General features: G+C 54.0%; 3 protein-coding genes across 3 annotated transcripts in view; all 3 read left to right on the plus strand.

The window, feature by feature from the left end:
* Positions 1-2,022, plus strand: part of SCRT1 (scratch family transcriptional repressor 1) — a 2,190-nt gene extending 168 nt beyond the window's left edge. Inside the window, exon 2 of the mRNA XM_070940214.1 lies at positions 1,229-2,022. Within this exon, the coding sequence (XP_070796315.1) occupies positions 1,229-2,022 (794 nt within the window). The remainder of the gene's footprint in view (positions 1-1,228) is intronic.
* Positions 2,023-12,664: 10,642 nt separating this feature from the next.
* On the plus strand, positions 12,665-28,147 carry LOC139314526 (cytochrome P450 11B, mitochondrial-like). Its single transcript, XM_070940199.1, has 9 exons — positions 12,665-12,903; positions 18,684-18,839; positions 20,179-20,378; positions 23,216-23,419; positions 23,820-23,974; positions 25,299-25,465; positions 26,184-26,262; positions 27,221-27,412; positions 28,034-28,147. The coding sequence occupies exons 1-9, from the start codon at positions 12,665-12,667 to the stop codon at positions 28,145-28,147; spliced, it is 1,506 nt and encodes a 501-aa protein (XP_070796300.1).
* A 1,286-nt stretch (positions 28,148-29,433) lies between these two features.
* DGAT1 (diacylglycerol O-acyltransferase 1) lies at positions 29,434-60,408 on the plus strand. Its single transcript, XM_070939606.1, has 19 exons — positions 29,434-29,601; positions 30,388-30,543; positions 34,283-34,653; positions 43,086-43,173; positions 46,699-46,739; positions 48,306-48,391; positions 48,691-48,743; positions 50,095-50,200; positions 51,569-51,688; positions 51,873-51,947; positions 52,834-52,937; positions 53,749-53,787; positions 54,480-54,521; positions 56,102-56,146; positions 56,620-56,732; positions 57,342-57,407; positions 58,502-58,589; positions 59,054-59,116; positions 59,342-60,408. Exons 1-19 carry the CDS (start codon positions 29,434-29,436, stop codon positions 59,486-59,488), a joined length of 1,971 nt encoding a protein of 656 aa, XP_070795707.1. The 3' UTR covers positions 59,489-60,408.
* Positions 60,409-60,948: the final 540 nt, after the last annotated feature.

Genomic DNA, 60,948 nt, shown 5'->3' on the forward strand with positions numbered 1-60,948 from the left:
GCCTCGGGATGGGCCGAGCGGGGGCGAGGGCGGGTGGCCGTGTTCTCTGCGCCCGGTTCGGAACTCCGAGCCAGCAGGCCGCGAGCACCCTGGCGGGAGCGAGGCAAGGCCCGCGGGGGGACCGGGCGAAGGAGCGCCGTCTTCCTATTCTGGAATGCGAGAGCCATATTGAGCGGCTCTGCGCCTGCTTGCCTGGCTCGCTGGCGGCGGCGGCGGCGTTGACTCGGCATCTTTGGATGGAACGCAACCCGGCTAAAATTAGAGTTTGCGGGGACGAGGCGCGGGGGCGGCAGGCGGGCCTATTCCAGGGGATCCGGCTGGGCGAGAGGTAGGAGCGCGGGAGGGGCGAGGAGGGGTGCGGGCGGTGGGAGGCATTTCGCCGCAGTGGCGCCTGCCTTGCCAGCGGGGCCTTTTGTCTCGCGCGCGGCGAGTCCAAGGGCAAGCGCTAGGCTGCCTCCAACGGGCCGCTCCCCTGGGGCGCGCTCTTGGAGAGGCCTGCCGAGCCCCCGTGCCCGGAGGCCCCACCTCGCAGTCCGAGCGGACGATGCCCGCCCTTCGGCCCAGGGAAGCCCCCTTCCCGCTTTTGTTTGGGGCAAAGCGGCTGCAGCACGTTGCATAATCGTCAGCATTTAGCTGGAGTGGCGGCGGGGGGGGGAGGGTGATTAGCTTCCGCAACGCTGCAACCCCCCCGCGATGCCTTTGGTCTCCTGCAGAGTTGACCTTGGGGGAGGGGTTGGGGGGGCGAAAAGACGATGCCTTGCTCCTCTTCGTCGGTCTACCCGCTCAAGGGACAGAGGCTCCCTCCCCCCACCCCTCCCGTTCGCCTCCGCGCCACTCTCCGGTCCCCCGGCCGTTTTCTGGCCCAGCAGCCGCAGGTGAACGGGCTGGGAAACCGCTCTAAGGACGGAGCCGGGAGCCGGAGCCTCGGGGAGCACTGCGGATATTGGCAGGAGGCGCCGGCTGGGCGGGCTGGAGAGGGATGCGGGGCACGGGGGCTTCTCCGGATTCCGCTTGTTGCCTTTACTAAGTGGGGAGTGAGGAGCTCTGGAGCTGAGCCCCGAAAGCATCCGTTAGCCACTGATCAGCATCTCTCCCCCCTTGTCAGGTGACTGTGCTAACGGACTCTCCCGCTGCCTTTTCTCCCCGGGCCTCCCTCTCCTCTGCCTCTTGCCCGCCCCCCCTCCCCTCCCCCACCCCTTCTGGCTCCCGCTCTCCCCCCCCCCCACAGGTGGCTATATCAGCGACTACATCGCGCCGTCTTCGGTGTACGAGGGGGAGGGCGAGAACGGCCTCAAGGTGCCCCCGCCGACGGGCGTCATCTACCCGGGGACTCACGGCGACTCGGACCAGGCCGACAGCCCGCACTCGGCCTTGGCCGGGGGCTACATCAACGGCGACGCGGCGGTGAGCGAGGGCTATGCGGTCGACGCCTTCTTCATCACCGACGGGCGCTCGCGCCGCAAGGCGGCGGTGGTGGGCGGCGGGGCCGGGGGCGCGGGCTCCCGCCTGGGCCAGCCCCCTCCCGCCAGCGGGCAGCCCCCGCCGCCCCCGCCCCCGCCGCAGCGGCACACCTGCAGCGAGTGCGGCAAGACCTACGCCACCTCGTCCAACCTGAGCCGCCACAAGCAGACCCACCGCAGCCTGGACAGCAAGATGGCCAAGAAGTGCCCCACGTGCGGCAAGGTGTACGTCTCCATGCCGGCCATGGCTATGCACCTGCTGACCCACGACCTGAAGCACAAGTGCGAGGTGTGCGGGAAGGCCTTCAGCCGGCCGTGGCTCCTGCAGGGCCACATGCGCTCCCACACGGGGGAGAAGCCCTTCGGCTGCGCGCACTGCGGAAAGGCCTTCGCCGACCGCTCCAACCTGCGCGCCCACATGCAGACTCACTCCGCCTTCAAGCACTTCCGCTGCAAGCGCTGCAGCAAGACCTTCGCCCTCAAGTCCTACCTGAACAAGCACTACGAGTCGGCCTGCTTCAAGGGCGCCGCCCCGCCGCCGCTCAGCCCGCTGGAGGCCTGACAGAGCCCAGCGGGGCGCCCTCCTCCTCAGGCTGCCCCCCTCCCCTTCCCCGCGAGGCTCCAGGGAAGCGGGCGGAGGCCAGGGGCGGGGCGAAACGCCCAGCGCCTCACCTGGACAGGTAACCCCCCCAGCCGGAGCCTCCCGGCCGCGCCCCCTCCCCTTCCTTTGCTGCTCCCGCGGAACGACGGGACCGACGCCTCCGCCCTGGCGGAACCCCTCCCGCGAGGGATCCTCTTTCCGCCCCAGGAGGCGTCGGTTGGTTTCCTTCCATGAAGCTGCCGAATTTCTATTTTCCTAAATGTTTACGTTTCCTTATTTTGATTTCGCTGTTTTAAGAGAAAAACAAGGACAAGAAAGGTAGAGAGGTATGTATTTAACTCGGAGGCGGTCTTATTTATTTATTTATTTATTTATTTATTTATTTATTTATTTATTTGCTTACTTAACGAATGTATTCATTTCTTTCCCTGTTGGTTTATTGCGCGGGGCAGTGCCCCCTCCCTCCACGTTGCACTTTTGTGTTGGTTTTTAATTATTTTGTTGCTTTTAAAGCCGAGCCGACTATTTGCACCGCTGTTGACTTCCAATCCGTACGTTTGTTGCCAAGACTTCTTTACTATGCCAAAGTCTACGTCACTTTTTGAAGGGGGGGAAACGAGGAAACCAGGACTGGCCGTTCGCTCTTTTGTTTTTCTTTTTCCTTCTTTTGGTTTTGCTTTCTCCCCCCCTTTTCCGGGTCGGGGCGAGGGTGGGGGGGAAATGATCGCCATCCTTTCTAACGCAGGATTTTTTGCATGCAAGAAGAAATGTATTTAAATCTATGCCAATTTGATGATGCTTTTTAAAATTATTATTATGATGGATTTTCATTTGTAACACTTTACATCACTTTGTTTTCCTTTGCCAAACTTTTAGATAATAATAGTCTATTTGAGGGCAATATTCTCCTACTGAACTAATAGAAGCAATAATTAACGTAATGCATGTTATTTTTAAGACGATAGTAATACTGAGGAATCAGGTAACTTTTAATCCAACTTCTTAATAGCAACGGATATCAGGGACTTTGCCAGTGTAGTGAACTCGAGTTAATGAGGCGAACCTTCCTTCTCTTCTTCTTCTTCTCTTGTCTTTTAATGGATGCACACTGCCTGCCTTCTTCGACTTTCTTCCGAGTAGCTTAGTCAAGTCTCTGGGCTTGTAGCGCTTGCCTGGCCCGAGAAATACGAGCAACACCCCGTCCGAATCCCCCCTCCCCCTCGGCCCCCCCTCCGGGGCCCATTCCCCATCCCCACCCCGTGGCTTTCAGGCTTTGCCAGCCCCACTCTCTGCCTCCGGGGGGTGGGGGAAGAGAGGGCGTGGGATGCAGCCCAGCAGGGGTGGAGAAGCCCCTGTTCCCCGTCTCCCCCGCTTTCTTCCAGGGTCTCCCCCAGCGCCAGAGCCTGCACCCAACAGGTGCCTTCCGCTCCATCGGTGGAGAGATGCCGCAGCGGGGAAGACTTTCCGGGTCTCCCCAGGGACAGGTGTGCCTCCCGGTCAGCTGCCGGGTCGCTGATGGCTCCGGCTGCCCCCCCCCCCAGGCTTGGCCCTCTGGCACGGCCGCCTCCTCCGATCCTCCCGTTTCCCCGCAGGAACCTTCCGCCCACCTCACGGGCCTGCGTGGGAAGGAAGACTTCTCCTAAAGACATTGCCTTCCGTTAAGAACATTAAGCCCCCTCCCCGAAAGCCACGAGGACCCCCCCTTCTCTCCCACTCTTAAGCACTACTTCTCCTGTAGGTCTTTCCATTTTATGAATAACTTAAGAAAAATAAACAGCACAAAAGAATAAAAAAATACCTTAATAGAAATCAGGTAGAAGGAACTTGTATTAGCTAGCACCTCCTGTTTTTGTACTTAAGATAATTAACGATGCTACTAGAACAATGACTTCTAATACTAATATTGCTATTAATACTCCCTCTTGCTGACTTAAAAAGGGAAACGACGCGGATGCTTTGTAAATACCGTTTGGAAATTTACATGAATTTTTACAAGCTGTTAAAAGAATTCTGAGCCTGTTTGTGGGGGGGGGGGGGAGGGGAAAAAACTCTTTTCCTGGGGAGAAAAGACGGACTATCCGAGTGGAGAGGACTGGCGAGGATGCGAGAGGCTGTTTGAGGCAGACGCTGAGCGGTGGACCAGTAAAGCACAATTCGCACACCGTGTCCTGCAGCATTTCACAATAATAAGAATCATAATAAAAAAAGAGAGGATACTCTTGTAGTACACCCGGCCTGGCGCCTTCTTCCTCCGCGCGAGCGAGGCTACTCTGCGGGAGGGGGTGGGCTTGCTCTCTGCTCCTGCTCCCAGCATCGTCGAGCTTGGGCCGGCCTGGAGGCCCAGCCACCCGCAAAGGAGCCGCCACGAAGCTGGTGCTTTCCCTGGCTCGCCCTCCTTTCTCCTTCCGCCGGTTTCTCCGCTGCAGTTGCAGGCGGGGGCTCTACGGTCGTCCAGCCGTCCAAACTCTCGTCGAGGATCTTCTGGGGGCCACGGCCTAGGAAAACGGTTGGTCCGAGCCAGCTGCGATGTCCCTCCGGCCGCCTCCCTGGCCCTGAGGCGCTGCAGCTCACCAGAGAGCTCCGAGGAGTCCAGACGGATCCTGGATGCGCGCTGACAGTCGGTGACCTACGAGCCCCAAAGCCGCCTCTTTCCCCTCCCTTATCCTGCCGGGAATGCCAAAGTTGCTCCCGTCCAGGGGTTCTGCCTCCCCTCCCCACATGCCAGGAGCGCACCAAGAGGAAAAGCCCCTTGCGGGCCCGAGCTGGTTGGGGCAGCGTAGGAGAGCATTCACAACCTCTGGAGGCAAGTTGCTCCACTGATTGATTGTTCTCACTGTCAGGAAGTTTCTCCTTAGTTCTAGGTTGCTTCTCTCCTTGATTAGTTCCCACCCATTGCTTCTTGTCCTGCCCTCAGGGGCTTTGGAGAATCTGCCATCAAAGGTCTATGAAGAGGCCAAGTTAGGGTTAGTCCCAAGCCTGACCCTCCCCAGCTGAAGCCAAGGTCCCCACAGCCGTCACCCGTATCCCCCAAGTACAATCCTCCCCCGGGGCCTTTTGTAAGGACAACTTATTTCGGTCACGTCTACTTCCAGGTTCGGCCGTCCAACTTTCCGGCAGTGGCCCAAGTCCGCTCCGGCCGGTCGGTCAAGGGAAGGCGAGCCTCTTACTCGGGGCTGGAGGGCCGCCGGGCGAAGCTTTTCTTCTTGAGTCGGAAAGAATTGAGGATTTACTGCAACGGCCTGAATTCAGAAGGTCCCGGATTCCAGGCTGGGCTTTTGACTCTTCCAACACGTGAACCGCGATGGCTGGGAGGAGGAGAGTTGGGTGTCTGCTGTTAGGCCGGGGCTGGAGGGAGGAAGGCAGGCAGGGAGGCCTCCACAAACAGTCGCGTTTCTAGCGGGCGGAGGGCACCTTGGTCAATGCGGCCCAAGAGGCCTCTGCGCGCTGTCAGGCCAGAGCTGGCCCGGGGCGCTTCTCCACCAGCCCCCTCCAGCCAAGCCTGGGAGAGCGAAGGGCAGCGAGGAGCTGGGTCTTGGAAGGAGGGGGGGCTTTCTAAGGCACCGGGCAGGGCAAAGCGCAGGGAAGCCGGGCCGCCTGCAAGGGTCGAAGGGTCGGAGAGGCAGAACGACAACTCCCGGAAGCCCTAGGGAGGGCAGGCAAAGGTGGGATCTGCACTTCAGCCCTCCCCCATCCCCACTCCCGGAGGTTGATCCGGACAAAGGCGCAGAGCGGGCTCCCTCCGGGTGACGCTGGCCCCGCGGCAGACTCCGACGCCTTCTTCCGGGAACCGCGCAGCTGTCCTCCGCCCTGCGAGAGGCGGAGCGGCGCTGAAAGAAGCCCCGCAATTGCCGGGGCCAATCTGGGGCCTCCCCCCCCCCGAGGCGCTCCTGGTGCCGGGCGAGAGGGGAACAAGCTGCTGCTTCCATCGCCCCCCCCCCGCCTGCCCGCTGACTCAGGTGGGGGCGGAGAAGGGTCAGGTCAGGTCAGGCTGCCGCAGCGGGGGCGAGCCGGGCTGTTCCCGCCCCCGCCGCCCGCCGCTGCCCCTACAGGACAGTTGCACCGCAGAGACGGGGGAGAGAGCGCGGGAGAGAAGATGGGACGGATTCCTTTGGCTGCGATGTGTGTGTGTAGCGAGCAGAGATGCGGACGGGGATGTCACGTGCTCAGCCCCCCCCCCCACTACAAATCCCAGCAAACAATACTTTAAAGAAGGGAGCCCAAGCCCCCCCTCCTCCTTGGAAGGAAAGGCTTCCACCTTCCGCCCCTTGGCCGGGCTGTAATAGAAGGGTTCCGGCCTCGGAAGTGACACGAACAGAGCCTCTCGGGAGGTTCCTCTGCCGTTGCTTTCGACCGCGGCCAGGAAAGACCGGTAGCCTTTACCTGCCAGGAAATAGCGAGAGAAACGCCCAAAGATCCCGAAGCCCCCGCCAAAGAGCGAGCGCCTCCCGCTTGCCGCTTTCGTCAGCGGTTCCGAGCGGGGGGTCTGCAAAGGGGCGCTCCTGTCCTCCCCCCCCCACCGCCGGAGAGCAAAGAGGGAGGAGGCGGGATTCTCCAACGCAGCTTTCCACGTGCCCCCCCCCGGAAGCATTCCCCATCGTGCACAGCCAGGCTCGAGGGCGATGCTGAAGGTCTTTCTCTACCTCCGCAGGAGCCTTCTGGGACGATTTCGGCATTTCCTGAGCAGGGCGTGGAATCCCTCCTTCCTCCGGGGGTCCGCCTGCGTCTGCCCCGCCTCGGGGAGGGCCCCGGGGAGTCACCCTCTCTCCCCAGATTAGTTCGCCGATCAAGGTGAGATCTTGCAGCCCAGGGGTTCGTGGAAGAAAAGCGGGCGGCTCCGGCAGCCCAGGCAGGGCGGGAGGAACCACCGATCCCAGGACCCCCGCGCGGCTGCCTTCCGAAGGGCCCGGCGCGCTCCTGCGAATCGGCTCCCCCCTCCTTCACCCAGGCGCCTTGGTTCTCTAGCGGGGCGGCGGCTGCGGGGCCGAGACCACCCGGCGCACCTGTGGCGGAATCCTCCCCCTTCAGCCCCGCCCGCCCAGACTTGCAGGGAAGGAGCGGGAGGTCGGGCTGGCCGATTCCTGGAGGGGGGGGCGCCAGCAGGGTGGGGGATTTGGTGGGCTCTGCTACTCGTGGGGACAAGCGGCGTGGGAAAATGCCTCCCCTGGGCAGAGTTTTTCCTCCGAGCGGATGGGCTCGGCTGCCCCGGCGAACTCCCGGTGCCTTCGCTGCCCCCCTCCCACTCCGTTCGTAAGCGGACTTCTTCTCCCACGGAAGAAGCGGGCGGCGCCCCTTCAAGGTCATTGCTGCGGGGCCGCCATTCCCGGACGGGCCGCTAGGTGGCGCAGCGCGCCAAGGTCCTGGTTTTCGGGCGCTGCGGCTGAGCCGGGAAGCTGAGCCCGAGCCGCGCCGGCGGGTCCTTTCCCATCGGTGGCCTTAATTCCGGAGGAGCCGCTGCCGTCAGTCTCCCGGCTCTGATGCAGCCCAGAGGCTGAGTAAGCGCTGCAGTGAGGACTCTTCTGCCGTGGGAGCGCCCCAAAGGGAGCCACTCTGGCCATCACGCCAGCGCACAGATAGGGTTTTTAAAAAGAGTTTAAACAGGCTGGTCAATACGTGGTCAATCAGCCTCCGTCACTCTGACTTGGCCTGTCAGGTTGCCCTGAGTGACACCTGGGTTGCCGAAACCTCTAGCAGAGAGGGAGGGAGAAGCTGGCCGCACATACAGCATCAAATGCATGTTTTAAAGGCTGCAGATGAAACATTTGAAGCAACAATAAAAATGCAACAAAACCCAACCAAAAGAATTATTATTATTATCCATATTTCTATGCCGCCCACTCTCCGAGGACTCTGGGCGACTTACACCAAAGACAGTATACTAAATAGCATATTGCCCCCAACAATCTGGGTCCTCATTTTACCCACCTCGGAAGGATGGAGGGCTGAGTCAACCTTGAGCCCGTGAGATTTGATCCGCTGATCTGCTGAACTAGCAGTCAGGTGAAGTAGCTGCAGTACTGCCCTCGAACCACTGCGCCACCTCCGCTCTGTATGGACAAACTTTCTTGGGGAGTCCAGGGGAAAAAAAGGGCCAGGCATGTGCATGCAGGCATCCCCCCTGGACGGTCCTCTTCTCCAACCCAGTCCTTCAGCCATACTGGCTGGGAATCATGGGCACTTGAGTCCCAATTCATCTGGCAGGCAGGCAGGTCAGTGGCGGGAGCCATGGGGAGCCTGAGCATGGGGGGCTGAATGGCAGAAGGGAAGCCGTATCTGGACAGTTAATCTCATGGCTCTTTCTTCTCATACCAGCTTCAGAAACACTTTTTCCAAGTTGCAAATCTTAAAAGCAAAAGCTTTTGTGACCTGGCAAAGCTGCGCCCTCACCTGGCCGCCTCCCAGGATGCACTGCAGGTCTCAGAGGCTCCTTTATGAGGCTTGGAGTCTTGGACCCTTGCGAGGTGGCACAGTGGGAGGGCAAGAGCTGGCAAAGAGCACCAAAATGCCAGGGGCTGGCCCACTCCTCTCAATGGTGGAGCTTCCTCTCTCTCCCTCTCTCCCTGTCCCTGTCCCTCTCTGTCTGTGTGTGTGAGAGAGGGGGGGGGAGGGAACCTCCTCACCTCCCAGGGATGGCTTCCGGGCAGCCTGCCCATAGCTGGATCATGCAACACCCCAAACAGGCCCCCTCCAAAGCTGGTCACTGCATTTGCATAAAAGTCTGGTTTAGCTGGGGTTAAACTTGGTTTTGTGGCTTAGTGTCATCTGGCACAGCAGCTTTTTGGTATATTTTGCAAATCCAGGAAATGGATTTGGTCCAACCTCAAGTTGGACCATGTCAATTATAGTTAATACGTTCATATATTTATTCATATTATACTAATATATAATACTTGAGCATTAGTACCTCTTGACATTATTAGCACCCCAAGTATGTGAAGTATTAGTACCTCCTGGTGGTATCCTTAAACCAAAGGAAGGGGTGGAAATGAGCAGTTTGGAAAAAAAAAGTAAAAAGCCAAGAGAAATAAGAGTTCAGCTGGTTATTGCAAGGCACCTCAAGTAGAGTAAAGTAGAGTAGGATAGAGTAGAGTAGAGTAGGATTAGGATAGAATAGAATGCAGAATAGAGTAGGGTATAGTAGAGTAGGAGTAGGATAGAGTATAGTAGAATAGGAGTAAGATAGAGTAAGGTAGGAGTAGGGTAGAATAGAATGCAGAGTAGAGTAGGAGTAGGATAGAGTAGAGTAGAGTAGAATAGGAGTAGGAGTAGGTTAAAATAGAAATAGAAATAGAAAAGAAATTGGAAGGGAAGGGAAGGGAAGGGAAGGGAAGGGAAGGGAAGGGAAGAGAAGAGAAGAGAAGAGAAGAGAAGAGAAGAGAAGAGAAGAGAAGAGAAGAGAAGAGAAGAGAAGAGAAGAGAAGAAGAGGAGAAAGAGGACGCAGTGGGTCCAGAGGAAATCCACGGCCTTCCTTTGGCGTCCTGTCACAGAGCTGCTGCAGACGTTTTTCAAAACAGCCGTTACCCTGAAGGTGAATCTGGACGGCCCAGAATCATGATTGGTCCTTTTTATTTCTCTCGGCCATTTCCAGGCTTGCAAATGTTTTTGTAAACGGAGCGAGAGGAGCTGAGGTTTTTTTGTGAAAAGTGCAGCCCAGCACGTCAACCACGGGGCCCCTTTCCAAGGCTTTTCCGACCCATCCATCACCGCAGAGGCTATTTTCAACCTCCTTATCGGGGGCTCCATCTGTCACCGGCTCCTCTGGCGTCTTCGGCTCCCACCCGGACAAGGCCATGACGTTCCCAAAGCTCAAGGGTGGCACAGGCTGCAGCCCCACCTCCCACCAGCCTGGCTTCCCCAGAGAGCATCCAAACGGTCCCGTCCCCCCCTGCTGTAAGCAGGCCTCCTGCTGGGCCACCAATGGCTAGCATGGAGTTGGCCCTGGCCCCAAAGCCATGCAGCCTGGCCATAAATGCTCCTGATGGCTGAGGAGGGGGACTCTCCCTGAATTGCAAGGTACGGCTGATGGCAGAGGCCTCCCTCACTGGACGGTTGTTAAGGCTTGTGAAGAGGACGCAGTGGGCCTCCAAGGGCTGAGCCACAATTAGATTTTACAAATAAATACAGGTAATCCTCGACTTACAAGCACAATTGAGCCCCAAATTTCTGTTGCTAAGGGAGACATTTGTTAAGTGTGTTTTTCTTCATTTTACGACCTTTCTCGCCACAATTGTTAAGTGAATCCCTGCCGTTGAGTCACACGGTCGTTAAATGAATCCGGCTTCCCCATTGACCTGGCTTGTCAGAAGGTCACAAAAGGGGATCACGTGACCCCAGGACGCTGCGACCGTCGTAAGTCCATGCCAGTTGCCAAGCATCTAACTTTGGATCACGTGACCCTGGGGAGGCTGCAACGGTCCTAAGTCTGCAAAGCAGTCATAAAACACTTTTCTAGCACTGTTGTAACTTCCAGTGGTCATTAAAAGAATGGTTGTAAGTCGAGGATTACTTTTAAATAAAAGGGCTGCCTCCTCTCCGTTCAATTTCTGAAATTTGCCCAGTGCTCAGTTTCTGCTCTGAATTTGGGGATGGGAGAGGGGGTGTCTGCCGGGGGAGGTGACCCCCCTCCTCCCTCTCAGACTCCCCAAGAAAGAAAAAGAAAACGGGTGTTCCATCCTGGGGGTCTGGGGGGGGGAGCAGGGAAAGGCAGGAGAGGGTGGCTGCAAACTCCTTTCCCCCTGTGGTCTGTTGGCCTTAAACTCTTCACGGGAAGCCCCTCCCCCCGCCCCAGGCTCAGGCACTGCTTCAAAGGGACCCACCGCCTCCCTCTTTCAAGAATCCCCCCTCCCCTCCCCGGCACTGCCCAGCCTTGCCCTCCTGGCCCTTGTGGTATTTTTAGCGGAGGGAGAAGTTCAGAGGCAAAAGGGCTTCCTCCACCCACGTCCTTTGGAGCTCTGGGGACAGTTGCCAAGCCTTTGCCTCCTGGATGCTGTGGGGCCCCAGGGCCTCTGCCACCCTCACTCATGGCCGGAGGGTGCAGCCCCCTGAACCGCAGGTGGCCATCGGCCCATGGTACCTCCCTGCCAAATTTGGGCCGGTCCCTCTCCTACCTTTTCCTCAAGGTGCACCTTTACGGTCCTTTGAAGCTGGCAGGCGTCACTCAGAAACAACCTTTCTTGGAAACAAGCTTTCTCCATCTTGGCAACTTGAAGATATAACTTGAAACTCCCAGGATTCCCCAGCCAGGATTCTGGGAGTTGAAGTCCACACATCTTCAAGCTGCCAAGGTTCAGGAACATCGGTTTAAAACAGCAGCTCTGATCTTTTGGGCACCAGAATTGGGACCGGTTCTGTGGAGAAATCTTTCTCCGTGACCGGAGGGGCCTTGGTTTCGTGTGCTGCCTGCATCCTGTGGGTGGGGCTTTGCTTATTTGCGTGGACCAGTTTCTGGCATGCCACAGCCCTGTGCCAGCCCACGGCCCAAGGGTTGGGCACCCCTGCTTTAAAACCCCTGACCTCCAAAGGAATGCTGGGGCTCAAGCCAATCCTTGTGCAATGTGTGCGTGTGTGTTGTTGTGTCTTCTGGCCCTCTGCTGTGGCTTGAGATCTGTGGGTGCTGCAGAGTGAGAAGAGAGCCCCAAGGGTGGCCTTTGAACAAATACAGGAGAATCTTTGTAGCTCAGGGTTGAAATGAGGGGTCCTGGATGCTCTCTGAGCTGGGTTGTTTTCTTGCAGACGTTTCAGGACCCAACAAGGTAACATCATCAGTGCTAGCTGATGACATTACTAGCTCCGATGATGTTGCCTCATTTGGGTCATGAAATGTCTGCAAGAAAACAACTCAGCTCAGAGAGCACCAAGGACCCCCCCACACCCCCATGTTCCTACTTTCACTATTTTAGCTCCTGGCCAAATTCAGGCAAAAGGAGAAGGGAGGCCCTCTCTTTCTCCAGGAACTTGGTAACAACCCCTTCTCCTCCCCAATTCCTCAAACTCGGAAAGAAATAAGTGAAGGTTTGGCTGTTTGTACTTGAAGGGAAGATTATCTCTTGAATACTTTGCCTATAAAATGAGATTTCTTCTGGATCCCAAGCAGATTGAGGGCACAGAGCAGCAGGGAAGCCCATGTAATTTTGTAGAGTTTGGGAGCCCCCAGTTTAGATTCAGAGCTCTTGTCCTTGGGAATAAATGTGGAAATTCTTTAGAGTTGATCCTGGCTCTGCTATTCAGACCCTGCAGTTCTTCAGCTGATCTCCTGCAATTCTTTGGTGGATTTTCTGTGGTTCTTCTGAGGTTCTTTTAGCTCTTGTTAATTCTTCTCCTTCGACATGCCTGTGGAGACGTGTTGAAGGGGACATGTTGAAGGGAACATGTTCCCCTTCAACATGTTTCTTGGCCTCAGAGCCCCCACCCTCTTCCTGGCTTAGGAGGGGCAGGTGAGATGAAGCAGCAGCAGGAAAAGTATCTGGGCAGACCACGCCTGGCTCCCCCCTCCCTGCTGGGACAGCTGTCCTTGGGCAGTGGGGGGAGGTCCACTTGCATAAAAGGCTTGCTGCCTTTCTGAGAGAGTCCAGAGGGCCGGCAGGGGACCCCGACCAAGAGCAGGAGATGGGGGCATGCAGCCGGCTGAGCCCCCGCTCTGCCCCCCCAGGCCTTTCTCGGGCCCTCTCCCTGGCCCCCGCTGTGGTGGCTAAGCTGAGCCCCCCCAAGGTGCAGCCTTTTGAGGCCATCCCACGCAATGGGTACAATGCCTGGCTCAACCTCTTCCAGTTCTGGAGGACCAACGCTTTCCAAAACCTCCATTGTGTCATGGACAGGAACTTCCAGAACCTGGGACCCATCTACAGGTGAGCCTCTCCTCCCCCTAGAGGGAGGGGCAGATGGATCCCACTCCGGGCTTTAAGGGGTGGGTGGGATTGGCTGGGTCACCTGAGGGGGCTTGGAAGGAAGGTCCTCTCCTCACTAACCCCAAGTCAGTGTGCATGTGTAATTGTGTGTGTGTGTGTGTGTGTGTGTGTGAGAGAGAGAGAGAGAGAGAGAGAGAGAGAGAGAGAAAGGGAGAGGGAGGGAGGGAGAGAGAGAGGGAAAGAGAAAGAGAGAGAGAGAAAGAGGGAGAGAGAGGGAGAGAAAGAAAGAAAGAAAGAAAGAGAAAGAGAAAGAAAGAAAGAAAGAAAGAGAAAGAAAGAAAGAAAGAAAGAAAGAAAGAAAGAAAGAAAGAAAGAAAGAAAGAAAGAAAGAAAGAGAGTCAGTCCTTGTGGTGCTCTCTGAGGTTGGGTTTTTTTTTCTTGCAGATGTTTCATTACCCAAACTAGGTAACATCATCAGTAGAAGATGTAAACCCTCCTCCCTTCTAGCACTGATTATGTTACTTAGCTGGGTCATGAAACGTCTGCAAGAAAACCACGAAGCTGAAAGTGCCCCCAAGAAACCCTTCACCCATTTCAACCCTGAGCTACAAAGATTTTCCTTTATTAGAGAGAAAGTCAGATCCCAGACTAGTCTTCTTCACTGTTAGGATTGTTACGTGTTATTTCACACAAAAACCCCAAAGCCCTTCCTCAGAATGACCTCCCTCTTCAGGAAACCCTCCCCAGATACAGGGAACGTCTCTAAGCCATCAAGCGACCTGCCTGAAGTATTTGGTTTTGGTTTAGGACATCAGTCCAGAGGGTTGAGGAGGATGGGTGGGGAGGTCGCCATTATCTTTACCGTGGCGCAGTGGTGAGAGTGCAGGACTGCAGGCTCCTTCTGCTGACTGCTGGCTGCCTGCAATTTGGCAGTTTGAATCTCACCAGGCTCAAGGTTGACTCAGCCTTCCGTCCTTCCGAGGTGGGTAAAATGAGGACCCAGATTGTTGGGGGCAAGAGGCTGACTCCGTAAATTGCTCAGAGAGGGCTGTGAAGCACTGTGAAGCAGTATATAAGTCTAAGTGCTAGGGCTAGGAAGGAAGGAAGGAAGGAAGGAAGGAAGGAAGGAAGGAAGGAAGGAAGGAAGGAAGGAAGGAAGGAAGGGCCCTGGTGGTGCAGTGGTGGGAATGCAGAATTGCAGTCTACCTCTGCCCACGGCCAAAAGTTTGATTGGCTGGCTCTGCAAACTGCTTGGCGAGGGCTGTGAGGCAGTGTGAAGTGGTCTATGAGTCGAAGGGCTCTTGCTCTCTGGGGAGAGATGCTCGAGACCAAGGCAGGGTTCAGGTCTACTGATTGTTCGCCCAGATTCTGATCCAGAGATGTTGGGAAAGACCTGGCACAATCCTTTGGATTCAGAAGAGCCTCTGCCTGGCTTCTTCTCCAGTCTAGGCTCTCTGGCAGAAAAGGGAGAAGTGGCCCCGAGGCCTGGAGGCGCCTGGACTCAGATGGGGAGGGAAACGTAAGGCGAGGGGCTCCACCTCCTCTTCTTTCCTCCCAAACTTTAAATATATGCATCTCACATTGCGTTTGGGCTGGCTAGGGGAGACCTGCCCCCCTTCCCCGTACAGGTAGTCCTTGACTTACAACAGGTTGTTTAGGGACCATTCAGAGTGACCATGGCCTTGAAAAAAGTGACTTAGGACCTCCCCCCCCCCAATCACGGCTGTTTCAGAATCCCCTCGGTCACGTGATCAAAATTGGGACCTGTGGCAATTGGCATGTATACTTCTGAACGTTGCAGTGTCCTGGGGTCAGGCTTGTGCAGGGGGTTGGACTAGAAGACCTCTGAGGTCCCTTTCCAATTCTGTTATTCTCCCATCCCTTTTTGCGACCTTCCGGCAAGCAAAGTCAAGCGGGGGAAGCCAGATTCACTTAACAACCGTGTGACAAACTTATCAACGGCAGCCATTCGCTTAAGAAATGTGGCAAGAAAGGTCACAAAATGGGGCCAAACTCACGGAACAAATGTTTCGCTTAGGGACGGAAAGGTTGGGCTCAATTGTGGTCGTAAGTTGAGGATTGTCTGTCAGGTGTGGTAGCAGGAGAGTGGGTGAAGGCACCTGGCCCAGCTTCCCGGCAGAGCCAGGATTTGGGAATTCTTGCCCGCGTATGTCTTCCGCCTGCCAGGCGCTGACCGCATCCTTCTCATAAGGGGGGGGCAGAATCCCTCCCCAGGAGGGAGATGGGGGAAAGGGGCCTTTGCAAGGCAGACACTTCAGGAGGGAGGCGGTGAAGAGGTTTCCTCAGATGTTCAGGTAGTCCTCGACTTATGACTGTAATTGGGCCCAACATTTCTGTTGCTAAGTGGGACATTTGTTCAGAGAGCTTTGACCCATTTTGGAACCATTCTTGCCATGGTTGTTGAGTGAATCACTGCAGTCGTTAAGTTAGTCACACGGTTGTTAAGTGAATCTGGCTTCCCCCTGGACTGTGCTTGTCAAAGGCCACAATAGGGGATCATGTGACCCCCCGGGACGCTGCGACCGTCATAAATCTGAGTCCGTTGCCAAGGGGCTGAATTTTGATCCCGGGACCTGCAACGTTTCTAAGTGTAAAAACGGTCATAAGTCACTTTTTCCCATAAGTACTGTTGTAACTTAGAACGGTCGCTAAATGAACTGTTGTAAATTGAGGACTAGCTGTACAAAGACCGAGAGGATTCTTGAGTGAGAATGGAAATCCCTGAATAGCAATGAAGGAGAATATTTGTAGCTCGGGGTTCAAAGGAGAGAGACATCCATCAGTGCAAAGCAACCTATTCACGGACGTTTCCTGATTTGGGTCTGGGGGTTGGGGGGGAAAGTGGGCTGGATAGGACAAGTTAGGCAGGACAGGTTTTTAATGGGTTTATATGGGTTTTTAACTTTTATCTGGTTTAATTAGGTGTTTTAACTTTGTACTGTGGTTATTGTGGATTTTATTGTGGTGAGCCGCCCTGAGTCCGTTGGAGATAGGGCGGCATATAAGTTAAATGAAATAAAATAAATGAATAAATAAAAAAAAAAAACAGACACAGATTCTGTGAACATGTCAAGAAGAATAAAGGAAGAGTCCCTGGCTGGTTCTAAAAGAGGCCCCAGGAAAAGCCGTTTGATGGGAGATGAAGGCCTGGATGGGTCTCAAAGAGCAGAACGGAGGAAGAGAGTTTGAGTGACCCGGGTTTTCTCAGCCTTGGCACCCTGAAGATGGAGGGACTTTGACTCCCAGAATTCCCCAGCCAGCAAGGGGCAGAGAAGAGCAAGAAAGAGGATTAGGGGACTGGAGGCTGTGGAAACATCATAGGTTTTCGTATGAACGTATGAAAAACAGTTGCAGGAACTGGGCATGTCTAATTTAATGAAAAGAAGGACCAGGGGTGGCACGATAGCAGAATTCCAGCGTCTGAGGGGCTGCCCCAAAGAAGAGGAGAGGGTCAACCTCTTCTCCAAAGCACCTGAAGGCAGGAGGAGAAGCAACAGAGGGAATTAATTAATTATCAAGGAGAGAAGCAACCTGGAATTAAGGAGAAACTTCCTGACAGAGAGCTCAATTAACCGGTGGAACAGCTTGCCACCAGAAGTTGTGGGAATAGAGATTTTAAAGAAGAGACTGGACAACCCATTGTCTGGAATGGTGGAGGGTCTCTTATTCAGTCAGGGGGTTGGACTAAATGACCTCCAAGGTCTCTTTCAACTCAGTTGTTCTGTATTCTAGTGTTCCCTCTGCTGTCTGGCCTTGGGGCAGAATAGTGTAACACCGAGGCTGTGGGTCTCCAGCTCTTCTCCTAGGTGGGTAAAGCAGCTCAGCTGGCTGGCTTGAGATCTTCCCACCCCACGGTCTTCACCCTGGGGGTCATGAGTGGGGAGAGTCCCCGCAGGGCCGTGAGCCTTGGCGTGGCCTTCTCCGCTGCATCACTCCACGGAAGCCCCCTCCCCACAATTCACCCTCGGGCCAGCGTTTCTCCACCTCAGTCAGTAGGAGGGGAGGGATGGAGGGAGGGTCCAGCAAGCCTCAGCCTCTGCCCTGCTGGGTCGTCTCCATATCCCGTTGCTGGAAGAGGGGTGACCCACTGGGGTGTACCATCCCCACCTCAGGCTTGGAGGAGCTGTGGAGCCCTCGCCTTCTGGGATCTGGCCGTCTGAATGAACAGAACAAGTTCCTCTTGGGGGTTTTTCTTCTGGATCACAGAGTTGGAAGGGACCTTGGAGGTCATCCAGTCCAGCCCCCTGCTCAAACAGGAGATTCTATGCCATTCCAGACAAATGGCTATCCACTCCAGTCTCTTCTTAAAGACCCTCGGTGTTGGAGCACCCACAACTTCTGGTGGCAAGCTGTTCCACTGGTTAATTGTCCTCACTGTGAGGAAGTTTCTCCTTAATTCCTGGTTGCTTCTCTCCTTGGTTAGTTTCCACCCATTGCTTCTTGTCCTGCCCTCAGGGGCTTTGGAGAAGAGCTTGACTTCCCCTCTTCTTTGGGGTAGCCCCTCAAATATTGGAAGATGCTATCATCTCACCCCTGGTCCTTTTCTTCACTCCCTTGCTCTGGAATACCCTCAGCCCAGGGGTGAAATGCTCCCGGTTCAGACCGGATCGCCCGATCTGGTAGCGATGGAGGCAGGTGGTTCGGAGAACCAGTAGCAAAAATCCCTGCCCCCCCCATGCCCAGCTGAGCCGCACAATCATCAGAGGGTTTTTAAAAAAATTTTAAAAGCATTTTTTCTACAACTTCTTTGGCCGAAAAAATGCTTTTAAAAGTAAAAAAAAAAAAAGCCTCTGATGATTGCGCTGCTCAGCTGGGATCCTCAGAGGCTTTTAAAAGCATTTTTTCTACAACCTCTTTGGCCAAAGAGATTATAGAAAAAATGTTTTTAAAAGGAAAAAAAGCCTCTGCCGATCAGGCAAGTCAGCTGCGATTGTCAGAGGCTTTAAAAGCATTTTTTTTTTACAACCTCTTCAGCCGAAGAGGTTGTAGAAAAAATGTTTTTAAAAGGAAAAAAAGCCTCTGCCGATCAGGCAAGTCATCTGGGATCGTCAGAGGCTTTAAAAGCATTTTTTTTTTACAACCTCTTCAGCCGAAGAGGTTGTAGAAAAAATGGTTTTAAAAGTAAAAAAAAAAAAAAGTTGGCCACGCCCACTGTCATATTACTCCCACCCCCCACCAAGCCACGCCCACAGAACTGGTAGTAACAAATTTTACATTTCACCACTGCCTCAGCCCCCTCAGCCCCTGGCCCTTTAGCTTTGCACAAGGCACTCAAGGCAGCAATGATGCAGTAGGCATTGTCTGTGTATGTGTGTGTGTGTGTGTGTGTGTGTGTGTGTGTGTGTGTGTGTGTGTGTTTGTGTGGTTAAGTGGTTTGTTGTAGTCTATATTATTACATAGACCAGACTAGGAAATCAATTCCCCAGGAAGTCTAAAACTACTTAAATTGAATTTGGCTGTAATAGCAGAATCTTGCCAGTCTGCTCTTTCTTTCTTTCTTTCTTTCTTTCTTTCTTTCTTTCTTTCTTTCTTTCTTTCTTTCTTTCTTTCTTTCTTTCTTTCTTTCTTTCTTTCTTTTTCTTTCTTTCTTTCTTTCTCTTTCTTTCTTTCTTCCTTCCTCTCTCTCTCTCTCTCTCTCTTTTTCTTTCTTTCTTTCTCTCCCCCTCCCCTCCCCCCTCCTTTCAGGTTCTCTGCTCTGATCCCAGAAGCGCAGAGCAGGTGGGCCGTTCTCTCGAGACCGGATTCTGTTGCTTTGGCAGGGAGACGGTGGGCAGCCATGACAGCGTCAACGTCTTCCTACCACAAGATGCCGCCCAGCTCTTCCAGACGGAGGGGATTTTTCCACGCCGGATGGGCATCGATTCGTGGCTGGCCCACCGCACCCTGAGGAACCACAAATGCGGCGTCTTCCTATTGTAAGTTAGAGCCCGGCATTCAGATGATGTCAATGCAGGGCACCTTCTCCCAAACGGAAGCCTCTCTGACCCTCTCCGGCTGCCAGGACAGCTGCTGTGCCGGCCAGAACCCCTGGCAGAGCAGAGCAGGTTGGGAAAGGAAGGTGCACCTCCTGCTTTGAACCTGGGCAGTCCTGCTTCAGCTGTTTCCAGGAAACTATCCAAATGAGCAGCTGATGTCTTATGGAAGTCTTATCTGGCCAGAGCTCAACCTCCTTTGTGGGGGTCTCTAGAAGGAGACGGAGAACCCACAACCACAGACAGAAGCGTTTCAGCACTGGGCCACCTGCCCTTTGTCCCAAAATACGGGGCACAGATGGTGGCATAACGAACCCCTGATCCAGAAGCACAAGGGGCCTCTCTTTTGTTACGGGCATGTCCTGGTAGAAGGTCTTCTTTACCTGAGGAAGGTTGCTGCCCTCAGATACGGGAAGACTTTTTCATCCCAAGGCCCAGCTTCCTTCGCCGTCCTGAAACTCCCCTTCCTTCATGGAAAGTGGACCTTGGGCTGAAAAGGTCTTCCCATATGTGGGGGCAGCAACTTTCTGGGAATAATGTCTGTGGCGATTCTCCACCATCCAGGTCACGGCTGTCCCCAAGGGGCTTTTTCAAGAGGCAACTGGACTTCTTTGGTTTTTCTTTGAAGACGTTTCACTTCTCACCCAAGAAGCTTCTTCAGCTCTGACTGGATGGTGGGGGACGGAAGGATTGATACGCCTTGCAGACCGCTGGCCATTGGCCTCCTTTTAGAGGGCTGTTGAGGCCACCTGGGGGTTTACCTGTGCCCTGAGGGTCACCTGAGTGGTGCAAATGGGTGTGGAGCCTTGGAACTGCTGAAAAGACTGGGTTGAAGACTGGAGACAGATGAGGTCATATCCCTCCCCTCTGTTGACAGATCTGTTGATCTGTTGCTCAGTTTGGACATAGATGGCCTCTTGGACCCTCTTTCAAAGCAGAGGCCCTCTCTGTCCAAAATGTGGGCTTTGCTGTCTTCAGAATTACGGCCTTTGTCTTTGAAATGCAGAGGGACGGCCAAATCTTGTCCTGATGGGTTTGTTCTCCTACTTCTTGCAGTAATGATGACATGGATGGATGATTCATGGAGGGAGGGGTCTGAAGGGGCTTGAGTGGAAAGGGGGAAGGGTCTGGATTGGGGAGGGCTACTAGGCAGAGACAAGGGGGGCTCCTGCAATGGACAGGGGCACGGAGGTCTTTCATTGAGGAAAGCTGGGAGCCGCAGGTCACACTCCCCGGCCAGGCCAGGCCAGGCCTCACCTGTGGGGGTGACCTTCTTTTGCAGGAACGGGGAAGAGTGGCGCTCCGACCGGCTCATCCTCAACAAGGAAGTGATCAGCCCTGCCGGCACCCGGAAGTTCCTGCCCTTCCTCAACACGGTGGCTGAGGACTTTGTGGCTTTCATGCACCGGCAGGTCAGGAAGAACACCCGAGGCTCCCTGACCGTTGACCTTTACCACGACCTCTTCCGCTTCACGCTGGAAGGTACCCACCCCAGCATGCTCTCCCTCACTTCCGCATGCTCCCCTCCCCACCCCTGTACATCTTTTGAGGTCTGGCAGGTCTTCTTCTGGGGGCTTCCTCTGAAAGCCTGGCTGGCCTCCTTCCTTAGGCAGGCTATGCGTTGCTTGGAAGGGGACGGGAAAAGGAGCCCAAGGGGCCCCTGGCTCCTCCAGCAGGGGAAGGGCCCAAAACTGGTAGAGAAACAGGCAGTCGCAAGAACTGTGAGGTTCCTACTTCACTCACCACCCACTGAGGGCCAAACTTTGCAGGATCATCTCTATACATCGGGCCATTGAAGCTACTTAACCAATTCAGTTAAACCTCCTACAGCTCCATTCACCTAACCAGCTGTTTAGTCTTAACAGGATGTGGACAGGATTTTGGGGAGACTTAGTGCGGCCACATGTTTACTGGACCCGTGTCCCTCCTGGTTGGTACTGGCTTCCCGGGAGGTTACACGAGGCTGGCTCCAGGGTGTTATCAACGCTTCGTTGAGTGAGGGTCACTTCCCCGCTGCCCTGAAAGAGGCGGTGGTGAGGCCTCTCCTCAAGAAGCCGTCCCTGGATCCAGCAATATTGGCCAACTATCGTCCTGTTTCCAACCTTCGCTTCATTGCGAAGGTTGTTGAGAGTGTGGTCGCGCGACAGTTTCCGCAATTCCTGGAGGAAACATCCTATCTAGATCCGTTCCAGTCGGGTTTCAGGTCTGGGCACAGCACGGAAACGGCATTGGTCACATTGGTGGATGATCTCTGGAGGGCTCGGGACAGGGGTTATTCCTCTGTTCTGGTCCTATTAGATCTCTCAGCGGCTTTTGATACCATCGACCATGGTATCATGCTGCACCGGCTGGAAGAGTTGGGGGTGGGAGGCACCGTGTTGCGGTGGTTCTCCTCCTTTCTCTCCGACCGGTCGCAGTTTGTGTTGGCAGGGGGGCAGAGGTCGACCTCGAGGCCTCTCATCTGTGGAGTGCCGCAGGGATCGGTCCTCTCGCCCCTTCTGTTCAACATTTATGTGAAGCCGCTGGGCGAGATCATCCGTGGCTTTGGGGTGAGATACCACCAGTTCGCTGATGACACCCAGCTGTACATCTCCACCCCAGGCCACCCCAACGATGCCCTTGAAGTGATGTCCCAGTGCCTGGAGGCTGTGCGGATCTGGATGGGGAGGAACAGGCTCAGGCTCAACCCTTCCAAGACTGAGTGGCTGTGGTTCCCGGCATCCCGATTATAGTCAGTTGACTCCATCGCTGACTATTGGGGGCGAGTCTTTGGCCCCCACTGAAAGGGCTCGCAATCTGGGAGTCCTCCTGGATAGGCAGCTGTCCTTGGAGGAACATCTGACGGCTGTAACCAGGGGGACCTTTTGTCAGGTTCGCCTGATTCGCCAGTTGCGGCCCTTTCTTGATCGGGATTCCTTGTGCACAGTCAATCACGCCCTCGTCACCTCTCGCCTTGACTACTGCAACGCTCTCTACATGGGGCTCCCCTTGAAGAGCACCCGGAGGCTCCAGCTGGTCCAGAATGCAGCAGCGCGGGTAGTGATGGGAGCAACATGGCGCTCCCATGTAACACCGCTCCTGCGTGAGCTGCACTGGCTCCCAGTGGTCTTCCGGGTGCGCTTCAAGGTGTTGGTTATCACCTTTAAAGCGCTCCATGGCATAGGGCCTAGCTATCTCCGAGACCGCCTGCTGCTACCGACGACCTCCCATCGACCCGTGCGCTCCCACAGAGAGGGCCTCCTCGGGGTGCCATCAGCCAAACAATGTAGGCTGGTGGCCCCCAGGGGGAGAGCCTTCTCTGTGGGGGCACCTACCCTCTGGAATCAGTTGCCCCCGGAGATAAGAAGAATCCATGACCTCAATGCCTTCCGTCGTTCCCTGAAAACCTATCTTTTTCAGCAAGCCGGGTTGGCTTAAGAAGAAATTTTTAAATTCTTTTAATTAGTCTGTGATTCTTAACTTTCGGGCCAAAATTTATATATATTTTTAAATGTTTTAATATTTGTATTCTATGTTTTTTATCTTGGCTGTACACCGCCCTGAGTCCTCAGGGAGAAGGGCGGTATATAAATTGGAAATTAAATTAAATTAAATTAAATTAAATTAAATTAAATTAAATTAAATTAAATTAACCTTGTGACTCAGACAGTGGCTCAGTCTTGTAAGGGAAACCTTGGTTTAGAGCAGGCGTGTCCAATGATGGCAACTTTTAAGACATGTGGACTTCAACTCCCAGAGTACCCCTGCCAATTGCGCTCCATATGTAAGGGTCCCTCCCTTTGCCAAAGGGGTCTGTCTGTCCGCCCCATGTTGCCTTTCCTTTAGGATGAGGGCGTCCAATCTTGGCAACTTATAAGACCTGTGGACTTCAACTCCTAGAGTTCCCAGCCAGCCAGGCAGCTTAGTTGCCTAGGGAATTCTGGGAGTTAGTCCACAAGTCTTAAAAGTGGCCGAGGTTGAACACTCCTGGTTTTACAAGTTTCAGAGGATTGTGCAAATCCAGAAAAACCAATTAACTCAGTTACTAAGTTAAACCCCGGTCCTAATCTACAAGGCTAACTAGCCATTTCAAGAGCGTGAAGTGGAAGTTGAGGCCTGCCATATCTGGAGAACATCAAAGTGGAGAAGGCTGATGGGTGAATTGGCCGGTGACACACCTGTCCAGGTATCGGGCATCATTCCGATCTCTTGTACTGTATGAGAGTTCCAGAAGGGTCAACATGGCCCAAATAAGCATCCTAGCCCTGGGCAGGGGGGTGATTGCCCTTCTTTCTCTGGCTGGGCCCTGTTGGTTGACCTTGTGACCCTCCACCCAACAGCCAGCAGCTACGCCTTGTATGGGGAGCGCCTGGGTCTTCTGGAGGAGAGTCCCAAGCCCGAGTCCCAGCAGTTCATCAGCGCTGTGGAGACCATGCTGCAGACCACGCTGCCTCTGCTCTTCATCCCGCCAGGCGTGATGCGTTGGGCGAACAACCGGCTCTGGCAGGAGCACCTGAAGGCCTGGGATACCATCTTCAGCCATGGTCAGCCTTGGAGGAGCCGGGCAGCTCACTTCCAACCTGGAAGGGGTCCTTGGGGCTCTCTGAGCTTGGTGGTTTTCTTGCAGATGTTTCATGACCCAAATTAGGTAGCATCCCCAGTGCTCAGGATGGTTTCCCTGAGTGTATCAGGAGTCCAGCACGTCTCCTTGCTGGGGAAGATGTGGAGCTTGGCCTAGGAGGTTGTCGAGTGGGATATGGGGCCCCCTTGCGCTCCCTTGCCTCCTGTAAACTGCTTTGGGGCCCAGCCCCTGTTCTGCATGGCATCCCACTTCCACTCAGAGTCCCCGTGTCCTGGGTGGTGGGAACCACATCGAGCGCGGCCCGGGTTCTCGTGGGGGGGGGCTGCTCACAGTGATTCCCCTCCTTGGGTCATCTCTTCCAGCTGACAAATGCATCCAGAACATCTACCAGGAGTTCTGCCTGGGGAAACCCCGCAAGTATTCGGGCATCATGGCGGAGTTGCTGGTCCAGGCTGAGCTGCCTCTCGACTCCATCAAGGCCAACGTCACCGAGTTAACAGCTGGGGGTGTGGACACGGTGAGTGTGCCTCTGGGACACGCATCAATTTATTTATTTATTTATTTATTTATTTATTTATTTATTTATTTATTTATTTATTGCGATTTATATGCCGCCTTTCTCCCTAGGGACTCAAGGCGGCTTACAAAATGACAACTTCAATACAAATCACAATACAATACCAAATTAAAATCAGTAACCCAATTAAAAAATGATTTAAAATTATAGCAGTGTATATACCAATTATATACCTATATTACCCAATTATATACCAATTATACCAATTATCCCTAAGGAAGCACAAGGATGCCGGGTGAAGCACACGCTATCCCTTGAGCCCTTGGCCTGCCCGTGCTGGGGGTGGGGAACCTCTAGGAATGGAGGAGGACAGTCTCCTGAGCTCCCCCAGTTTTTATCTTTAGTGTGGGATCTTCCACTCCATTCTTGGGCTGATTCACAACACAACTTTGCTAGCAGCTGAGAACAATTATTTGCGATGCAGCTTCTGCTGGTTGCAATAAAACCATTCAGTCTTTAAACTGGTTTCTAATGCCAGCCTCCCCGAAAGTTCTTAAGCCACCAAGCTCAAGAAAAAGGCTGGCCAAGAGCGCAGAGGTTGCCATGTTCCCCAGGAGCTGCTTTCTGGCACCGGGAAAAGGGTTCAAAAGGTCTTCCGAAAGGCTGCTTGTCAGAGTGGCTCTGTAGGGTATGGAACATCTCTGAAGTGACAACTGGCCTCAGGAAAAGCCAGGAGGGCGATTATTTCTTCGTTTGCCGAATGATGAGAACACGACAGAAGAGAAGTAAACACATGCACACAACCCAAGTAATCATATCCAAAACCTAGATGGGGATTCTGGCAGTGGCATCCTCATAACTGGATGTCCAGATCAGCTATCCAGGCGATTTCGCCTCTGGCCTTGCTTTGTGCAGATCTTCTAGGGAACCAGAGGATTCATGATGTGGGCAACCTTGCACAATACGTTCAATAGTTTGCATACGAGCACCACAATTGCGAAAAGTGGAATCCTTGCACGTCGACTGAGGAGAGGGCAACGGCACTCCTTCCAGTGTCACACCTAATTTTGTTCAGTTTCATCCAGGCAGAGAGAGGCAGGTCCAAACCAGGTTCCAGCTGAGGGTAATAACATTGGCTTAAAAGTTGAAAGGCAGGTCACCACAGGACAGTATGGGGTTGGTTGTTCCTGCGTGAGATTCTGAACAATTTCTCCCTCTCCTCTCTCCTTCCCTGCCCTCCTCTCCCCTGCCTCATCCATCCACCCATCCACCCACCCACCCACCCTCTCCCCCCCTCCTGGCCCCCTCCCCGTCTCCCCCGCAGACAGCCATGCCCCTGCTCTTCACCCTCTTTGAGCTGGCCCGCAACCCCCAGGTCCAGACGGCCATCCGGGAGGAGATCAGGGAAGCCCAGGCGCAGGGCTCCAAGGAGCTCTCCAAGGTGCTGAACGCCATGCCGCTGCTCAAGGGGGCCCTGAAGGAAACGCTGAGGTAAAGGGGGGGGGGCAGTGGGCGGGGCTGGGCTGGGGTGACGGACATGGGTTTCTGAATGCCTATGGGGAGCAGCCCTGGTTAAGGTGGTGGCCTAGAAACCAGGAGACTCTGAGTTCTAGTCCCGCCTTAGGCACATGCGCCAACTGGGTGAATTTGAACTCATTGTCAGGTGATGGTGAGTTCTAGTCTTGCCTTTAGGCATTGAAGTCAGCTGAATGACTTTGGGCTAGTAGTCACTCTGTTTCAGCCCAACCCACCTCACAGGGTTGTTGTGGGGAGAGTAAGGGGAGGAAGGAATATTGTATACTTTCACCACCTTAAATTATTTACAGTATAAAATAGTGACCGTATAAAAATCTAGTAAGAACAATTAACGGTGAGAAATGACCACCTTCCTCCAAGTATGAAGCACTTTTGGATGTGGCTTTCAGCCTTGGCTCCCCTCAACTATATGGCCAACGTTTTTTCAGGAGTGGGTTGCTCGTCTCTTTTTCCTGGGGGTGAGAGAGGGGGACTGCCCAAGGTCAGCCAGCTGTCTCCATGCCTAAGGCAGAACTAGAATTCACAGCCTCCTGATTTCTGGCCTGCTGCTTTTAACCGCAACATCCATCATCGGAGCTTTGAAACCACCAGGAAAAGAGACGTCGACCGTCTCCACGCGGGAGAGCTGAGGGGAAGCAACGGCCACCCTTTCCCCCCCCTTCTTCTCTTCCAGGCTCTACCCTGTGGGCATTACCATCCAGCGCTACCCTCTGCGAGACGTGGTGCTCCAGAACTATTGCGTGCCGGCTGGTGTAAGTGCTCGGTGGCCAAAGGGCCTGTGTGTCCCCTCGCTGCCCCCTCCCCAAGCGGGGGCTGACACAGACCTTGCTTGACCTGACAGATTCCTGCCATTCTGCAGAGCCTCTCGCTCGCTCAGGGGTGCCAACTGGAGCCCAGGATTTGCCTGCCAAAGGTCCGAGGTTCAAACGCCTGTAAAAGCCACTTCTAGGGAGCAGGAGACCCCATCTGACCCCCCCACGCCCCTCCCCCCCATCTTTTGGCTCTCCATGGCCTTTTCCTGGATGACGCTTGTGGGAGGCCGGCTCGTCTTCAGGCTGCTCTTCGTTTCCCCTCTTCTGGTTACCATCAGTGGCTGCAAGTAGTCCTCGACTTACAACAGCTCATTGAGTAACCATTCATAGTTACAGCAGCACTTTAAAAAGTGACTTAGGGCCATTTTCGACCTCATCCCCAGGGTCACGTGATCAGGATTCAGACGCTTGGGAACTGACTCATAGATGCGACGGTTACAGTGTCCCGGGGTCATGGAATCTCCTTTTTATGACCATTGCAGCATCAGACCCTTGGCAACTGGCTCATAGCTATGACGGTTGCCATGTCCTGGGGTCATGTGATCCCTGTTTGTGACCTTCTGACAAGCCAGGTCCAGATTCACTTAACAACCACGTGACTGCTTAACAACTGTGGCAAGAAAGGCTGTACAATGGAGCCAAACTCACTGAACAAATGTTTCGCTCGGTGACAGAAATTTCGGGCTCAATTGTAGTCATCAATGGAGACATTTTGGGCTCAATGGTGGTCGTAAGTGACATAAGATGTAGACTGGTGGTGAAGAATTGGCTCTAAACTCCAAAATCACGGGGGGCTTGGGACCGATGGAGGTTGGGGTGCAACGGGAGAGCCCCGGGAGCTGTGTGGCAGGAGGGCCACCGGCTGCCCCCTCAGGAGTGCCTCCTTTCCTGCCCCCAGACTCTGTGCCAGGTGGGGCTCTACTCCATGGGCCGGAGCCCGGCGGTCTTCGCGGAGCCCGAGCAGTACAAGCCGTCCCGCTGGCTGGGCAAGGAGGACAACAGCTTCAAGGCGCTGGCCTTCGGCTTCGGCTCGCGCCAGTGCATCGGCCGGAGGCTGGCAGAGGCCGAAATGGCGCTCTTCCTCATGCACGTGAGTCCCGCTGGGCGGAGGGGGAGGCGGGGCGCCCAGACATCTGACTGCTCCGCTTAGGGTAGTCCTTGACTTCCTTTCGTGACCCCGCGAAGTCACTATGTCCCTGAGAAAAGGGACTGTGGGACCGTTTTTCACACTTACAACCTCATCCCCACGGTCCCCTAATCAAAATTCAAATGCTTGGCTACTGACTCATATTTATGACGGTCACCGTGTCCCGGGGGGTCACGCGATCCCCTTTCGTGACCTGATGAGCAGTGTCAATGGGGAAGCCAGATTCGCTTAACGACCGGGTTACTAACTTCACCAGTGCGGTGATTCACTTCACAAATGTGGCAAAAAGGTCGTAAAAGGGAGCAAAACTCACTTAACAACTGTCTTGCTTAGCAACGGAAATGTTGGGCGACCGTGGTCATATGTTGAGGACTACCTGTAGAATGGGGCCAGGGCGTATGCTTTGCTACATGGCCAGTGAGCCGACTTGGGGATTATGGGGAGTAAAGCCCATTGAATGCAAAGGGCTGGGTGTGCGCAGGGGGTGGCAGGGAAGGGCCCCGATGGGCCAAGGGCCCTTCCTGGGGGTCTCTCCTCCTCATGGCCATTGTGGGGCTCTTTCAGATCTTGAAGAACTTCAAGATTGACACCGTCTCCAAGGAGGACATCCGGACCATCTACAGCTTCATTCTGAAGCCGGAGAAACCCCCTCGGCTCACCTTCCGCCCCATTGACTAGGGGGGTCTCTATGCGGGGTCGTCCTGCCCACCAGCTCTGCCCTACATTCTGCAGATGGTGAGGGGGGAGGAGGGGCAGGCCCAATTCTCAAAGACCAGGAGGGCTCCCAGTTCGCACAGCTGCCTCCTGACAGCAAACTCCACACTCCTTACTACCCTGATGAGGTTACCTAGATGGGTCATGAGACGTCTGCAAGAAAATCAAGCTCAGAGCACCAAGGACCCCTCATGTCAACCCTGATTCCCCTTTATTGATTCAGTTTCCTCTCCCAGTTCCTTCATTCTGCCCTCCCCTCACCACGCTGTCCTGGGGGGGCAGCAAAATAAGCCCCTCCCCATTTGCAATTAGTGGGGGGGGGGGCAGAAGAGGGAGGCCTCCTGCAAACATCAAAGCAGCATCCAGAATCTGTCTGTGAGGGAGAAGGGCGATTTCTAAATGGGATCAATGAATAAATACATTTTCTCTCCGCTTTTTAGTTTGACTTTTCTGAGGGTTTTTTTCTCAGTTTATGTATGCAAGCTGGCCCAAAGGATCGAAGGACCTTCTGTTGGGAATCGAGCAAAAATAAATATACATGGTGCAGATGTTCTGTGATTGACAGGCTTCTCTCAGGTGTAACCTCAGAGGAGCTGAGGCCCACCTGCCCCCAACCCCAGTTAAGTCCAGGGAGGGATCCAGCTTTAGAAAAATGCTTCCCTCATTCTCAGGAGACGATTGACGTACCCTTTCCTGGAAAATCTCTCTCAACAAGGGATTAAAAATGCAACTCATGGCCTCCTGGAGTTGTGTGTGTGTGTGTGTCCATTGCTGGAGGTTTTCCAGCGAAGATTGAAGAGCCACAGGCCTGAAATGCTTTGAGGAGGCCTGCCTTGATCTGGGGTTAGACTAGACGACCTCCAAGGTCCCTTCCAGTCCTAGATTTCTAGGACTTCATGATTCCTTCACATAAATACACAACAAAAGAACTACAGATTGTCGTACAGGGAGTCCTGCACTTACAACAGTTCATTTAGTGACCATTCGAAGTTACAACATCACTGAAAAAAGGAACTTATGACTGTATTTCACACTTACAACCGTTGCAGTTGTATGTTTGTATCTCTCTCTCTCTCTCAGAACACAAATACAAATACCCTGTTTCCCCGAAAATAAGACCTCCCCAGATAATAAGCCCAATCGGGTTTTATTACAAGACAGGGTCTTATTTTGGGGGAAACACGGTAGAAATAGAAACTCCCTTCCGAGGGCAGAGGTTCCACTTCTCAGACAGGCTGCCAAAGGCTTCCATGCAAGAACTTGCTCTGGTTGCAAAAGTGACCACAAACGGCAAGCGGGACGCGGCCGAGAAGGAAAGGAGCCCTTTGCCTCCCTTCCCCTTTGACCCCCTTCTCAGTGGGGTCCAGGGGAAGCCCTCGAACCCCGCTCTCCGGCCTCCCTTTCGACTCCAGACAAGGGCAGGCTGGTCCAAAACAATCTCCGGCAGCAGACAAACAAACCTCTTTGCAGGTGGTCCTTGACTTACAACACTTCATTTAGTGACCGTTCAAAGTTACATCACTGAAAAAAGTGACCTACGACCAGTTTTCACACTTACGGCCATTGCAGCCTCCTCTTGGTCACGTGATCAAAATTCAGACCCTTGGCAACTGACTCATACTTATGACAGTTTCAGTGTCCTGGGGGGATGCGTGATCCCCTCTTACGACCTTCTGACATGGAAAGTCAACTGGGAAGCCAGATTCACTCAACAACCGTGGTACCAACTGGACAACTGGAGTGATTCACTTAACAACGGTGGCAAGAAAGGTCATAAAATGGGGCAAAATTCACTTAAATGCCTCACTTAGCAACGTAAATTTTGGACTCCATTGTGGTCATAAGTTGAGGGCTACCTGTATTTGCTGTTAAGAGACCTTCCTTCCCCAAATCCACCTGAATCCCAAAGGGACTCTTTCCTGGGGAAGGGGGAGGGGTGGGCATTATCCCAGTCTGAAAGGGAAAACAATCGGGAGGCTGCCTGTAGTTCTGCGCAGTCCCGGGGGCCACCACCATTGGGAGGGCCCCTGGGGGCCCCTGCGGAAGGGCCACTGGTTCCCCACCCTTGCAGGAAGCAGTGGAGGAATGGCGGGATAAGAGTGGGGGGGAGGACCCTGGTTGAGAGCCTCCTGCTTGCCTAAGGGTTGGGCCAGGTCCCATCTGGCCCTGTGACTCTATGGTTCCAGTCTCCTCTCCCCTCCAAGACCTTGGAGGCCTTTGGAGAGCAGCCAGATGTTCCCAAGATGGGGAGACTGTTGGGGAAAAGTAGCCTCTTCTTTGACCATGCCGGCTTGGTGGCCGGAGGGACGCAAGAGGCTTCTTTTGGAGACTCAGGAGATGAAGCAGGAGCTGAGGAGGGGGTTGGCAAGGCTGATTCAGCCCACTCCCACTCCACACACGCCAGCTGCAGGGGGTGCAAAAACGGCCTGAAGTTGGGCAACATCCGTTCTTGCACATTTCTGACCGCAAGGGAATGGGCTTGGTCAGCTCCCAACCGTGAAGGATGTTTGGGGAGGGGAAAGGAGCCTTAGACGCCAGCCGAGAGCCCTTTTCCTGCCTATTGCCCACCCCCACGGCTGCAGAGCTCCAGCTGCCAAACCGAGGCACGGCCTTCCCCGCGAGAGAAGAGGCAGGCTGCAGGCCAGGGCTTGTGCAAGCAGGACAGCCCTGTGTGTGTGTGTGTGTGTGTGTTTGTGGGTCCAGAGGAAGGCGGGTGAGCGCTGAAACCTGTCAGACTGCGGGAAACATGGCTTGAGACACAGTGGCAGCAGAGCCCTGGGGAGGCAGGCAAAGGGGGAAGCAGCAGGAAGGCTCCGGGTAACAAGAGGCCGACTGCGGGCACAGCAGCTTCAGCAGGAAGCGGAGAACCAGGCCCCCGATGAGGCGTCTGGCACAAGGGGCTGCCAAACACTGCTCCATCATGCCCCCCCCCCCAGCCTCGAAGGGGAACAAAATATCTCGGTGGTCCAAGCTCAGGGCTCTCCAAGGCAGCTGCAGCCGCGATGTCTCCCCCTTCAAGGCATGGCGGGAAGGTGCTCCGTTCAGCTCCCTGCTCCCGAGAGGTTACGTCCCCCTGAAGAACCGAGTGTGCTCTGGGCCACCAGACGCCCAGCTGCCAAAGCGTCCCTGGCCTCACCCGTTCTGACAGCTCATCTAGGGTCCTGGAGGAGAGACCTCCCCAAGGCTGCTGGCTACGGAGACAACATTTAGCCTTCCTCCCTGGATGCAACGTAACTGGTTAGGAAGGCTGGTCTTCTTCCCCAAAGCATTGCACCTCTGGCTCACCGGGTCAGAATACAGAATAACAGCACTGGAAGGGACCTTGGAGGTCTTCTAGTCCAACCCCCTGCTCAGGGGGTGCAAACAGGACAGCCCTCTGTGTGTGTGTGTGTGTGTGTGTGTGTTTGTGGGTCCAGAGGAAGGCGGTGTTTCTCAACCTTGGAAGCTTGAAGATGGGTGTTTCTCAACCAGTGTTTCTCAACCTTGGAAGCTTGAAGATGGGTGGACTTCAACTCCCAGAATCCCCCAGCCAGCAGCGCTGGCTGGGGGATTCTGGGAGTTGAAGTCCACCCATCTTCAAGCTTCCAAGGTTGAGAAACACTGGCCTAGACCATTTCAGACAGATGGCTGGTCAAGTATCTAAACGGGTTAACTCCTGGCAACTGGCCTTCATTTAGGGGCTGCTTTTCATTTTGGGGAGAAACCCCCTGCAGCCCGTAGGGCCAGAATCGGGGTTCATTCCCACAACTCTCTGCCCACCCAAAACGTTCATTTTGACTGAAGGAAGTTACTCGGATGAGTAACGAAACGTCTTCAGTTTTAATAAACGTTGGTCCAGTTGCCATGATTTCACCATTTTAGATAGCGGGAGGAAGTCATTTGTAAAAAGGACACAACACACCTTCCTCCTCCTATCTAAAATTTATGATTTGTAAAAATAATAAAGGCGGGGCATAAACAAACAAACAAACAAGCAAACAACCTGAGGGTTTCAGGACGGCCAACAGCATCATTTCCTCCCCAAATCCTTCTGGACCTCATCCGCATCTTCAGCCCAAGCCAGGTGGGGTCTGCTCCACCATCTGTGGGTAGCTCTGGGGCCGCTTGTGCCCAGCCCCCCCCCCCCAAGGCAGCCCCCTCTCCTGGCTCTTTCGGAGGCGGTCCCCTGCCAACCCTGGGGAAGTTTTTTTTTTTTTAATTTGATTTATATGCCGCCCTTCTCTGGAGACTCAGGGCGGCTTACAGTGTGTTAAGCAATTAACAATGTGTTAAGTGTGTGTGTGTGGCGGGGGGGGGGGAGAGATTGGCTTGCATCCGCCTACGAGCGCTGCCCCGTCCTTTCCTTTGCAGGCTGTGGAAATATCTACAGGGACCTCACGCCCTGGACATGTTTCAACTACTTTCCTCAAGACAACACTCTAGGCAGGCATTGTGTGCCAAAAAAAGCAGACACAAGGACGGTTTTGTCCCCCCACCCCCATCCCTCGGCTAAACAACCGTTTCCCACAACACTGTCTAAGTCCTGGGATGTCAAACCACCTAGTAGAGCTCTATTACTATTACCCTTCTCATCTTTTCATCTTTCCTACCACCCATGTCCTTAGCGTCCTAGGACTACCATTTGGTTGTGTGTGTCTTATGATTTAGGCTGATGGCTTTTATTGAGTATCCTAAGGCCGTCACTGAGTGTTGCATCTTATGATTTATGATGATGGTATTTTTTATGATTATGATTTATCACTTGCTGCTTGCATGTACAGAGAGCTTCCGCACCAGAGACAAATTCCTTGTGGGCCCAATCACATTTGGCCAATAAAAAACTGAACTCTACTCTACTCTTCTACTCTACTCTACTCTACTCTACTCTACTCTTCTACTCTACTTTTCCACCCTACCCTTGTATTCTACTCTATTCTACTACATTACTCTACTCTTCTACCCTACCCTTGTACTCTACTCTATTCTACTACTCTACTCTACTTTTGTACCCTATTCTACTCTTCTACTCTACTCCATTCTACTCTATTCTACTACTCTACTCTTCTATCCTATTCTACTACTCTACTCTTCTACTCTACTCTATTCTACTACTCTACTCTTCTACCCTACCCTACCTAGTAGTCTACTCTACTCCATTCTATACTCTACTCTTCTACCCTACTCTACTTTACTCCTCTACTCCATTCTACTCCTCTACTCTATTACTCTATTCTATCCTACCCTACTCTACTGCTCTACTCCATTCTACTACTCTATTCTACTCTTCTACCCTACTCTACTGCTCCACTCTGGTCTATTCTACCCTACTCTACTCTAGTAGTCTATTCTACAACTGTACTACTGTACTCTTCTGCTCTACTCTCCTTTCCTCTACTACCCTACTCTTCTACTGTCCTCTACTCTACTCTTTTACTCTACTCTATTCTACGACTCTACTCCTCCATTCTACTCTAATGCGGCTCACCTGGCGGAGACCCCCGAACGGGGCGCGGTACCCCTGCAACCCCCCTGGCTTTGTCACAGGTCCTCCCCCCACCGGGAGAGGGGTGGGGGGCGGGGGGGCCGCAGACTCCCGGGGGGGTGGGGGTGGAGTGGGGGGGTCTCTCCGAACGGCCAGCCCCGCCCTCAATTCGCAGCACCTGCGATTCCTCCGCCGCACATCGCCCCCGGACAGCCACGCCCCCGCTCTCTCATTGGACGAGTGCGCCGCTCGTCTGCGCTGGAGCCGGTGGGCGGTGCCTGGCCGCGCGGGGCTCCTCGGGACTTGTAGTTCCGCGCCGTGAGGGCCGGGTTGAGAAGCAGGGCCTCCGCGATCCACGGACAGCCTCGGGCGGATCGAAGGCCCAAATGCCCCGATGAGGGGAAAGGAAGGGCTCCTGCCGCCGCGCTCTCGCCCTCTAGTAGTCTAACTAAAGCTCTGGAAAAGGAGGCGGGCAGGCAAGGGTTAAGGGCCGGTTTTGGAGGCGGAGGATCGCACGCCCATCAATCCCAAGCCCCGCCCCTCCCCCAGGACGCGCACCGCCCCCTCGCCTGCCATTGGCGGGCGCGCCGAGCGGGCGCGTTTAAAAGGAACTACATTTCCCGGCGGGCGCGCGAGAGGGTCCTGCGTGCGGGCGGAGAGAGAGCGAGAGGGGGCTGGGCGCGGCTGCGCGTGCGGTGGGCGGAGCTACGGCGTCCCCGAGGCGAAGCGGCTGGGCGCTGGCGGCGGCGGCGGCGGCTTCCGAGGGGGCGGGGCCCGGCGGGCGGCGAGCAACGGACGGCGAGGAGGCGGAAGGCGCCGCGGGGCCCGCGCTCCCTCCGGCCGCCCCGACAGCCATGGGCGAGCGCGGCAACGGCGCCCAGCAGCCGAAGAGGCGGACGGGGACCGGCGGCGGGGGCTCTCGGCAGCCCCGCGGCGGAGCAGGAGAGGCGAGCCCGGCGCAGCTCGGCGCGGGGGACGGCGCGGATCCCTTCTCCGACGCCCACTTCAGGTGACCTCCCGTGGAGAGCGACCCCCGCCCTTCCTGGCCTCTGGAAGCCCTCCTACCCAGGGGCCTTGGCAGCTGCAAGAGGGAGGGGGACTCCAACTTCCAGAATTCCCCCGGCCAGCTTGCTGGCCGGGGGAATTCTGGGAGTTGGAGTCCCCCTCCCTCTTGCAGCTGGAATGGAATAGAATAGAGTTGAATTCTTTATTGGCCACGCAGGGAATTTTCTCTTGGTGCATGTGGTGCTCTGGGCCCCCCCTCCCAAACTGCCTGTGAGTCCCTGCGCTTGACCTTTTGCCCTTTGGGGTCGAGGTGGGGGCAGGGTTAGGGTCCTTTCCCTCCCCCCCCCCTCCTCTAGCGTGGGGCTGTGCTGCCCCGCTTGATCTCTCTCCTCCCCCCCCTTGGTTTCAACAGGGGGGATTTAAGGGGGAGGTTTCCACGGGGACCCTGCATTTAGGGCTTCTGCATGGTTATTTTTTTGTGTGGGGGGGGGAAGGTTCTTAAACTGTTGGAACTGTTTTTTGGGTGGGGGGCAAAATTGGGCAGGGAGGTGAGAGTTGAGACCTCCATGGTGGGTTGGGCTTTGGGTTGGAGAGTTTTTAAGAAGAGACTGGGCAGCCACCTGTCTGAAATGGGATGTAGGGTCTCCTGCTTGAGCAAAGGGTTGGACCCTTCCAGCTCTATTCTGATCCGAGAGTCAGGCTATATTTTCTGAGGGGGGGGTGTTTTTTTTTCCCTGCCTTTCTTTCAAATTCAAAATTCTGCTGTGGGAGAGGAGCTTCCAAGTTGTAAAAGGGAAAGAGGAGGGAAAAAAAACTTTGGCTAGGAAGCGAGTTCCTCTTCTTTGGCGAGAGCATGATTGCCTGCGGTTGTTTGCTGGTTGCCTCGACCTCTTACAACGCTGCCATGCAGCCTTCCGTGAAAGTTGAACGTCAGAAGAGCTTGACGGGAAACTCACGTGGCACACGCTGTGCTTGTGCCAGAAGTTGGCAAAACCTTTGGACTTCCTGGTGTGCACACACACACACACACACACACACACGGACCCCAAGCCTGGCCAGGAAAGTTTTACTCATTCTACAAGTCAATGACTCCAGAGCATAGTAAGAACTGGCACACCCTTAGAGAAACTGAACTCTGCCTCGGCTGTGTCACCAGTTTTGCAGGACAAAGGTGATCCGCATTTCAACAGCAGCTCTGAGTCTCCCTCTGACGTGGGGGGAGGGAAGGGGAGGGAGAGCAGCTTTCTCCCACCTTCTCCTGGGGCTGTGTCCCCTACCCTGCCTTGCCAAGAGTCCTATCAATGTCTCAGGGGCTGCCCCAAAGAAGAGGGGGTCAAGCTCTTCTCCAAAGCAGCCAAAGGCAGGACAAGAAGCAACAGCTGGAAATCCCAAAGGTGTTTTTCTCAAGAGGCAATTGGACTTTCTGGTTTTTCTCTGAAGACGTTTCGCTTCTCATCCAAGAAGCTTCTTCAGCTCTGACTGGATGGTGGGGAAGGGAAGGATTTATACTCCTTGAAATGACCATCTGTCTGCAAGAAGTATGAATCCCCCCATTCCCCACCATCCAGTCAGAGCTGAAGAAGCTTCTTGGATGAGAAGAGAAACGTCTTCAAAGAAAAACAAGAAGATCCAGTTGGCTCTTGAAAAAGCACCTTTGGGACAACCCTGGCCTGGATGACTGAGAATCTCCACAGACATTCAACAGAAGGAAACTAATCAAGGAGAGAAGCAACCTGGAAGAAATTTCCTGACAATGAGAACAGTGGAAGAGGTTAACTCCATAAGTTTGGGGGGGGGGGGGGGGCTCCCACACTGGAGGTTTTCAAGAAGAGATTGGACAACCATTTGTCTGACATGATAGAGGGTTTCCTGCCTGAGCAGGGGGTTGGACTAGAAGACCTCCAAGGTCCCTTCCAACTTGGTTATTCTGTATTCTGAACTTCAGAATCAATTTTTTTGGCTAAGCCAAGGGTTGATTAGGCATTTGAGTGAATTAATTCAGGCTAATTAGTGGCAGGTTGCAGGATTGACACTTTGCCCACCAGGCAAACAGGGGAGTTGGGGGCTCTTCTGGGTCGGTTTCCAAGGCTTGGCCTGTTTTCTCCCTCTGATGCAGAAACTGGCTCCCCGGGTGGCATTCCCTGGGCGAGGTGTTTGTTTTGAGAAAGAGGACTCTCCCACTTGGGGAGGTGCCCCAGCGAGTGCTGCAGAACCGCAACCTTGACGCCCTGGCTGGCATAACAGTTGGCTTTGATAGTTGATCCGCTGCTGGTGCCGGGAACAACTTGCACCCTCGGAAGGTACAGCCTAGAAGCCAGGCTGCAGGCACTTAGCTCAGGATCCTGCGTTCCACAGGCTTTTCATTTGGGAAGAGGCAATCTGGGTCAGTCACCGGGACCAGAGCTTAGTTTCCCCAAGAGAAGATCCCAGACGACGGGCTCCAGCACCATCCCAAAAGCTCCGGAAGAAGGAAACTCTGGTCCCGGTGACCGACTCGGATGGGATCCTGCAATGTTATCCTGGCGCCCCGTAGACTTTGCCAGGGGCACCGCTTGCAGACCGAGCCACGTGTTCCCAGATGTTCTGGTCTCCTGCCCTGGGGGAGGCCCTTGGGTGGGAACACGGAAGAGGCTCAGCTGTGCTTTGACCTGTTGGGCTGGGCTTGGGGGGGGGCAGAGTTTTGCAGCTCCTGTTGCTGCTCCCACCGACTCTCTGTGCACTGGGGCTGGAGGGGGCCTGTAGTAGGAGCCCCCTCCCACGGCTTTCCTCCTGACAGGGAAGGGCCCATGCCCTGACTCGGGAGGAGAAGCCTGGGGGCTTCCCTCTTCAGAGAAACCCTGATCTGGAGTTTTTTTCCTTCTCTGGAATGTGGCTGGGGGGGGGGCAGAGCTCCTTGCTACCCTGAGGAACAGGCTCCGCCAGGTTTTTCTATGGGGGATTTGGGGTTTTAGCCCCGGAGCAAATTCTTAAGGGAGCAGAAAAGGCGCAGGGCAGACTGAGAAACGCATAAGGCTCCAAAGTGACCTGAGGGTCCAAAGTCAATGTCCCCCCCCACCTCCACTGGCTTTCCTGCTTAATGGTCTGTTAATAAGGCCATTTGGCTGCGGTGTTCTTCACCCTAGTTGGGGGGAGGGTGCCTAGGTGAGCAGGCAAGTTGCGGTGGGAGTAGAGGCCCTCTTGTCCAGGGTGGATAAAAATCAATGATTTTTTTTAAAAAATAAAAAAAAATCGGATTTTTTAAATTTAAATCGGATTTTTTTGATTTTTATCGAATTTATTTTAATAAAAAATTTTGGGGTAAAAATCTATCGTAAGGTAGTTTTCTATTTAAGATACATAAATAATTTAGTTTATTCATCATGAAACGGAGCTTAGTTATGTAGCAGGAGGCTGTATATTCTGCAACACTGGGACTATTGGTGAGTCAACAGCGGGTCAAAGGAGTAGCAGAGAGAGGACAGTTGCTCTTTACAAATTATGATTTAAATCGAGTTGATGTAAATCAAGCCTTTTTACTAGTGATTTAAATCGATTTAAATCAAATCCACCCTGCTCTTGTCAGACGCAGGGCCTTTTCCCTGCCACCCTCGTCCCAGAGGGGCAGCCGGCCGCTGTCTCAAAGGGGAGGCCCTTGAATCATGCAGAACGGTATCGAGTCTGAATCAGGGAATTTGGCATTGAGTCAAACGCCCATCTCTCACTGGGCAAGCAGGCAGGCATCCGAGGGGTCCTAACCAACGAGACACTGGACTTGTTTAGGGCAGGGGTCTGCAGCCTTAAGCGCTCAAAAAGCCATTTGGACCCGTTTCCCACGGAAAAGAAAACACCGGGTGCCACAAAACCCTTCCCGTGCCTGACTATTTCCTGAGCAGACACAAAACTACCATACGTACTTGAATTAAATGTTCTGTTTTCTTCTGAAACTTTACTTTTCTTGGATTTATCCATGTTGGCCTACTGGGGGTTGAAAAGCTCAATAAATTGTGTGCCAGCAGGTGCCACACATTGGCAGCTGTGAGTGATATTTTGAGTGACAAGGAGCCGCAGCAGAGGGGTGAAAGAGCCACATGTGGCTGCAGAGCCGCAGGTTGCTGACTAATGTGCCCTGGCAAGGCTTCTTCCCAGGGCTGGATGGAGGTGGGGCATCTTTGGGGCCAGAGGTTGGCACTGAGAGGCAAGGGAAGTATTTGGAGCTCAGCCAGTAGTCCCAGTAACTGCTTCCTTTGCAGGAACCGCTTTGGCTCCATCTCCTTTCCAGAAATTGGCCAAAGTTTACAAATGAGCAATTCTACACCAATGGCCACTTTCCACCCCATCGACTTCCAAAGTCCGGATCTTGGCACGATGGAGGGTCCTCCGTGGGCAAGTTGGGCTTCGGTTTTTGCTTGACCCTAAAGCCCACCTTGAAATGTCAGTTGGGAACAGCATCAGGAACACTGACATCGTAACCCCCACAGGACCCCAGAGAGTTGGGGGCCACGGGGTGTCTGTCAGAGGGGTTCCTGTTTTGTGGATGGGATGCCCACGGTTGGGCCTGAAGGGGCTTTTCCAAAAGGCAACTGGACTTCCTTGGCTTTTGCTTTGAAAACATTTTGCTCCTCATCCAAGAAACTTCTTCAGTTCATGAAGAAGTGAATGATGAACTGAAGAAGCTTCTTGGATGAGGAGTAAAACGTCTTCAAGAAGAAAAACCAGGAAAAAGCCCCTTTGGGAGAATGGTGACCGGGAGGATGGAGAATCTCCGCAGAGTCTCTGCTGGAGAAGTTTCCAGAGTTGGTCATTCGATTAAAGGACATGCAGGAACCTGTCATGTATGTGGGGATGTTTTTGCTCCTGTGCCGCCTTTTCCTGTCCTCCTGCCACTTGGTGACAGGGAAGCCACAGACCCCCGTATGGAAGAGAGCCCTTCGACCCCCGTCCAGGAGCAGTGGCCTCAAGGAGAGTCTGGACCCCCCTAAGGTTTTCTTGGTACTTGCAAGCACGAAGGGGCTGGCCAGGCATGAGGCACCTGGGCCTCTTTTCCCCATCGGTCAAGGCAGCTGGGGCTCCAAGGGCCACATGTGGCCAGAGAGGGCTTGGGAGGGAAGGCACAGGCAGGGCTCCTTCCTGCAGGCGGCTCCAGAACGATTCATAGCTGGAGATTCACAGGATCTTCCAACCTGGGGCCGAATGTTGAAAGGCGGAGGAGTTGCTCACCTGGGTGGGGTGGGAAATTCCTCAAGCAAGAGCGGCCAGCAGAGACTTCAAAGTGGGTGGAGTCCGGTAAGAACCCGGCTTTTGACATGCATAACAGAGTTGGAAGGGACCTTGGAGGTCTTCTAGTCCAACCCTCTGCTCAAGCAGGAAACCCTCGACCATCTCAGACAAGGGGCCGTCCGGTCTCCTCTTAAGGACCTCCAGGGATGAGCAGCCACAACTTCTGGAGGGAAGCCGTTCCACTGATTAATCGCCTTCATTGTTAGGCAGTTTCTCCTTAATTCCAGGTTGTTTCTCTCCTTGATTAGTTCCCGTCTGAAACTTCTTGTCCTGCCTTCAGGGGCTTTGGAAAATAAGTTGACCCCCCTTTTCTTGGGTAAACCCCTCAGATATCGGAAGACTGCTGTCCTTTTCTTTTCTTTTCTTTTCTTTTCTTTTCTTTTCTTTTCTCTTCTCTTCTCTTCTCTTCTCTTCTCTTCTCTTCTCTTCTCTTCTCTTCTCTTCTCTTCTCTTCTCTTCTCTTCTCTTTTCTTTTCTTTTCTTTTCTTTTCTTTTCTTTTCTTTTCTTTTCTTTTCTGTAAACTAGACGTCCCCAATTCCTGCGACTGTTCTCCGTATGTTTTATCCCCCAGGCCCCTCATCATCTTCGTTGCTCTTTTCTGCAGTTTTTCCAAAGTCTAAAACTACTCTTTAGAGGTAGTCCTCACTTAGCAACGCCAATTGGACCAGCAGCTCAGTTGCTAAGCAAAATTTCTCATGACCGTGACTTGCGATTTTCATTTCTGCATTCTCCATGAACTCTGCTTGTGGCCAGCCAGTTGTGAAGCGTGCAGAGGGTGATTGTGTCACTGTAGGACACTGCAAAGTTATGGAGGCAAGGACGGATGGTAAAGGTGGGGTTTCTTTCTTTTTTTTTAAACACCAGATGTTTGCTAAATGAGGCACTTGCCAAATGAGGACTGCCTGTTTAATGAAAAGGACTAGGGGACACATGATAGCAGTCTTCCAATATCTCAGGGGCTGCCCCAAAGAAGAGGGGGTCAACCTATTCTCCAAAGCCCCTGAAGGCAGGAGAAGAAGCAACGGATGGAAACCAATCAAGGAGAGAAGCAACCTGGAACTAAGGAGAAATTTTCTAACAGCGAGAATAATTAACCAGTGGAACAGCTTGCCTCCAGAAGTTGTGGGTGCTTCATCACGGGGGTGGGGTGGGGTGTTCAAGAAGAGATTGGACAGCCACTTGTCTGGAATGGGGTAGGGTCTCCTGATTGAGTGGAGGGTTGGACTAGAAGACCTCCAAGGTCCCTTCCAACTCTGTTACTCCGTTTCCTATTCTGTATTCTCCTCTTGAGATATCCCGGATTACCCCCCACTGAAGGCCTCTAATAAATCTGGAAAAAATCCCCTCTGGCAGAAAAATGCTACAACACGGCCCCCCCAGGAGAAAAGGAAGTGGTTTTGGTCACCAACTACAATCCCTTTTCCTACCGTATCGTCAAGCAGAAATCTTTCACAGGGAGTTTCTTACTCAGCCAGGGGTTTCAACCTGACAGTCTGTTAGTCTGGATTGTGCAGCATTCAAAAGGACCATTACAGCCTTCTCAGAGTTGCCCCCATAGCTGAGAAGCCCTAACCTCTGAACTTATTTTCTCTCTGTGTTTGCAAAGACCACCCAACTCGACAAACAACGTGCAGTGAAATCCGTGGAAAGAGCCATCGTTTTTATAAAAGGGTTAGGCAATCTTGGTTTTGCCGACTTCGATCTCGGGGAGCAGAGTTGATCTCTGGCCACGTTCAGAGGGTGTGGACACCTGTGGCTGGGCCCTGGCATGTTGACTTCTAGGGATGCAAATGACGGACTGGGCTCGAATGCCAGGCTTGAGGTTTTGGGCTGGCCCAGCCGAGAGAGACGATTCCAGTTGTCGTGATGAAGGTTCTCAGCATCTGAAGATGTTGGAGGACCGAGGTTGGTTGAGGAGAGAGGCGGGTCCAGGCATGTAGCCATGTACCCAAGGACAAGAAGAAGTCATCTTCTGCATTTGAGCTAGGAAAGGTTTAACCAAGGTTTTTCTGCAGCCCTAGCTCAGTGGATGTGATTCCACTGAGCTAGGGCTGCAGAAAAACCTTGGTTACGTAGGAAAAACCTGGCTAGAGGAAAAACACACACACATATATATGTTTGGCAATTTCATGTTTGGGACCAGAGGGGAGAAGCTTGGGAAGCTGATATGTGTGTTTTGTGTAGGAGGCAGGATGGCTCTGTATCTGTGTGTGGGGGGTTTGCCCTGCTCTTGGTGCCCGGCAGGGGATGATGGGCAAAGTGAGATTCAGTTTGGAGGCTCTGGGCAGCTGCGGGAAGTGAAGGGGGAGTGGCACTCAGAATGCCTGGCCTCCTGGGGGACCGACTTCAGGACCTCCGGGGCCCTTCCTGTGGCTATTGCCAGTGTCCACCCAGTGCTGGACCTGCCTTCCTCACCCCCCAAGGATTCTGGGCTCAACTCTCAACCGCTCACCTACTGACCATGCAAAGTTACAACGGCACTGAAAAAAGTGACTTATGATGGCGTTTCACCCTTACGACCGTTGCACCATCCCCGTGGCCACGTGATCGACATTTGAATGCTTGGCAACCAGCGTGTACAACTCGTTTAGGGACCGTTCCAAGTTAAAACAGCACTGGAAAAAGTAACTTGTGACCACTTTTCACACTTATGACCGTTGCAGTTTCCCTGTGGTCACATCATCAAAATTCAGACACTTGGCAACTGACTTATATTTATGACGGTCGCAGCGTCCCGGGCTCATGGGATCCCCGTTTGTGACCTCCTGACAAGCAAAGTCAATGGGGAAGGCCAGATTCACTTAACAACCATGTGACTCACTTAACAACTGATGTACAGAGTCCAGTTTTCTTAAACCAGTAGCTGGCCCTGGCCAACTGGCCCAGAGGGCACCGCTCCAATCAGGGGAATAACAGAGGTGGGAGGGACCTTGGAGGTCTTCTAGTCCAACCCCCTGCTCAGGCAGGAAACCCTGCATAGCTTTTCAGACAAAGGGCTGCCCCAACTGCAGCGATTCGCTTAAGAACTTGACAAGAAAAGTCATAAAATGGGGCAAGACTCATTTAACTATCTCGTGTAGCAACAGGCATTTTGGGCTCCATTGAGGACTGCCTGTATTGGACTCCAACTCCCTTTGAAACCCAGCCTAACCCGTGGCTCCTCCTTCCCTCCCGCCCAGGTGTCACAAGCTGCAGGATTCCCTGCTCAGCTCGGCCAGCGGCTTCAGCAACTACCGGGGCATCTTGAACTGGTGCGTGGTCATGCTGGTGAGTAGCCCCTGCCATCCCCGGTTCCTGGCTCGCTGCCCCTTGGCATCCCCAGGCGGCAGACGCCAGCTGCATTTCTTGGGCCTTGGGCCGTGAAAGCTGGCAGCCCGCCAGGCAGACACTTTCAGCGGCCACTTTGCAGGACAGAGAGGACATTGGTTTCAACAGCCCAGCGGCCTGGCCGTTTTGGCTTGGGATGAGTGGCAGCTTGTGCTGGGACTGACTGCTGGGAAACGGGCCAAGGGAAAGAGATTTGAGTGTTTCAGTGGCGATTCTGGCTTCTTGGGAGGAATGGCTGAGGGTATTGGAGACGAGGGACCCTCCGTGGTGGGAGGTGACGGTCATCTTCTTCCATGTCCTAGAGGCACCTTCTGTTGGGGTCTTCCAGGCTTCTAGTTTGGTGGGAAGGCTTCAGGCCTTCAGACAGCCGCCGGATGTTTCTCTGCTAGCATAGGTCTGCAAACTCGGCGCCTTTAAGAGATGTGGACTTCAACTCCCAGAATTCCCCAGCTAGCATGAAAAATGTTGCCTTAGACCAGAGGTGTCCAAGCTTGGTCACTTCAAGATCTGTGGACTTCAACTCCCAGAATTCCCCAGGCCAGGATGGCTGGGCTGAAGAATTCTGGGAGTTGAAGTCCACACCTCTTGAGGTGGCCGTGGTTGGACATCCCTGGTCTGCTAGAGGACTGCCCTGTTTCTCCTCCCCCCTGTTCTCCAAGCGTTCCACTTGTCCAGTTGTGGAGCTTCCTCAAGCGCTTTTGCAGGGGAGATCAGTCCAGAGGACCCCAGATCCGGTTGCCAGCAGCCACACCGAGGGAGGGCAGCTCTTAACGGGCCATTTCAATGCTCGGAGGATGCCCACTGAGGCTCCTGAGGGCATCTTCCCTGGGAAAGACGGCTTCAGTCTCCAGGAATTTTATGGGGAACTTAATCCCGGATCATGGTGGTGACCTCCAAGCGGGTTCTGCATCTTGAGGGTCATTAGAGTCAACACGGGGGAAGGAGAATGGTGCTGGGAGGGCTCCTGGCATCCAGAAGGCTGACCTTATGAGGCAGGGGCAACTGCAGGACAAACAGCCGCAGCACTGGGCTCACTCCCAAGGGCCGTCCGCACTGCAGATCTGCCTCTCCTGTAAGGGGGGATCTGATTGCCAGCTGCACCCGCTGGTGCACAGCTGTGCCAAGCAAGATAGTCTAATAGCCCGTTTTAGCCAACTGGGCCAGAGGGCACCACTCAGAAAAACAGAAGAATAACAGAGTTGGAAGGGACCCTGGAGGTCTTCTAGTCCAACCCCGGCCTATGTCATTCCAGACGAGTATCTATCCAGTCTCTTCTTAGAAGCCTCCAGTGGTGGAGCCCCCACAACTTCTAGAGGGAAGTTTCTCCTGAACTCCAGGTTGCTTCTCTCCTTGATGAATTTCCATCCGTTGTTCTTGTTCTGCCTTCGGGTACTTTGGAGAATAGGTTGACCTCCCCCCCTCTTTTCTTTGTGACAGCCCCTCCAATATTGCAATACTGCTATCATGTCACCATTAGTTCTTCTTTTCACTAGACGAGCCGTTCCCACTTGCTGCAACCGTTCTTCGTATGTTTGTTCATGTGGACCAGAGGCTCGTTTGGGGCAACGTCTTGTGAAACTGACCCTTCCACCAGTTCAGCCGAAGGCCACCACGAACCTTCTCTGAAGGGAGGAAAGAGATGCTTCTGACAGCATCCGAAGAAGATGGATTTCAGTCTTTGGGGCTGTTGCAGATCGGAGCTTTCTGAGGAGTCCATTCATCTAAACCAGGGGTGCCCAACCTTGGCAACTTTAAGACTTGTGGACTTCAACTCCCAGAATTCCCCAGCTGTCGTCTGAGTTGAAGTCCACAGGTCTTAAAGTTGCCAAGGTTGGACCCCCCTCATCTAAAGAGAAGGACTTGCTGTCCTTGTTGGTGGAATGCCCATTGCTGGCCGCCCTGGCAGAGGACTGCATTGCTAGTAGGGTCCATCCCTGGGCAGATGGCTTCTCCGTCACGAGATCTTAAGAAAAAGTGGGGTGCCCCTCCGTCCGTGAACCACAAGCAGGGCACCTCCGCCATCCCCCGTCTTCCTGCTTTAGGCTCCTCTCCTAACTGGCAGTGGCAATCCCTTGCCACGCTAGCTTCTTGACCTTCAACCAAGGCGTGGTGGTGCATGGCACTGCCATCCCATCTGCCCTCCAGAGACCCAGCGAGCCCTCCAAAGGTTGCCTCCCAGTCGGCTCTCAGGATTGGTTAACCTGGGGGAGGAGAGGGAGTCCAAAGTGTTCTTTACACATTTCCCCTTTGCTCTTGGCAACCTTTGCCCTGAAGTTGTGGGATCCCCTGCCTTGTAACTGCCCGCCTGACATGGCAAGGCCCCTCCAGTGCCTGGGAGGTACATCCTCTCACCCCACCCACCCACCCCCTCCCTCCCACACACACAGATGCTGCAAGTTTTGATTCTGCAAGTCTTGAATTTGGGGAGAGCCGACTAAGCAGGCTGGGGAATTCTGGGAGTTGAAGTCCGCAAGTCTTCAATTTGCCAAGGTTGGACCTGCCTGGCTCTGTCTGGACAAAAACTGAACAGAATTAGGTGTGATCCTGGAAGGCCTGCCTCTGCTCTGTATCAGCGGAGATGGAAAGTTTCCCCTCGTTGCGATTGCGGTGCTGATAAGCAAACGATTAAAACGCATTGTGCAAGGTTCACCCTCTGCGTTCTCTGGTTCCCTAGAAGACCTGCAGGGAGTCAGGCCAGAGGCGAGATCGCCTGGATGGCTGAACTACAATTATGAGGATGCCACTGCCAGAATCCCCATCTGAGTTCTGGATATAATTATGTGGATGTTGTGTGTGTGTGTATTCTGTTATGTTCTCATCGTAAGGTAAATAATACAGGTAGACCTCGACTTACAACAATTCATTTAGTGACTGCTCAAAGTTACGACAGCACTGAAAAAAAGGACTTATGACCTTTCGTCACACTTACGACCGTTGCAGTAACCCATGGTCACATGATTCAAAATTCAGGCGCTCAGCAACTGACTCATACTTACAACAGTTGTGGTGGTGGTCATGTGATCCCCTTTTTGTGACCACCTGGCCAGCAAAGTCCGTGGGGAAGCTAGATTCACTTAACAACTAGGGTGGTTCACTTAACAACAGTGTTAAGAAAGGTGGGAAGAAGTGGGGAAAGCTGACTTAACAAGTGTCTTGCTTAGCAATGGAAATTTTGGGGCTCACTTGTCATAAGTCAAGGACTATCTGTATTGTTGTTCTTATTTACCACTCCTTTCTTTTGGCCAAATCCTTTCTTTTTTTTTTTAAAAAAAAGATCATTTTTAGAGTTGTTAGCCACACTGGTAAATCTCGTGTGAATCCTGTCCAGTGCTGGCTTCTCTGGCCCAGGCCGGGTCTCTTCCTGGGCTTAACTCGGACCTTCGTTCTTCAGCTGCGGGCTCCTCCTGAGCCCCCAGTTGAGGGGACCCTTCCCCTTCCTGCCCTGACCGTCTTCTTTCCCTGCAGGTCCTCAGCAACGCCCGCCTCTTCCTGGAGAACCTCATCAAGTAAGTCTCCACTCGAGCCTTGCCAGGAGAGCCCCCCACCCTTGGCCCTGCTCCCCAGCCTCTTCCCCAGGAGGGAGGGGCTCACAGGGTGACGGAGGGCAACAGGGCCGCCCCTTCACAAGGGATTGCTCTTGGGTGCCAAGTCAGGTTAGGCATGGCACGGAACCCATCAGAGTCTCCCTTTCAATAGGAACATAAATCCTTCCCTTCCCCTCCATTCAGTCAGAACTGAAGATGCTTCTTGGGTGAGAAGCGAAACATTTTCAAAGGAAAAAAACCTTTTGGAATAAGCCCCCTTGAGGCGATCGTGATTTGGATGATGGAGAATCTCCATAGGCATCTAAGCCCTGTAGATCGTAGTGAAGCTATTGGATAAAAGATAAGATAAACTCCTTATGTTTTTTACTGTGAGCACATTGGCACATCTTAAAAACGAAATTCTGTTGCCTGTTTTCAAAAGAAATTATATATACACCCATTTATATACATAACACAGATTATATATATATACCTACACCCGTACGTATATATCCATGTATATATTTATTAATCACTGTCCATTCTGAATACATAATGGAGGAAAGAGGAAAGCTGAGAGTTCCCAAGGCTGATACTCTCCGGAACGAAACTGCGACTGAATGGACTAGGAAAGGGGGTGTCCTCCCCCCCAGCCCCAGCCCCAGCTGAGAGAGTCAGACCAGATCTGGTGGTCCTGCAGCCCCTGTTGCCGCCATGCCAGCCAGAGTACCAGGCTGGGAAGCTGCCTGGCCATTTTCTATTTCTAGCAGATGGGCAAGGGAGGTGCTGCCACCCTGTGGCTCCACATTGCTCTGCATGCCCTCCTCCGTCTCTTGCCTTCCAAATTGAGACTACAGCTGGCTGGGGAATTCTGGGAGTTGAAGTCCACCAGTCTTCAAGGTGCCCAAGGTTGGACACCCCTGGCTTAGAGGCTGATCTTTTTCAGCCCCTCCACGGTGACCTCAAAGATGGCCCACTCCACTCCAGGCCCGTGCCAATATGCACATCAAATATCTTTCTGCAACTTGGAGGGCTGGCTGCTCCCTTCCCCTACAGCGGGCAAAGCTCACAGTCACAAGAGGGAGGCATTGGAGCAGTGCGTGGTGTGCATGCACCCCTCCCAACATAAAATGCGGCCTTATGCATGAGGCAAAGCCTGATTTAAACCATTTTCCCCACTCTGAAGATACTAAGGGCCTCCCACCCCATTCTTTCATCCTGAGATCCTTCTCTACCCAGGCCACTCTTCCCCTCAGTTAATCATCTTGGAATCCTCTGGGACAGATTCAGGGCGGGGGGGGGGGGAGCAGTGTTCAAACTACAGAGGACTAGCACTGATGATGTTATCTAGTTGGGTAATGAAACGTCTGCAAGAAAACAAGCTCAGAGAGCACCAGGGACCCCTCAAGCTCCAGAGAGCTTGGCTTTGGGCTGCAAATAGACAACACTTTGCAGAGGGGCGACTGACAGGCTGCCACATCTCACAACAGCAGCTTCCCCCCCCCCACTCCCGTGGGCCTGCACCCAACAAGATTCTTTATTTTTCAGGTATGGCATTCTGGTGGACCCCATCCAGGTCATCTCCTTGTTTCTGAAGGATCCCTACAGCTGGCCAGCTCCATGCCTTATTATTGGTGAGTCAGCTGGGCCTCCCCCCTTTTCTGTCCCTCGGGGGTGGGGGGTGAGGGTAGGTGGGTTCTTGCTGCCTCTACCGCTTGAGCCCCTGAAACTTTGCTGTGGGGGGGGTGGATGTAGTTCGGGACACTCTCTGGCATGACATGGAGAGGGCTGAGGGGATCTTCCAGTAGAAAGGGGGTTCCCCCACAGGTTTAGTAGCGAGGGAAGCCCGAGGCCTTTGGGGGAGTAGGTGGGCCCAGATTCGGGGCCGGCTTGTCTGTGACCGAGTCCAGTGTCTGTCTGCCTTCCTTTTCAGCGGCCAACGGTTTCGCCCTGGTGGCCCTCCACGTAGAGAAGAAGCTTGCAGCGGTGAGCGGGGATGATGGGTTGGGTTGCCGTCCTTCGTCTTCTATTCGTTTTACTTCATTTATTTGCAGACCAATTACTTGGCTGACTCTTGTCCCCAGAGACCCAGCTGTGGGCGATTGGTTTTTAATGTTTTATATTAGGCTTTTTACCTTTTGTCAGCCGCCTGGAGTCACTGAGAAGGACCTGGGCAGCCGTATAAATTTTCTTAAATAAAGCTAATACCAAATTTAGAGACTCCCATCTCAGTCAGAGGATCACGTCTCCTCCTGGAAATTTGACATTCGATGGCCTAAGTACAAGTGGTCCTTGACTTACTAGTTCGGTTAGTGACCATTCAAAGTTTTGACGGCACCAAAAAAAAGTATCTTATGACCCGTTTTCACATTTAATGACCATTGTAGCCTCCCCATGATCATGTCAAATGCTTGACTAGTGATTCATATTTATGAATTCACTTAACAACCATTTGACTAACGTAAAAACTGCTGTGATTCGCTTAACAACTATGGAAAGGAAGGTCATAAAATTGGGCAAAACTCGCTTAACAGCTGTCTCGCTTAACAACAAATTTTGGGTTCGACTGTGGTTGTAAATGGAGGACCACACCTGTGCCCTTTGCCATTCGTGGCAGCTGGCCCTGGCCAAAGGGCAATGAGCAAGAGAGACGGGTGGCTGTTGTCTCTGGCTTTCTTTTAGGGCAGTGTTTCTCAACCTTGGCCGCTGGACGATGTGTGGACTTCAACTCCCAGCTGGCTGGGGAATTCTGGGAGTTGAAGTCCACACATCGTCCAGCGGCCAAGGTTGAGAAACACTGTTTTAGGGTGACCTTTTTAGGGCTGGATGTAGGGCTGGGGATGGGAGTGGTGCAGTGGCCTGGAGGTGAAGCTCTCGCCTCACAATCAGGAGGCTGTGAGTTTGATCCTAGGTAGGGGAAGATATTTCTCTCTCTCAGCACCATGAGAATATAATCCTCATTGGCAACAGGAAGGGCATCCGGGCTTTAAAACACTCGGCTAGCTTCCTTCAGTTGCCCAGATTCCACCCGGCAAGGGATTACGGGGTCATTAAAAGAAGATGGTGATGTAGGGCAGGGGATACACAGCCCTGGCAACTTTTAAGACCTGTGGACTTCAATTCCCAGAATTCCCCAGCCAGCATGAGTTGAAGTCCACAAGTGTTAATGCTACCACGATTGGACATCCCTGATGCCGCTTTTCCAGATCTGACAGGCAGTTGCCCTCCAGGAAGTCCTGATTGGGCAGGATATCGACTAAGGCGTGTCTGGGCTGGGCTCAAGCCTTTTTTGGGGAGGGAGGGTCCTCTGATTCAGCCCCTTTCCCTTGTGCTTCAGGGCTCCTTATCCGAGCGTAGCGGGACCATCCTGCACACATTCAACCTCCTGATGGTGTTGTGCTTCCCTGCCCTGGTGGTGCTGGCAGTCACCTCCATTACTCCAGGTGGGTGCTCTCCTGCCACGGGGCTCTCCTGCAAATGGGCTGGGTGGGGGTGGGTGGGGGGTGTCTTGGGGCAACCTGGTGCCTGGACTGCCTTGCCTGAACACAGCCTGTCCTGGTCCCATCAGCTGTTCCTGGATGGGGCTGCATCTTTCCTACTTTCCTGCCAGCACGGTCGGACTTAACGACATAACAGAGTTGGAAGGGACCTCGGAGGTCATCTATTCCAACCCCTGCTGAAGCAGGAGATGGCCCAGACCATTACGGACAAATGGTTGTCCAATCTCTTCTGGAAAACCTCCAGTGATGGAGCACCCACAACTTCTGGTAGCAAGCAGTTCCACTGATTAATTGTTCTCACTGTTAGGAAGTTTTTCCTTAGTTCTGGGTTGCTTCTCTCCTTGGTTGCTTTCCATCTGTTGCTTCTTGTCCTGCCTTCTGGTTTTTGGAGAAGAGGTTGACCCCTCCTTCTTTGTGGCAGCCTCTCAAATCTTGGAAGACAGCTATCCTGTCTCCCCTGGTCCTTCTCTTCACTGGACTAGCCAGGCCCAGTTCCTGCAACCCTTTTTCGTATGTTTTAGCCTCCAGTCCCCTAATCCTCCTGGTTGCTCTTCTCTGCTCTCTTTCCAGAGTCTCAGCTTTTTTTCTATTGTGACCAAAACTGGATGCAGGATTCACGTGTGGCCTTCCCAAGGCCTTCTTAACACTTCATGGGATCCTGATCCTCTCCCTCTGTTGATGCAGCCTAGGATTGCATGGGCTTTTTTGGCAACTTTTTTGGCACATGGCTGGCTCATCTTCAAGTGATCATCCACTAGGACTCCAAGATCCCTCACACAGTTACTGCTGTTGAGCCAGGTTCCACCTATTGCATCCCTCGCATTTGGCTTTTGTTGCCTAAGTGCAAAACCTTACGTTTCTCACCCTTGAGCTTCTTTTTGTTAGATAGGGCCCAGAGTTCAAGTCCGTTGAGACCCTTCTGGATCTTGAGCCCATCGTCCGGAGGGTTGGCTATTCCTGCCAGCTTGGTGTCCTCTGAACATTTGATGTTCTTGTTCGCAGAGGGTTGGGAGGCCCTCCAAAGCCACCAAGCAACACATGGGAAAGCTGCTTCTCTGTGTGCTGACCATGGGCCCCCAGATGTTTGGGCTATTTCATGGTTGAGGAGAGAGGGAAGAATCTGAGGCTGCAGTGGACCTCTCCCTTCCAGCCTTCTAGAGACACCAAGTTCAGAGAGCTTTGCCCCATCCTTCCTCCTGAGCCGAGTCTTGGATTCTTCACCATGGCCATGAATTCTTTGGGGCTACCCCACCTCAGAGGCCAGGTGATCAGGGAAGCCTCTCACCTTCTCTTTCCCATCTTCTTCCACAGTTGGGGCCATCTTTGCCCTCTCGGTCCACACCATCATCTTCCTCAAGCTGTTCTCCTTCAGGGACCTCAACAAGTGGTGCCGTGAGAAGAGGTCTGCGAAAGCCACCCGAGGACACACAGGTGAGCGTAGAGGGCCCTCCTCTGATCTGGGTTCCTCAGGAGCCCCACTGCTTGTGTTAATCTACAGGTGGCGGAAGAGGTCCTACACCTGACGGGAAGAGCTTCCTTGTGACTCCCTCAGAGACGGTGGCATAGCAAGGGGTCTCTAACTGGATCAGGTGACCACCGTCTCTTTCTGTTCCAGCTTCGGGGCCACAGAAGGCCAACGGGAGCGCCATTCCACAAGAGGTGGCCTACCCAGACAACCTGACTTACAGAGGTGAGGAGACCAGGGGGTCTCGTGGGAGGGGCAGGAACTGAGTGATCGTGGGCCATTGGTGGTGGCGTTTTGTCCTCCCAGGTCATCCACCCCACAAGTAAATAAGTAAAGGAAGACCCCTCCCGACTCATTCTTTTGACCAAGAGTATACTTTCAATCAATCAGACTAGAGCAGGAAGGGACCTTGGAGGTCTTCTAGTCCAACCCCTGCTCAAGCAGGAAACCCTAGACCATTTCAGAGAGCTGACTGTCCAGTCTTTTCTTAAAAACTTCCAGAGGTGGAGCATTCACAACTTCTGGTGGCAAGCCGTTCCACTAGTTAATTGTTCTCATTGTCAGGAAATTCCTCCTTAATTTCAGGTTGCTTCTCTCCTTGGTTAGTTTCCGTCCGTTGCTTCTTGACCTTGCCTTCAGGGGCTTTGGAAAATAATGCTTTCCTGAAGCAAAAGTGGTTACAGAAGTAGTGAAGCCAGATCTGGCATTTTTTGGGTGCAAACCATATACTTAACTTTCCTTTCCCCTCTTGTCCGTCTTTGACCAATTAAAAAGTTTCAGGTTGTTTGGGTAACGGACCCTCTGTGGCCGTCCTTTCTCCGCACTCTTTTAGGTGCCCTTGGGCCGGATTAGGGCACCCCGCCTCGCTAGGCCAGCACTGCTTGGATCCCACCCCCCACCCCCCATTCCATTCTCCTCTCTCCCCGGTTGCAAAATGTCAGGCAGGCAGGATGCAAAGCAAGGCCAGCAGGACGGCGACCATGCCACCCAGTCTGCATGTGGATGTGGCCCGTGCCCTCTCCCTCCGCCCCTTTGTGGGAGATGGACCCCCGGCCTTCGCTTGCACCTCCCAATGAGGGTCTGCCCTGCCCCCTCTCTCCCCCCCCTGCAGACCTCTACTACTTCCTGCTGGCCCCGACTCTGTGCTACGAGCTGAACTTCCCTCGTTCCCCACGGATCCGGAAGCGCTTCCTTCTGCGGAGGCTCTTTGAGATGGTGAGCCTCTTCCTGGAACGGCCCTCCCTCCAACCCCCCCTGGGTGGGGGGGGCAGGGGGCTTAGGAGGAGGAGGAGCTGCTTTTCCTGTTTAGTGGCCATTCCCAGTTATAACGGCACTGAAAAAGTGACTTGTGAACATTTTTCACACTTAATGACCGTTGCAGCATCCATGTGGTCACATGATCAAAATTCAGATGCTTGGAAACTGATTCGTATTTATGACGGTCACAGTGTCCCGCCGGGGTTAATTTGATTGGTTTTTGCGACCTTCGTGGCGAGCAGAGTCAGTGGGGAGCCCAGATTCACTTACTAGCTTAACAACGGCAGTGATTCGTTTGTGGCAAGGAAGGTCGTAAAATGGAGCAAAGCTCACTTCCACTGAGCAACGGAAATTTGGGGCTCAACTGTGGCCGTATGTCGAGGACTCCGTGTACTGATAGGCTGGTGGGAGGCCACCTGTCACCTTCTCTGCAGGCTTCTCAGTGTAGACGTGAGCTGCGCTGGCTGCGTTGCTCACTGGAGGTGCCTCGGTCATCTGGGCTGACCCCTGGTGGCTGGAGGGGATTTCAGCCGGGCCCTTCTGCAGCCAGAGCAGGTCACCCTGGAGGCTCCGGCCCCTTGTGGCCCTGCTGAGTCCACGGAGGGCAGCTTCAGTGAGTTCTAGGCCACGGTTTCTGTGGAAATTGTCTGGTAGTGAGGAACCTGCAAGCTGGAGCTTTAGAGGGACCAGGAGTGGTTGGGCTGGACCAGGGCTTGCTTGGCTGGTTGCACTCACCCTGGCCTTCCTCTTCCTCTTCCTCCTCCTCCAGCTCTTCTTTCTGCAGCTGCTGGTGGGGCTGATTCAGCAGGTAAGTGGGGTGGTTCTGGGCCTGCCCTCTTTCCTCCTCCATGACTCCAAGGATGAGCCCTGTGGCAGGTTCGCCTCTTGCCTCTCGTGCGGATAACCGGTTCTTCCTGAAGCAGGAGATTTCTGGTGCACCCAGAGCTGGGAGGGGAGTGGGGCGGCCCTGGGAGGCTGCAGGATTGCCCCCTTCTGGGCTGAGGACAAGGCCCAGCGCTTAGCCCTGCACGGAGTCGCTAGCGCTTCTGAATGAAGGGGAAGACCAGCAAGGGCTCTGATCCCGACCACGGAGGAGGCTTCTCAAACTTCAGGGGAGGCAGTGGCTCCAGGGTGGGCTTCAGTGAGCCCAAGACCCCCGAGGCTTCCTCAGCCTTGCACTCTTGAAGGCCGGGAGGGCAGGACTGTCCCAAGCTCAGGAGCCCCTTCCCCAGCCGGGCTCCCTCTTGAGTGGACCAGAATGGCCCCTTCTGGTCAAGGCTGCCCTAGAACAGCCCTATAGCTGTTGGATCTGATGGGCCAGGATCTCAAACGGCTGGAATTTCTGCCCATGTGAAGATGGGCCCCCTCAGGCCCTTATTCTCCTGCCCAGGAGCGTGTCTGAGTCCCAGGGCCAGAGCCCCCCCCCCTCTTTGGGCTTGGTTAGGCCTGGGCCACATGAGCCATGACTGAGAAAGGCTGTTTCTGCTCTTCCTCTTCCAGTGGATGGTGCCCACAATCCAGAACTCCATGAAGCCCTTCCGGGTAAGCTCTGCTTTTCTTCGTCGTCTTCCTGCCCCAAAGGTCCTTGGAGCCCCAGGAGACCAGATAGAGTTTGTGTGGATAAAGGAGAACATTTGTAGCTCAGGGTTGAAACGAGGGTTTCTTGGCGCTCTCTGAGCTTGGTGGTTTTCTTGCAGACGTTTCATGACTCAAAATAGGGAACATCATCTGTGCTAGAAGTTTCAAACCCAACTCCCTTCTAGCACGGATGATGTTCCCTAGTTGGGTCATGAAACGTCTGCAAGAAAACCACCAAGCTCAGAGAGCAGCAGAGTTCAACAAGGTCAAAGATCAACAAGCCTAAAGAGAAGAAAAAGACCACAAAACACCTCCCCACCCAACAGTCAACACCCGGACAAGCGTAGATTAACTCCAAGATGAAGATTGGCCCATGGGTCAAGATGTAAACAATACCCAATTCAAGAAGCTGCCGAACAAGCCTACAGTAAACGGCCCAACCAAAGACCCTCCAAGGCCACCCCCACCCCCACGGACAGGGCAAGCCACGGGAAGAGGCACTTTCTGGCCCTGGCGATCTAGTTCGGGGAATGAAACATCTGCATAAAAACAACTTTGGAGAACACCAGGGACCCCTCAGCGGCTTTTAGGGGAGGGCAAACAGTATCTGTGGAAGATCCTTCTCTTGGATACCTCTTGGAGGCTCTTGGATACCCCATTGCAGAGACCCCCCCCTCCTCCTAATTGCTTGTGGTGAAAAGAGCCCTGCTTTCTCCCACCTGGAGGATCCCTCTATGGTTGGACCTCCCGTCTGTCTCCTGCTGCAGTGGGAGTGTGAGGCCAACTTCTCTAGTACAGTGTAGTAGAGCCTGTAGTACAGTGGACTAAAGCACTGTTATTAATATCATCTGCTTGCAATTACTGCAAGTTCAAATCTCACCAGGCTCAAGGTTGACTCAGCCTTCCATCCTTTCTAAGGTAGGTATATTGAGGACCCAGTTTGTGGGGGCAATAAGCTGACTTTGTATAAAAATATATACAAAAGTATGAAGGCTATTGCTTAACGCATTGTAAGCCGCCCTGAGTCTCCGGAGAAGGGCGGCATATAAATTAAAGCAAAAAAAAAAAAAAAAAACTTCTTAGCAGGTGATGAAGGAAAGTATTTCGGCCCCATTGTTTGTCTTTTCTCTAACCGTGTGTGCCGTGTGTCTTAAGTACATTGAGCTCAACTGTCAGTTTTAACAGAATAACCAGAGTTGGAAGGGAGCTTGGAGGTCTTCTAGTCCACCCCCCCTGCCCAAGCAGGGACCCTAGACCATTCCAGACTCATGGCTGTCTGGTCTCCTCTTAAAAATCTCCAGTGTTGGAGCCCCCACAACTTCTGGAGGCAAATTCCAGGCCGGGAGGCTTCAACCACCTGGCAAGTTCAGCCATTGCCTTGCTGGCTAGGAAATTATGGGTGTTGAACTTCACACATGGGGGGCTCAGAGCCTGATATTCCTCAACCAGTTCGGAAGATGTATTGGGGACATCCTTGAGCGGATGGGAGGGGGGGCACAGCTGCCTTGGGTAGGGAGAAGACTGAAGCCAATCTTGGTTTGCAGGACATGGACTACTCCAGGATGATCGAGCGTCTCCTGAAGCTAGCTGTAAGTATCGCAAATGGCTGGCTGGGAATCCTGGGAGCCGTAGTCTCAATTCGGAAGGCAGGAGACAAGCTCAGCTGGGAAGGGGGGGGCTGGTGTGCAGTGTTGGGGACACAAGCACGGTCTGCTTTAAGGTGAGTCGGTGTCTCTCGTTCTGGGCCCACCAGCAGGATTGTGACCGTCCCTGGAACGACGTGTCTTTCAGGACAGACTCCATCCTGAGTCAGAGCCCAAGGCCCGTCTAGATTGGCCCTAGGGAAGCTCAATGGAAACTCTTCCCTAAAGATGGGTGGGACATTGCTCTCCTGCTTCTCCACTTCTGGTCTGATCAGGAAGTTGCTCCCAGAGTTCCTCAGCCAGCACAGGCGCTGGGAGTTGAAGCCCACAAGCCTTGAGAGTGGCCGTGTGTGGAGAGCCCAGGAGCTCCAGAGAAGCCAGGGGCACCCATGGGCCTCCTTTGTCTCGCCTCTCCGCAGGTCCCCAATCACTTGATCTGGCTCATCTTCTTCTACTGGTTCTTCCACTCCAGCCTGAACTTCATAGCCGAGATCCTGCAGTTTGGCGACCGAGAGTTTTACCGGGATTGGTGGTGAGTGGGCTGGTGGCATCTAGTGAAGGGGCCACGTGGAGGGTTCCTTACATTTTGGCACGTGGTCCAAACTGATCAGAATGACCTTGGGATCCCCTGGATTACGGCAGCCTCCCAGCTTTTAGTGAACGTTGCAAGCAAATTTCTCTGGATGAGCAAGGGACCTTGGAGGACTTCTGGTCCAACCCCCTCTACCATTTCAGTCCAGTGATGGAGCACCCACAACTTCTGGTGGCAACTTCTGTTCCACTGGTTAATTGTTCCCACTGTCAGGAAATTCCTCCTTAATTGCAGGCTGCTTCTCTCCTGGGTTAGCTTCCATCCGTTGCTTCTTGTGCCGCCACCTTGTCTTGCTTTCTGGTGGTAGTTCCAGCTATTCCCCCACCCTCTGCCTCCCGCTCAGTTGCACGCAAGAGCCGCGTAGACCAGCCTTGTCTTGGACAGCGAGGGCTCCAGACCGTGGGAGACCAACTAAAGGGAGGAGGAGGGGTCTGTCCAAAGGAGAGAGTGGAGGGGGGGGGAAGGCTTGTGAGCACAGAGACGCACATGTTTTTCCCTAGACCGGCCTTTCAGCCCCAGGCCCCTTCTGATCCCGCTGCTCTTTCGCAGGAACGCGGAGTCGGTGACGTATTTCTGGCAGAACTGGAACATCCCAGTCCACAAGTGGTGCCTCAGGTAGGACATGTCAGCACAGGCAGTCCTCGACTTACGATCGTTGGCTTAGTGACTGTTCGAAGTTAACGCTGTGGCCAGGTTTTCACAGTTACGACCGTTGCAGCAACCCCGTGGTCACGTGATCCAAATTCGGATGCTTGGCAACTGGCTCGTATTTATGACGGTCGCAGCACCCCGGGGTCACGCGGTCCCCTTTTCCAACCTTCTGACCAGCTTCTGAAATCGATGGGGAACCCGGATTCCCTTAATGACCGTGTTCCTAACTGGAGTGCTTCACTTAATGACTGTGGGAAAGAAAGGTCACGAAATGGGGCAAAACTCACTTAACAAACATCTCACGTAGCAACTGAAATGTTGGGCTCCATTGTGGTCGTACGCCGAGGACTACCTGAAAGGTGCAAAGTGTGGGGTGGGGAAGAAGAGTCCTCCTTCAACCCCAGGAACGGTGGGGCCTCCCTGCACAGAGGTTGCTTCTGAGGCCGGGTCCACCCACCCTGCTTTGAGGCAGGCAGCCTCCCTCCTGCCCTGTTTATTTGGGGTCAGGGTCCCGCTGGAGGGCCTGGCCATCCGGAAGCCAGCGGGATCCCATCAGCCTCGAGAAGAGAAATGGCTTCTGGAGTTTTCCCAGCCTTTCTGGATGGAAGGAGGCCTGGGCCTAGCCGGCATGACTGAACTGGCTTTCCCAGCCCTGTTCCATTTCCCACGCCAGAGGTCGGTCTCCTCCTCGGGGCAGAAGCTCCCACATTCCTGGAGCTCCTATGCCCTCTCCGCCTGCTTGAGGCAGGGCTGCCAGGCTGGCTGGAAGACGCCATCCTCGGATCTTCTCTAGGGCAGATCTTCTCCAACCGTGGCATCTTTAAGCCTGGTGGACGCCAGGCTTAAAGGTTGGAGACCCCTGCTCTAAGGTACCTGCCCAGCTGACTCTTCCTAAGCCCAAGCAGGCAAGGATGCCCGGGCGACACCCGAGTCCGCCTACTGCCCAGATGCCTTTGAGGTCATAACGGGGGGAGGGGGGGGACTGGCTCCTCTCGCTCTTCCTTTTGGGGGCCAGGCTCCTAAGGGCGGGCTCTCTTTTGCCCCTGTGCGTTTTCCAGGCATTTCTACAAGCCCATGATAAAGAGGGGAGCTGGGAAGTGGACGGGTCAGGTGGCCGTCTTCCTCGCTTCTGCTTTCTTCCATGAGGTTAGTACTTCTCTCTTCCAACTGGCAGAGACACCATCCGAAATAAGAACTCAGAACGGGGGGCTTTTCTTGCAGACCTTTCAGGACCCAAACGACAGTAAGTAACATCACCAGCGTTAGCGATCAGCACTAGAGATGTTCCCTAGTTTGGCTCATGAAACATCTGGAAGAAATCTGCCAAACTCACAGAGCACCAAGGACCCCACAGGCCTCCTCCTCCTCCTCCTCCTCCTCCAACCCCCTTCCCTTCCCTCCCTCCCTCCCTCCTGTTCTAAGCTCCTCTCGGCAGGTGCTGCCGTGTCCCTTTAGCAGCCCCCACATGTCCTCCTTTCCTGGGCTCCGTCAGCTCCTCTTGAGAGACCAGGCCGGCAGAGAGAACGGACCTCTCTTCACATGGGAGAGCAGCGTTCTGGGTGCCCCCTTGCCTCGGAGCTGATTTTCCCATTTCTCTTCCACCCTGGCAGTACCTGGTGAGCGTCCCCTTGAAGATGTTCCGGCTGTGGGCATTCATGGGCATGATGGCTCAGGTGAGATCAGGAAGCCCCCAGGAGGCTGCGGTCTTCTCCCACGGAAGGGGGCCGAGACCCTTTGGACCAGGGCTCTCCGACCTTGGCAACTTTAAGCCTGGAGGACTTCAACTCCCAGAATTCCACCAGGCTTAAAGTTGCCAAGGTTGGAGACCTCAGGGCTGTCGCCTCCGGTCCCGCTCTCAGCCCTCCCTCAGCTGATGCTGGTCTCCTCCCCGCCCCCAGATCCCCTTGGCCTGGTTCGTGAGCCGCTTCCTCTGGGGCAACTACGGGAACGCGGCGGTGTGGATATCTTTGATCATCGGCCAGCCTATCGCCGTCCTCATGTACGTCCATGACTACTACGTGCTGAATTACGAAGGAAGCCAGTGACTCTCTTTGCCGGCCGAGGCTCACGTTTTCCGTCCTGCCTCTCCCTCCTGAGGATCAGCCGGGGGTGGGGTGGGGGCTGGCAGCGGGCAGCCTCCCCCCTCTGGCCTTTTCTGCTGCCTCCCGGGAGGCCCAGATCCATTGAGGGCACCAGCCCAGGCAACGACGTCGATTCTCCTCCGGAGTGGGCCGGGGGGGAGGCAGCCTCACGTGTGTTATCTTGTCTTTCTGTGTGTGTGTGTGTGTGTGTGTGTGTGTGTGTGTGTGTGTGTGTGTGTGTGATGGTTGCCTATCCGGTACTCTTGAGTCCGAATATACTGGATCGATGCAATAACCTTCCTGGTGCCCCAGTTTTTAGCGGGTCCTCTGGTAGGATTTGATCCCTTGAGCCGTTGCCATCCATCCGTGCAATAGAAACAAGGACTGATGCCAACCGTGCCTGGCAGGGCAGAGGGAAGCCAGGACATCAAACGGGTGGGGCAAAGGGGGCTGCCTCCCGGGCACTTTAAAAGGACTCAGGTTTATTTGGGGGCCTCACCAGTCCCATCAGCGGATGAGCGCAGCCCCCTTCCCTCCCTCCCTCCGGGGTTCCCAGCCTCCTTTGGTCTGCCGTCTTTCACGGGCCTGGGGCTCCAGGGCTCACCTGGCTCCTGCCTTCCCTAGAACCGGGGGCGAAGGCTCATCTTTGCTCCTGCAGGGCTGCCCCCAGTTCTCTGCACTCCTGGCTCTCCGTCCTGATGCAACTGGGGCTGAGCTCTGCACGTGTCCCTGGGACTCTGTCCGGGAGGGTGGCAGGAGCCATGTCTGATTCCTGGGGTGGGGTACTCCGTGGCTCGACTGTGTTTTTGTCAACCCAGCGACTTTTTAGAGTTTGCAGAATGTATCTGCCCGGTACCAAGTGATTAAAGCATATTTTCAAAAGGTTTCTGTCTCTGCGTGGTGGCAGCGGGGGAGACCCCCTGGAGGGAAAGCAGCCAGAGGGTCCCTGGGGGGGGGCTTTGGTGAAGAGCGATGGGTCAGCCAACCCGAGGGTGAAGCCGGAGGAATTTGCTGCAGAGAGACGTGAGGGGGAAAAATAGCAAAAGCTTGACAACTTTTAAGACCTGGGGACTTCAACTCCCAGAATTCCCCAGGGCTGTCCTGAAAAATGGGATCTAAGCAGGCCTGGGAAGATGCAAAGTTTGGGGCAAAATCCCAGGTTTTTCCTGAGTCTGGAGGGTCTGTCAGAAGGCCACCTTTGGGGACAGCCCGAACCTGATGACAGAGGAGAACAAGGTGATCCAGGGTACTTCCCCACTCCATATTTATTTGTATCCCGCCTTTATTGTTTTTATAAATAACTCAAGGTAGCAAACACCCACCACACTCCTTCCACCTCCTGTTTCCCCCACCCTCTGAGGAACCACCACCCTGTGAGGTGGGTTGGGCTGAAAAAGAGGGACTGGCCCAAAGGCACCCAGCCG

The sequence above is a fragment of the Pituophis catenifer genome, unplaced genomic scaffold (genome assembly GCF_029215685.1).
Source record: "Pituophis catenifer annectens isolate HBS135680 unplaced genomic scaffold, rPitCat1.0.hap2 SCAF_3, whole genome shotgun sequence".
Classification (NCBI taxonomy): Eukaryota; Metazoa; Chordata; class Lepidosauria; order Squamata; family Colubridae; genus Pituophis; species Pituophis catenifer.

Excerpts from the sequence above, each read along its gene's own strand:
- LOC139314526 (XM_070940199.1), top strand. The coding sequence starts at position 12,665 with ATGGGGGCATGCAGCCGGCTGAGCCCCCGCTCTGCCCCCCCAGGCCTT. Across the intron at positions 23,420-23,819 it reads GGATACCATCTTCAGCCATG|CTGACAAATGCATCCAGAAC; the intron begins GTCAGCCTTGGA and ends CATCTCTTCCAG. Across the intron at positions 27,413-28,033 it reads TGGCGCTCTTCCTCATGCAC|ATCTTGAAGAACTTCAAGAT; the intron begins GTGAGTCCCGCT and ends GGGCTCTTTCAG.
- DGAT1 (XM_070939606.1), top strand. The coding sequence starts at position 29,434 with ATGCAAGAACTTGCTCTGGTTGCAAAAGTGACCACAAACGGCAAGCGG. Across the intron at positions 54,522-56,101 it reads ACTCCATGAAGCCCTTCCGG|GACATGGACTACTCCAGGAT; the intron begins GTAAGCTCTGCT and ends CTTGGTTTGCAG. Across the intron at positions 57,408-58,501 it reads GTCCACAAGTGGTGCCTCAG|GCATTTCTACAAGCCCATGA; the intron begins GTAGGACATGTC and ends TGCGTTTTCCAG.